The sequence below is a fragment of the Rhinolophus hipposideros genome, assembly GCF_964194185.1.
Source record: "Rhinolophus hipposideros genome assembly, chromosome: 1".
Lineage (NCBI taxonomy): Eukaryota > Metazoa > Chordata > Mammalia > Chiroptera > Rhinolophidae > Rhinolophus > Rhinolophus hipposideros.
This window is the reverse complement of record NC_138047.1, coordinates 60126585-60195749: the sequence shown is the minus strand read 5'-3', so window position 1 is coordinate 60195749 and position 69165 is coordinate 60126585. Positions and strand designations below refer to the sequence as shown.

At 39.9% G+C, this 69165-nt stretch overlaps 3 protein-coding genes across 15 annotated transcripts; 2 read left to right on the top strand and 1 right to left on the bottom strand.

Moving 5' to 3' along the window:
- Positions 1–8800: 8800 nt before the first annotated feature.
- Positions 8801–42050, bottom strand: ENOPH1 (enolase-phosphatase 1). Of its 7 annotated transcripts, none has more exons than XM_081057630.1 (7): positions 41899–42050; positions 40668–40919; positions 21541–21642; positions 19881–20083; positions 17485–17617; positions 15454–15577; positions 8801–9926 (listed from the first exon to the last, which is right to left on the bottom strand). In XM_081057630.1, the coding sequence occupies exons 1-7, from the start codon at positions 41935–41937 to the stop codon at positions 9787–9789; spliced, it is 993 nt and encodes a 330-aa protein (XP_080913756.1). In that variant the 5' UTR covers positions 41938–42050; the 3' UTR covers positions 8801–9786. The 7 variants fall into 7 exon arrangements, with proteins under 7 accessions (XP_080913756.1, XP_080913759.1, XP_080913762.1 ...); XM_081057633.1 differs by lacking the exon at positions 41899–42050 and adding an exon at positions 41320–41534; XM_081057636.1 differs by lacking the exon at positions 41899–42050 and adding an exon at positions 41309–41533.
- LOC308501751 (peroxiredoxin-1-like) lies at positions 36421–37287 on the top strand. Its single transcript, XM_081058665.1, has one exon. The coding sequence runs from the start codon at positions 36462–36464 to the stop codon at positions 37059–37061; it is 600 nt and encodes a 199-aa protein (XP_080914791.1). The 5' UTR covers positions 36421–36461; the 3' UTR covers positions 37062–37287.
- On the top strand, positions 41107–48389 carry HNRNPDL (heterogeneous nuclear ribonucleoprotein D like; the record flags this gene model as incomplete). Of its 7 annotated transcripts, XR_013993831.1 has the most annotated exons (10): positions 41107–41238; positions 42206–42353; positions 43130–43298; positions 43405–43566; positions 44035–44166; positions 44309–44423; positions 44912–45082; positions 45422–45516; positions 45881–45985; positions 46658–48389. XR_013993831.1 is itself a non-coding variant. In XM_081056884.1 (9 exons), 7 exons carry the CDS (start codon positions 42268–42270, stop codon positions 45490–45492), a joined length of 906 nt encoding a protein of 301 aa, XP_080913010.1. In that variant the 3' UTR covers positions 45493–45516; positions 46658–48389. The 7 variants fall into 7 exon arrangements, 5 of the variants coding, with proteins under 5 accessions (XP_080913010.1, XP_080913009.1, XP_080913008.1 ...); XM_081056884.1 differs by lacking the exon at positions 45881–45985 and having other exon boundaries at positions 41115–41238; XR_013993832.1 differs by lacking the exon at positions 41107–41238 and having other exon boundaries at positions 41911–42353.
- Positions 48390–69165: the final 20776 nt, after the last annotated feature.

The window sequence follows — 69165 nt, the reverse complement described above, 5'->3', positions numbered from 1 at the left end:
TAAGTTAATTACAACCCATATTTCAGACTGAAACCTTCAAGTAATCATTATCTCTTCTTTCTTTCATATCCGTATTTGTCAGCAAATCCGGTTTGCTCTATCTTCAAATTATACTAGAATTTGTCTACTGCTACCACCTGGTCCAAGCCACTTCCATCTCTCCTGGACTTCTATAATAGCCTACACAGACTGGTCTCTGCTTCCACTATTTGCTCCCTTCAGACAGTCCTCAACACAGAAGTCAAAATGATCTTGTTAAAAGCTAAATTAGATCAATGGCTTCTCTTGCACTCAGACTAAAAACTCCAATCACTGAAATGCCCTATAAAGCCCAACCAGACTTGCCTTTCCACCTTTTATTCTTTCTGTTCCAGTTCTTCTGCCTCCTTGTGTTTCTCCAACAGAGAGGCATCCTCTGGCCTCAGGACCTTTGCACTTGCTGAAACCACTAGGGGACCCCAGTAATTTAAATCTCTCACCTTCTTCACCTACTCAAATATGTTTTGAGGCCTCCTTGACCTCTAAAATGTAATCCCCTCAAGCCAACCACTCATTCCAGCTTCATTTTGCTCTATAGCTTTTTAAAAACATGGTCTTGTGATTAGTTAAAATTCTAACATAGCATTCTAACATCATTGTGGGGACAGAGCAAGGAGTGCAGTTTCCAGGCTCTCGGCTTCACGTGGAAAGGTGCTGGCTCAGGTAGAAAATGGCCATCAGCTGTGGCTAGTTGGCCATCAGCTGTAACCAGTCAGCCATTGGTCACTAATATAACTGCTAAGGCTATGCTAGCAGAAAAAGAAGATGATGGCTGAACTAGCAAGTGAGGTTGATTGGCAGAAAAAAGTGGATGGCAGGTTGCAGATAGTGTGGCTCCTGCTTCTTGTGTCTCCAATCCAGCCGCCAGTGAGACTATAGTGGTCTGACTCCCATTTATGGCTCTGTGGGTGTTCCTTTTTGGTCTCACCATGTACTGCGTTCTTATGTGGGGAGCGGGAGCAGAGACCCCGCATGACACCTGCATGACAAATGGCGCAGCAAGCAGGATATGGTCAGAATTTTCAAAGGGGTAATGGAGCAGTTTATACCTGTGAAAACTCAAGCTTCAAGAGGCCGTGAGGAGTGGCGCCGGGAATGGGAGGCGCGGTCAGTCTGGGAGATTCTAGCCTCCGGACAGCACACCACACTCTACACCAAGGGTGTCCAAACTTTTCAACGTTTTTCACCAAGGTAAAATACACAAACGGCCGGGCCACTCACTCGAGGTGAAGTACGTATTGCCTCACCTGGTTTAAGTAAACTAAATATATTTTTGGAATTTGCTGTGGGCCAATTAACAATGGATTGCGGACCGCACTTGGTCCGTGGGCCGCAGTTTTGACACCCCTGCTCTAGGCCATAGAAGGCATAACCTTCCTTTTGGTGGTCAGCTGCTGCCATGGGCTCCTAGAGCTGTGGACATCTTTACACCGGGGCTACCACCCACTCGGACACCTGGCATGTCAGCCAAGATTCCGACCAGCCCAGGAAAAGCCTTTTAACTGCTGGAGAGCTGGAACCCCGTGGAGGGGTGGGAAGATGTGGACGGTTCTCCAACCAGAATAGGCCGGCAAAAGCGAAGGTGGTTGTAGTCATTGCGGCCTTCTTGGCTGGGAAATGCTTGCTGAGGCCCTCACCCCCAGGTTGGGAGACTTGGAGCCCTCACCCTGTGGAGAGGGGACACACTGTGTGGCTAATGCGCAGCCTTGGCGAATGACTCTGGACTATGGGGAATGGGCTCCATCCCTAATTTGATGGACCGCTTGACTGTTTGCTTGGGAACATACCACCATGTAGTGGAACCGGAGGATGTTTGCTTCCTGTCTTGACTGGCCGCCATCGATAACATGTAAGCACCTTGATGTGAGTCACTGTTGTTCCAGCACAGTACCCTGAGAGGCCCAGAGAGAGTGGCAGTGCCCTGAGAACCCTGGCTGTGCCCAGGAAGTCTGGCTGTGCCCAGAGAGAGTGGCAGTGCCCTGAGAGCCCTGGCTGAGCCCAGGAAGTCTGGCTGTGCCCAGAAGGACTGGTGGTGCCCTGATAAATCCCGGTTGGGCCCAGAGAGCCTGGTTGTGTCCAGGATATTGCATTCACCTCCAGGCTCCTCACACAGGGCCCCTTGTGGAAGATGCTTGTTGCGTAGATTGTGAGGCGAGACCCTGTAGGGATGGAATGTGGGGACAGAGCCAGGAGTTCAGTTTCCAGGCTCTCGGCCTCACGTGGAAAGGTGCTGGCTCAGGTAGTAAATGGCCATCAACTGTGATTGGATGGCCATCAGCTGTGGCTAGTTGGCCGTCAGCTGTAACCAGTGAGCCATTGGCCACTAATATAACTGCTGTAAATACGCTAGCAGCAAATGGGGGGCTAGCAAGATGGTGGCTGAGCTAGCAAGAGTGGATTGCAGTTAGCACAGCGGATTGTAGCTAGCAAGTAAGGTTGGTTGGCAGAGAGAAGTGGACGACAGGTTGCGGATAGTGTGGCTCCTGCTTCCTGTGTCTCCAACCCAGCCGCCGGTGAGAATATAGTGGTATGACTACCCTACCTATGGCTCCGTGGGTGTTCCTTTTTGGCCTCACCATGTCCTGCGTTCTTACGTGGGGAGCGGGACCAGAGACCCCACATGACACCCTGCATGACAATTATACTTGTTTTGTTATCTCATTCTCTCTATCCCTAAAATGCAAGTTTCATAAGGGCAGGGATTTTTGTCTGCTGTGTACTTGGCACCTACAACAGTGTATGACACATAGTTAAGTGCTTAATATTTTAAAAATAAATGAATGACAGCTGACTCCCTTTTTCCTTCCTTTCTTCCCACTCACCCTTCCTTCCCTCACACCAGTTTTTCTCTTTCTCCTCCCTCTCTTCCTTTCACAAAGCTCCTCTGTTGCCCTGTTTTGGTTGGAGCAATCATAAGCCCTCACTCAGAACCTCAGAATGAGACTTTATTTGGAAACAGAATCATTGTAGATGTAATCACTTGATATGAGGTCCTCATAGACCCCCAATCCAATACTATGGGTGCGCTTCTAAGAAGATAGCCACGTGAAGACAGATATACAGGGAAAATGCCATGTGAAGATGGAGGTAGAGATTGGAGTAATGCTGCTACAAGCCTAGTAATACTAAGGACTGTCAGCTGTCACCAGAAGCCAGGAGGCTTGGAACAGATTTTCCTTCAGTGCCTCCAGAAGGAACCAATTCTGCTAACACCTTGATTTCAGGCTTGGCATCCAGAACTATGAGGGAATAAATTTCTGTCACTTTAAGCCACCCAGTTTATGGTACTTTGCAGCCCTAAGAAACTAATACAATAGATAAACATTAAAAGAAAATATAAATGTATTTGTGGTTTGTAACTCCTTTTTTTCCTATCTGATTTAAAAGACAACTGCATAAAGCAATTATAAATCTATGTTCATGAGCACACAATTTATAAAGATGTAATTTATCACAACATAAGTAGGAGGAGCAACGTTTTATATCCTATTAAAACTAAAGTAGTATTAATTAGAACTAAACTGTCATAAATTAAGATGTTAACTCTAATGCCCAGAGAAACCACTAGGAAAATAAGAATATGGGTAAAATAAACAACAAAAGAATTAAAATGGTATACTAGAAAATATGTATTTAACACAAAAGAAGGCAGTCATGGAGGACTGCACAAAAAAGATATAAAAAATATAGAAATCAGTTTTAAAGTATATAATACAGTATTATTGACTCTGTTCACTATGCTATACATTAGATCTCCAGAATGTATTCATCTTTTAGTTGCAAGTTTGTACCCAATAGCAAAATGACAGAAGAAAATCCTTACTCATAATTGCATTAAATGTAATGGATTAAACTCTTCAGTTAAAAGGCAGAAACTGGCAGAATGGATTTAAAAACAATCCACTATACACTGTCTATACAAGACACATTTCAGATTCAAAGACATTTTAGGTTGAAAGTAAAATGATGAAAAAAGATATGCCATGCAAATAGTAACCAAGAGGACTGGAGTGGCTGGAGTAATATCAGACAGAATAGGCTTTAAACCAAAAACTGTTACAACAGACAAAGGACATTCATTATAATGTTAAAGAGTCACTCATCAAGAAGACGTAACAATTATAAACATGTATACACCTAAAACAGAGCAGCAAAATAAATGAAGCAAAGATAGAACTGAAGGGAGAAACAGTTCAACAATAATAGATGGAGATTTCAATACTCCACATTCAATAATGGATAAACAACTAGACAGAAGGTCAGCAAGGAAAAAGAAGACTCAACACTATAAACCAACTATAAACCAAGCAAACATCTACAGAGCATTCTACCCAACAACAGTAGAATACATACTCTTCTCCAGTGCACAAAGGATATTCTCCAGGATAGACCATATGTTAGGCCACAAAACAAGTCTCATTAAAAAGATCAAACTCATACAAAATACGTTCTCCAAACACAATGGAATGAAATTAGAAACCGAAAACAGAAGGAAATCTAGAAAACTTACAAATAGATGGAAACTAAGCCACAGTCTTAAACAATGGATCAAAGAAGAAATCACAATGGAAATCAGAAAATACTTTGAGATGAATGAAAACAAAACCACAAGATACCAAAACCTATGGGATGAGGTGAAAGCCGTGCTCAGAGGGAAATTTAGAGCTATAAATGACTACATTAAAAAAGAAGGTCTCAAAGCAGTAACGTAACCTTCCACCTTAAGGAACTGGATAAAGAGGAACCTAAACCCGAAGCAAGCAGAAGAAAGGAAATAATGAATATTAGAGTGGATATAAATAGAGAACCCAAAAAACCAAACGTTGGTTCTTTGAAAAGATGAACAAAAGGGATAAACCTTTAGCTAGACCTCATAGTCACTCAAGTTTAGTTTTGTTCCCACCATTCCATTGAGACAGCACTTGGTCCAATCCAGGGGCCACAGCTATTCTTGACTTACTTGAATTCTTATCAGCACTTGACACATTTGAGCACTCCCTTCATTTGGATCGCATGCTACATCTCCTGGTCTGCCCAATCCTTTTTCATCTCCCTTGCTGGTTTCTCTCCTAAACTTGATCTCTATTGTTGGAGCCTGAGGGCTGTCTCCACTATCAACAGACTCTTCTTATATGACTATGTCCCATGGCTTTCAGCAGCATCCCTAGGCCAATGAATTCCCAAATCTAGGCTTGAGCTCTAGACTTAAATCCAACTGCTTTTTGGTCATGTCTACATTGGCATCTACATTGACATTTCGTACTTTACATACTATGTCACCAGTTTTTCCAGTGGCACCATCTCTCCATTTGCTCATGCTAAAAATCTAGGAATTACCTTTCCAAGTCCAATCAATAAACAAGTGCTGTCACTGTCACCTCTAAAACATTCTGAATGTGTCCACTTCCACATATTTCCAATATGGCCATCCTAAGCCAAGCCACCACCATTCTTTACCTTCATTACTCCAACAGCCTTCTATCTTAGATCTAGCTGATTGGCTCTCTCAAGCACCATTCTATCCACTAATTGGAGAAGTTGGAAACCTAAAGACATGTCCCAGAGATGCTTATACGTAGAGTTCTGGGTTGGAATTAGATACTGCCAATTAAATGCACTAGCACAAAAGTAAGAGAGGCAAAACAGAAGCAATCTTCTTATTGGCGTTGATGTTGAAAAGCAAGGTGAGAGTACAAGTGTTTAGAAGCAGTTGTAATGGTTGGACTCCATATTCCGGTGTCCAGCCAGCTTCCTGGATTGAGTAGCAGTCAGTGGTGGCAGGCTTCCTAACCCTGGATTGCAACTACTGTGGGTGTCCTTCAACTCCAGTGCAGTGTCAGTGCCCCCGACTGCTACTGCTCTAGTTTGTCCCATTGATTATGTAAATGCCTCTCCTTATTTTAAATCCCTTTCCAAAAAAAACACCTCAAGTGGTTTCAGGGTTGGCACTCAACCCTGATATACCTAACTGGTTTTCCTGAATCTACTCTTGCCCGCTTATACCATCCAACAGAGAATTCCCTTAATGTAAATCACATTATGTCATCTTCTGCTGAAAATTCTCCAGTGGCTTCCCGACACACTTAGAATACAACTCAAACCCTACCATGGTACTAACCCCTAACGATCTGGCTTCTGCCCACTTCTTTGATGGCATCCAGCCAAGGGCCTTCCCTCAGTTCCTGGAACAGGCCAAGCTCTGACCTAGATCTTTACTATATGCTGTTCCATCTTCATGGAACACTCTTCCTTCTAGTTTCTTACATTTTCTTGTCATAAAGATCAAATGTTACCTTCTTAGCAACCCCCTGTAAAAAGCCACTCTATCCTATTTTTTCTGCATAGCACTTACCGGTATCTATTTGTTGTTGACTATTTATTGACTGCCTCCTCTAAGAATGTTATGTACCATGGTATTCCCATGGGAAGAACTGTGTCCCCTTACAGTAGATCCAGAGCACATCATAGATACTCAGTCAATATGTGAACAAACAACTTGGGTTAAATCTGTAAGGAAGGCGAATTCTACTTCTATTAGAGTTACTCCAAAGTATTAGCAAAAACTACAAATTATTCTTAAATTAGGTTAAAAATAATAGTATTTTACCGTCTGGGCATGGGTGGTGGATAATGAATTGTTGTGCACATATTCAACTTTGTGCTCTGATGGGAATTTTTAAAACCTGAAAACAAGTCCTTTTTAACAATGCAGCCTGAAAAACTGGCTATCCAAAAATCATCCAAAACCTGGCTATCCAAAAACCTATTTTTTTGTTTAAATGTGACTTAGAAAGCAAGGCGAAAAAGAAATTTTTGTATGTAGATTTCACTTAGGATTACTGCCATTTTTTCCAAACTACTCTGACTCAAGCATTTGCTATTGACTCTCTTAATGCTATCTCTTAGCTCCATCTGCTGTTATCTGGTGGCCTCACACTTGTAAGGTCTCTGGAGAAACAGCACCATCTGCTGGGCAAAGGCTGTTGTGCGCTTATCTTAGCAACACAGTGGCTCTCACCTTTCCTTGGGCAAATCTGAACAGGGGACATCAGATAGACTTAGCAACTAAGGCCAGCGTTCCAGAGGCCAAACAGGAAGCCCTGCTACTCCAGAACTGCTAATAAGATCAGAGAAGCCCTTTTATCTGAGGCTTGTCTTCCAAGAAACCAACTTGGGTTCTGACCCAATATTGGAAATCGGTGCCATCATGAGAAAGAGCACAACTGAGGTAAATCTGGATTAAAAAACAGGAAGTAATAGGGCCACAATAAGAAACCTTTGTCCCCTGTATTCTCTGCAAACAGGATGCTGAGAAAACTTGAGCCTTTGTTCCTTTTGGAAATTCCAGAAGTGTGATTTTCCTTCCTTCCCTTACCAAAGACCATGAATTTAACTGCATTTACTTCCTAGCTTACTAACACTTTCTAGGCATTTTTTCCTCCTTCGTGACCAGTATACTTTACTAAGATCCTTTTCAATCACATTAATTGTGAATGAGTTTCTTACGATCTAAGAAATACTCCAATCACCCTTTTGGAATATTTCATTTTGCACCCCTCTTTGATAAACTGATATTGCAACTTCCTCTTAATTTTTGAATCTATTTCTGTTCTCAACTGTGCAGTATAGTTTTTCTGGTATACTTTTTATCATGGACAGTAAATGCCTCTTGCTGTAGATTGAATATTTGTGTCCCCCACAAATGCATCTATTGAAATCTACCCCTTAAGGTGATGTACTCGGAAGTGGGGCCTTTGAGAAGCCTTGGCAGAGCCCTCATGAATGGGCTTAGCACTCTTACAAAGGAAGCCCAAGAAAGCTCCTTCGCCCCTTCCACCACGTGAGGTCAGAGAAAACTGCAGCCTGTGAGGAAACAGGCTCTCACCAGACACTGAATTTGTCCACCATGATTTTGAACTTCCCAGTCTTTAGAACTGTGAAATAAAATTTTGTTTCTAATCCAACCACTCTGTTATTTTGTTATAGCAGCCTGAATGGACTAAGACATCCCTCCACCTTAATTCTCCACTGGCTAGATCCTAAGCACCCTCCTTTTCCTTAAATTCCTTTCTAATCTAGACCCTGGTGCATAATTTTCTCTCATTTCTTCCTTACGTTTCCAATTATTCTTTTATTTTCATTAAGAGTCACCTTCTGTCATCTTCCAGTGAGCTTTTTCAGAAATCGTATGAAGTTCAACATTTCATTACCATTTGTGGCTTTATCATCATTTACAAATTACTCTCCTTTCTAAGATTTACTTAAATTCATTTCCCTTTTACTACTCTTCTGTATTTTCACAGTCCTTAGATTTCTTAATTAGCTATTAGAAGATAAAAATTATCAACAAAAAATATTTTATATTCCCTGTCCTCTCATATTTGCAAGGCTACTTCCTTTTCTTTATTGTAAGTATTCCCAAAATTATTCCAAGATTCATTAGTTTTTCTTAATTAGAAGAATAATTTCCTCTTTCAACCTATACCTCAAGTATAAGAGTTTCAAAAGTGTAAGACCCCCTCACTCATAAACAATATTTACTATCCAAAAGAAAATAATCACCAATGAGGTTAGTCATACTTCAAATAATAACCAATGACTTTCCAGTGGCATTCCATTAAAATACACACACACACACACACACACACACACACACACACGATTAAGTGAAAAACTAAAATAAATTCTTATTTTTTAAATCTCTACAGTTTCTCTTTTGACTACGGCAGTATGTGGTACACTTCAGGGATCTATATAAAACTGAGTGAAGAAAATGTTTTTATTAATCACAACATGAAATTAACATGACATCCCATTAGAATTGAACCAGGATAAATAATGCTGTTATAAAATTTACATTTCTCACATACATTTCAGAAGAAAACAGTACATATTAGGGCTTTTCTAGATCTTATAAACTGATTTCAGTAAACCTTTTTTTTAATAGTAGATAGCGATTAACATGTATTCTCAAACTGTGCTAAGAAGGAGTTAGAAAGGCAACTATAAACTCTATAATGAAAACAACTGGCAGCATGAGCACTGTTTTGTTAAGAATGTTAAGAACCACATTTCTATATTACCTGTTGTATCCATGCACCTCTTTCATTGGTAAGGCAACTGCTTGCTGAGGGTGTCACAATTATTAGAAAGTTTCTTAAGTAATAGATACCTGATTGATCAAAACTCAAGCTTCCTTTCCCAATTTTGCTCTTGGAGTAGAAATAAATTGCTTTGTTTTTTGTATGTAGGGAAGCTAACATTTTGAAACGCAGCTACTGTAATCTTCCAACTCATAATTAAAAGGGGGGGATGAATTATTATTAGCAGTAAGTCTTTGAAATACTTCCAGTTTTTTAAACAACAAGGCTTCTGAATAACTTCTCAAACCTACCTTTCCATTTTGGTACACAAACTTGATAAACATTAACACATTTGATCTGTACTGTAGTGATTTCTTCTGTCAACTACATTTTGCCCTCAATAAGGGTTAGAGTTATGGTTTCAAATAATTTCTACATATAAAGCCTCTTTCAATAAGTTTCCTTTTCACTGCACTGAGATTCTCGCCCCCCCACCCCCGCTTATGTGTCTTGAAAGGTAATTTGAACACACATATACGTATACTTGCATACATACATGTGTGTTTATACGTGTTTTCTAAGTAAGTTACTTTTACCATTAGAATAAAACTAGACTACAGGGACAACTCCGGGAGGACAGTTCGCTGTTCCTTAGGAAGCCTCTCTAGGTTGAGGAAGGCAGGCACAGTTCGCTGAAGGATGAGATGAGGCTGTAGTAAGCCTTTTCGTCATCTGTCAGCCCCGCATTGCCAGGTCGCACCACCACAGCGACGTGCACGGCTGCTTCCTCAGCAGCACTGGCCTCTGTGAAAGTCAAAAGATGTGTCAGAAATGTCAAAACACAATGGCTGAGATTTGCTTCAAAGTAATCAGGAGGATGTGGGAATGTAAGAATCAGGCATGTCCCTGATTTGATAACTGCTGAAGCCAGAAGATGGGCATGGGGTGTTGGTGATATTATTCTCTTTTACAGTTTTTAAGTTTTCTGTAATAATAAAAAATGTAAATACATAATTGTACCTGACAGACTAGAACGACAGTGTATCTTAGGTTTCGGAGCTTTATTAAGTACTTATAAATGCAAGACAGAGCCATGTGCTGTCCACAAGTTTCCTTCATTCCCTCCCATGAGTTCTGCAGAGAACTGAACTGTTTCCCAAAAGGCAGGCTGTCAGGAATTAATACCAGTTAAGCAGATATGGAATCCCAGGATCTAATCAGGCCAATATACCTGCTCTCACATCCAAAGCCCAAGTATGTCATGACCCCTGGCTAGATTGCCTATCTATTTTGCCTGGCGAATTCCTCCTTTTTGAAATTCAGCTCAAACATCTTCCAGAACCGCTATCATCTGTTTTAGAGCATCCTATGTGGCCCTTTAACACCCTGTATTGACCGTATCTTGCCAAGTACAATGCGCACCCACATTTTTGGCCCAAACTTTCAGAGGGAAAAAGTATTTCATTTTAATGTTTTCATTCAAATATTTATTTGTTTACATTTAGGTACTTGTTTTTTGTATTATAAAGGAATTTTAGCATTTATTTTTTAACATTATGGTACAAGAAGTTTTATATAATAAATAATTACAAAACACAAGAACAGATACAAGGTACAAGAAATTTTATGCACCGGTAACAAATTTAAGATATTTACGCATCATAGAAGGCCAAGAACTCTGTCACTGCAAGTGCGTCGTAAGTTCAACAAAGCCGATTATCATATTCCAGGCGATTATTTTGCATACGGATAATTACTGATTTCTAGAATTACACTTTTAACTCATAAGCATAAATAATGAAAAACATTTATATAGATACGGAATGAGTACTACCCATGTATAACGTGCATCCTTATTTTTCCCTCACAGATTTGGGCAAAAATATATATATTATACACGGCAAAATACGGTAGCTATATCATAATATATTATGTTATATGATATTACATTACATTACATTATATTATATTATTATTATATACCAGATCTTATAGTAAAATAAGACTGGGTCTTATGTTAATTTTCGCTCCAAAAGACGCATTAGAGCTGATTGTCTGGCTAGGTCTTATTTTCAGGGAAACACAATAGGAACAGAGAGCAAAACAAAACCTTCGTGGAGATCCCATTGTCATCTAAATCGTCACAACCCTGAGGTATAGTGTTACTATCCCCATTCTACAGATATGGAAACTGAGAGCTAGCAAGTAGTAGAGCTAACGTTTGAAACTGTCAGTCTGACTCTGTGGTCTGTGCTTTAAAACAAGGGTCAGCAAATTGAGGCCTGTCACTTGTTTTTGTAAACATAGTTTTATTGGACACAGCCATACCTATTCATTTGTGTATCATTTTTAGCTGTGGTTCCTATACAAGGACAGAGCTGAATAGTTGTGACAGAGAATTTAAGGCCTGTAAAGCCTACAGTATTTACTATCTGGTCCTTTACAGAACAAATTTGTCAAATTCTACTATAGAGTACTACTACTCTGAGTGTGTTCCATGGACCAGCAGTGTGGGAATCACCTGGAAGCTCGTAAAAAAATGAAGACTCTCAGGTCCCCAACGTGAAACTACTGAATTAGGATACACAATTTAATAAATGACTCCTCTGCACAGAGGGTGAGATTTGATCAGAAATTTCAAAGAAAGAAAACTGGTAAGACAGGAAGCATTCTAAGCAGACATAAAATACATGTGTAAACACTGGAAGAATGGAGCAAGTCAGTGTGGGAGATAGGTCAGCAAGATGGGGCATGCTTGGACAGACAGAGCAAAACTGGGGAAGAATCTGAAACACATTCTATGGAATTTAGATGTGTTATAAGAAACCTCAAGCCATTTCTCAACATTTGGAAAACAGTCTCAGCATCTGAATGGATTAATTAAAGGGCAGCAGGTGCTGAGAGATAAGCAGTTCCCAGAGCACGTAAGTGAGGCAGAGCTGTCTCTTCTACCTACCCACCTCCGCCAGTGTCTGTCTTCTGCTTTTCCTATGAAAGGGCTGTCATCTACTCCAGAACAAAAAAAGTACAAGACAATCCCCTCCCTCCTTAGGCAAACTGCAGGTGTCATTCATTCCAGCAGAAGAGGCACCTCCCTTCAACTCCGCCCCACCCTTAGTTCTGAGCCCAACTGCCTCAAGCTAAGCTGTCCTCCTAACCAGCAAACTCAGGATCTCTACCCAGCTGAGCCATCAAGATCCAGTGAGACTTGACGCTAGCTAGTGACTATTCTTCATTCAGCCTCTTGCCTAGATCGCCATGGGGCAAGTTTTGTCCCTAAGAACCCATTTGCTCTATTAACCGAGACACTTAATAAGAATACTTGTTGACTGAAAACCCTGGACCACTTTCCTTTCCTCCGAAGGGAAAAAGTGTTTCAGTTCTCTCTTTTGTAATTGGGTATTATTTGGGGTATCACTTAGTCTTCCACTCTGCCTTGGCAATGAAATTCTGGGCATGTGGTACCAAAACACCGGCTCAGAGATGACAGATACAAGCAGGGCAGGCAGCCAGCTGCCTGGTCCTCTCCCAGCCACAGATGAGTCCAGTTCTGGCCCTACCACCAGGCGTGGGGCTGGAAGAAGACAAGGGGCAGGAATGAAACCTCTGTGTGGAGGGCTTCGAGGGAGCCAATTTGTTGTGAGGCCAACTTAGGGATCATCTCTGTTCTCTAAAAAAATATAGGAATAATTTCTGGGACTGCAACCTAAGGAAATAGCTTACGTGAAAAAGACCTGAAATTACAGATGTACTATGATGGCAACTAGAAAACAAAAATGGCTGAAGACAAGACTGTGAAGAAACTATATGTGGTCTTAGAGTCGGGTTATAATTTTTAATAGTAACCAAAAGGTGGAGGACAGGGCGAGGATCTAGGGAATCACAGAATGCTCGGGACAGGCTGGCTTTGTGAGGAGCTCCAGCCACAAAACAGGTCCCTAATTCTAAGCCTGCGGAAACTTACCATTCAAAATGCTAGTGAAATTAAATACAGGGCAAACCACAGACTTTCATCTCCAACAGCCCCCTTTATGTGAATGATTCAAGAAATGCAATTCAGATTAAATCAGACAAACTCCCCAGAACAAGGCCTCTCTCCTTTCATAAGGAGCAAAATTATCATTCCTCACAGAAACTGTTGGTGCACCCCTAACCTATGGAGACAGTAAAGCACACTCTGCACCCCACCACTCCAAGCCCCCAAAAGCCACTCTAGGAGAGGATATAGCTTTGAATCAGTAAAGGGCTTCTATATGGAAATATGATAGGCATTTACAGGACATTTATAGTTCAATGTAGAAACCAGGTAAAAATGGTTGTTGCTAAGGCTAAGGCTTGTTGATGGTTCATTTAAGTGGCCTGGCTGCCTAATTTTACAGTGAACCTTGAAGCAGTATGTCTGCACATCTGTCTGTCTCTCACTTTCCGTGCACTCAGACATGCAAATGTAAAGCATTCCAAGATGTAAAAAAAGGAGACGCCAGTTTATAGAACACTCTGGACTTTGAAGCTGACCCAAGCCAGGAGGATATGCAGGACAGAGGCTGGTCCCCACTAAATAATATCTACCTAGATCAAAAATTCCAGGCTAGATTCACCAAGGCCTGAAATTTAACAAAGATATGAACAATTACTGAATGTCTATTGTATGTCAGGTGAAATTGAGCCTATTTTACCTCTCTTTCTCTGGAAAACATATTACAAATTCTTGAAGGCATTTGATGATCTATGCTGGTTATAAGATTTTCTCAAACCGCTTAGCAAATTAGTACTTGCTTATATACCTACAACTCTTACTTATGAACACAACAGACCAAAAGCCCACGGCTCAGCAGTAGAAGATACTCATACACACTCCCACAGGCAAGCTGCCTTTGCCATGCCTTTGGGCCCATCTCTGAAGGTCCTAGTGAGACCAGGGGTGATTGTAGTTCTGCGCCAACACACAGAAGGGCTGGAGGGAGGAATACCACCTACAGATGCTGAGGCTGCCTCCAAGGGGCCCAGGAGCCACGTGGGGTCATCTAGGCACAAGAGCAACCCCCGCCTGCCCCCTAGTTCCCCAACGCCCTTCCCCAGCCCCCGGCACAGACACAGTGTGTTGGAGCAGCTGCACAGCTTGCAGAGACTTGCTCTGCGGGTAGACGGAAGGTGAAACTTACAATCCAAGGCAAGTGGCAGAAACACAAATACGTAGAACTGCCTTCAAATACAAGTGCACTTATAAATACACAAAAGTAGGCCACCTGGGAGATGCACCCCTCTAAGGAGAAGGACCACACAATCAAAAGCCGGGGCCAGGCTGGGCAGTGTGGAAAGCCTCACCAACCAGGGGCGTTCAGGTAAGAACAGCAGAGACCACCTTCCTGCCCGCTCTATCTCTTCACCTGCTGCTGCCTGTTTCCTCATTCACCATCATTCCCCTTTGCAATTGTCCAGAGGACGTACATTCTTACATAGATGCTTGAAAGCATGTTTTACATTTGGTCAAAATTACTCTCGAAACCACTTGTATTGCCAATAAAGTACAATACATCCTGTTCTGTGATTCAATCCTTAAAGTTATAATAATGCATCTGCTAACATACGGTATAAAGAGGGCCATGCTGGGTAAAAAGGATGTCTGTCTTTAAACAGGTGAATCATGCACCAAGAGGCCTGAAGTTCACCACACGAGGGGGGGCTGCGCTACTGAGACCATCTGAGAGCAGACAAAGATGAGGGCCCTACTCACCAACAGGTCAGTGCTCACCAATGGGAATGACAAGGCAAAATCGCTCTCACTACAGTCCTTTTTCTCCTTTTTTTGCTGAGTGTGTATCTCCCTGCTATTAAATACATGTGATACAGGTCCACTGTGACTTTATTGTCCTCCACTAGCCACGCACCCACCCTCATATTCTTGCCTGCACACTCCATGCCACAATACCACATATGTCAGCCTTTGTTATTTTCCCATTTTATCTCTGTGTGTGTGTGTGTGTGTGTGCGCGCGCGCGCACAAAGTGATGGACATGGAACCATGGATAAGGAGTTAAAATGAGAAGAATTACTCTTTCCTGTGCCACTTCCCCACACACAACCCCCAAGGATGGGTACATGGAGTGGGAGGTGGGTATAGTTCACTGTTTGTTTTTATATTAGGTTGGTACAAAAGTAATTGTGGTTTTTGTAATTATTTTTAACGTTTTAAATTGCAATTACTTTCGCACCAACCTAATAAAACGGTTTCGTTTTTCAAGGGTCCATACATAAACTTTCTTTAAAGAGGCAATGTGTTTGCAGTGCCAGGCTCAGCTCCCATCCTGGAGTAAGAAGTCAGATTACTCACCTAGAGTAACATCTGTCAGAAACAAGATGTTGTTGGTTGAGCACCCAATGCTGTTTGCAATCTTTCGGTAACTCTCACTCTCCACTTTGTGTCCAATCTTGGTATCAAAGTGACCATCTACAAGCTGAATACAGAGAAGGGGAAAGACTGACACCATACATATGCTTGTAACCCGGACCCCTCTGTCTGTCATCCCTTATCTCTGAAATATATGACAATCACAGTGACTTTACCACTCAATATATAATAACTAAGTATCTACTTAATAGAACACTTTATGGAGGCTGCAAACAGTAAATACAAAGATCTCATAGCAATAAACATTTCAAAGAACAAAACTACCAATTTGACATATATAAGATGATTTTATAATCTATTTGCTTTTCTTTCATTAACATTAATTTTATTTCCAAATCTTTTAAAACATTTATGCCCTACTTTCTATCCTTAAACACTATTCACACTCAAACTACTTACTGGACTGGATTTCATTCCTGATGAAAGGTTCTGAACACTGTCCTTTTAATCTCAGAACAAACAGATTTCTCTAATCTGCCTCACTAATAAGCTGTTACTTTACTTTTAAGAAACTTTCATTTTCTGATTAAAATATTTTGAAATTCTACCCAAGGGCTAATTATATACCCTTGCCGTCTTAGAAATAATTGGAGTCAAATGTGTAATTTGCTAATTTAACCAACAGTGATAAAAATAAGTCCATATTAAGGATCACCTTTTATAATGTGATCTTTTGAATATTTTCAGAAGTTTTCACAAACCAAAAACAAGCCTAATAATCACTCAAAGACACATTAAGGTAATATTAATATTACGATTATTTTTAACTTTTAAAAAGTTAAGGCTGATCTTGTATATTTTTTCCCTCAAATCTGCCTCATTTAGTAACCGGAAATAAAGTTTTTGTTATTGAATTCAGTAGGTAATTCTCATATCCTGTTTTCATCTTATTGTCTATTACATCAGAGAGAGCAGAAAACAAGTTTATGTCTGTATTCAGAGAAGAACAGTTACCAATAATTAGGAGTTTATTACTGATTTAATATTTGTTTTAGAACTAAGATGCAAAGCAGCAAAGTACTAAAATAAGAATATGAAACCCTCCAAAGCCAGAGTGTTCTCTGTACATGGTAGAGGACCAAGAAACATTTTTAAAAACAGTTGGCTGAATGACCTGTTTTTTATGACTAAGTTCAGCCTGTATCGAGTTTTTGAAGCCCTAAATGTATTTCCTTCTACCAATGACCACCCTGTCCTCCAGGGGCCATAGGGATGGTAGGACAGAGGAGCTAGCAGGAATTTTTTCACGTACAAGAAATCTTAAAGGTGGCCTTAACTTATCGTTGTTTAAAAATGTATCCAGTTCTCTTACACAAGAATGCTGGCTTTGCTAAAATGAAATCTGTACCTCTCCAAAGTACCAGAAACAAACAATTTACCTTGTACTCTGCTGCATTCAAGAAGTCTGTGTTATTTTGGGCGAGATAGTGGCTTGTCACTATTTTTTTACATTTTACCTGCTTCTTTAGACCGACAAAGGAGCTACCATTAGTTTCCTTTGAGTTGATGATTTTCCAAAATTGGCAAGATAGCTGATTTACAAGCTAGCTCATGTCTTGTTAGCTGTATTTTACATATGGTTCTAGTACTACCATCATCAGAATGGCTTACAGTGGATGTTTAAAAATGCAAATTCCTGCCTCGCCAACCCAGACCGCCGATTCAGATTTTCTGGGAAGCAGAGCCCAGGGATGTACATTTTTAACAAATTCTCCAGGTGACCTTTATTCACAACAAAGTTTAAGAAACTTTGATGCAAAGATTATCACCACAGAAACATTTCATTGCCTATAATGTATTCCTCCCAGCTTTTCCATTTCCCTTTACATTGTGCTTAGCATACATAAACACAATTATCTGAATGCTGATGTAGCTTAAAACTGTAGCATATCCTTTCACATTCATTATTTCTTGTTTTGATACTATCAAAAAAAAAGTAATCAGGTAACCTACCTCAAGAATATTCCCCTCCGTAGAATGCCCAAATAATAGTTTCTGTGCCTCTACACTCCCTGAAGAATAGATATACACCTTCATTCCCGCCTCTCTCCACTTTCTGACTGCTGGAACTACATCTTCAAAGAACCTAGAGGGAAGACCATCAAGTTAAAATGCAGGAACACATTATCTAGTTAGATGAAAACCAGCCAAAATAATTGCCACAAGTTTTTCTATGTGTGTCCAAATGGTCGCCACGAGACTATGAACTTCTGCAGATCCAATAAATATGTCACCAGAGTTCTAGGATCACAGCAGATTAGACGCAACAATTTAGGTGGAGAGAATAGTTTTTGACAGCTCCACTAATGATAGTCAAAGTGACTACAGAATAAAAGGGTGAAATAAGAAACTGATTTTTTAAATTCCCAAGGAACTCAAAAAAGCAACAATATTGTACTATTATGCAATCTTTGATGTAATTCATGATATGAAAAGGTTAAATTATGTACAGTGTGCCTTAAGAAAGCATGGAAATGCTTTTAGAAAGATCTGCATGCAAACAATTAAAAGATGTTTGGGGTCTCAAAGCTATTAATCCTTGATTAGCTAGAAAACATAATTATATTCCTTAAGAATTAAGAAAGCCTAAAGTTTTACTATACAGAAAAAAAATTATGTAACAAATCAGTTAAGACTTGTACCATCTCACATTTGCTAATCAGCAATGTCTGGTTTTTTGATTCCTGGCACTCAGCGTAGTTTACCAATTCTACAGCATCTTCCATATTCAGTGGTGGAAATATCACAGGAGAGACTGGTGAACAAGAGAAGCATATGGAGCCAGTCATCTTTAAAAAGATTAACTGACGAGGCCGACCCAGTGGCTCAGGAGGTTAGAGCTCCATGCTCCTAACTCCGAAGGCTGCCGATTCGATTCCCATATGGGCCAGTGGGCTCTCAACCACAAGGCTGCCGGTTCAACTCCTTGAGTCCCGCAAGGGATGGTGGGCTCCGCCCCCTGCAACTAAGATTGAACACGGCACCTTGAGCTGAGCTGCCTCCCGAATGGCTCAGTAGGTTGGAGTGCATCCTCTCAACCACAAGATTGCCGGTTCGACTCCGACAAGGGATGGTGCCCTTGCCCCCTGCAACTAGCAACGGCAACTGGACCTGGAGCTGAGCTGCGCCCTCCACAACTAAGACTGAAAGGACAACAACTTGAAGCTGATCAGCACCCTCCACAACTAAGATTGAAAGGACAACTTGACTTGGAAAAAAGGCCTGGAAGTACACACTGTTCCCCAATAAAGTCCTGTTCCCCTTCCCCAATAAAATCTTTAAAAAAAAAAAAAAGATTAACTGAAAAATGTCAGTGAACTCTACTACTGGATAAAACAGTTTAATATGCTGTACTAATTGAAGGAAAGAAATCCACTAGTTCAAAACTAGTACACATAATGGTGGGCTAGTGTGTTACTTTGCACTCAGAGACAGGATTTTTCCATGCTGAATATGCAGGCTGTTATTGGTCTAAAGCAGGGCTTAGAAGTCCAAGATAACTTATTGCAAGTCCCTGGTTTTATTTATAATTAAGGGACCAACACCAAGAGAAGGGCTAAGTACTTTGAGCATAGTCTCCTGCCTCCACTCGAGTGTTTTACAAAGTGATCTAGCTGATATTCCCACATCATCGGCCTACCCTTGAATTCCAATGCATTCTTTAAAAGGTGGAAGCCCCCTGTAGAGCATAAATAAAGGAATGGCATCTCATTTGCAGGAAAAAAAGAAATATAGGCAGCTGGAAATGGTCTTGGATCTTAGGGTTTACATCAGACAACATACAATCCTTAGTGGCAGTGTCTTTCTAAGAATTTCTTAGCAACGACTCATGAGTCTCCTTCAGCAGGAGTGCTTTCAGGAACTCCATAACCAGGACTCAAAGGGTCTGTGGAAGGTGCTCAAAAGAGCACAGAACACAGTGGCCCTGCTGACATGCTAAGTACCCTCAAAGTGACAGGGTGCACAATTTCATAGTGTTCTCACTTCTCTAAGCAGAACGCGGGTGATCTAAAGTCCTGGGAAGCAGCCCACCAGTGCTGTCACTCATACGCAAAGGATCAAGTATGACTTAGTTCAAGAAAGTCACCATTTTATAGGAAGCTGCTTTACCACTGGGATTAAAAGTCCTTCAGCCCTCCTACAAAGCCAAACATCAGGTTTGGAGAATTCAGCTGGGTGAAATGCTTTATCCCAGCTTATAAAAACGAAACATTCACTTGTTCGAATAAACAGAATGCTGATTTTATCTGTTTTACTAACCATACAACACTGGAGAGAGAGGATTAATGGAAAATGTATTTGGTTTTGAGGCTGGTGAAATGTTCAGAGTCACATGACCAGCTACCTACTCCGCTTTCATGCGCCCAGCTGTGAACGCTGCCTTCCACATGTGGCCCTGCAGCTGTTTCAGCGCCGTGGTCTTTCGGTCCAGAGCCATCTGCCAGCACACATTATCTGCCACGGCCTGGATTGTCTGCTGCAGGTCATCCGCCCCGTTTCCAGACGCAGCAGGGATCGGAACTGCACCATCCAGGTGGGAGTCGTCTTCAGCCTTCAAGTCATAAACAAGTTTCTTATTTATTTAAAAACAGAGCACTTAAACTGAGACCGGATAACCAAGCAGACCAATGATCTCCAACTATCGTTAGACAGAGCTCTGTGACAAATTAAAGTATCCTACACTTTGGGGCTGATTTGAATGATTCTTAAAAGACACTGGATTACAATTAATACATTTACTTTACCTTTCCTGTATTGCTAAAGCTGAAATTTAAACCGAGGCATGTTGTATGTGAGAAGAGAGGCAGCACATAATGACAAAATGATATAGTAAGACATGGTTTGCTGATTCACTTGCCAGGATCAGCAAATCAGGACTTCAATCAAATCTGATCATTTCCTCTCTCTACAACTGAGGTGAAAATAGAGGAAACCTCTAAAATTAGTTTATGCCTAGAATTCAACGAAAAGAAGCTAGTGAAGTCGTATCTGGGGTTGGGTCACATGCAGTCTCCTGCCACTTGCCACATCTTGCAAAAGCTCTAGCAGCTATTTGGAGCAATGATTCTGTGACAATGTATATGTCCAACCTCTGAAGACTCCATGATTTACATCCTCCAATGAGGGAATATGTGTGCATGTTTCAACAAGAGTTGAGACAACAAAAAAGGGAAGGAGGGGAATGTTTCAGACTAATTACGCATTACCTAGAAAATTCAACAAACTCAAATATCCCATGCCCAAAAGTATGTGACTGTATCTCCAATCCTAACTCCTAATATTAGAAAATTCACAGAGAGCATTCCACATTGTCCATTGCAGAAAAACGAACTAGAAAATAACTGCCAGAAAGTTAGCTCTGTGCAGCAGGTACGATCTTTGCCATTGATTTTTTTTTTTTTGCTTTGCCAGCAAATTGCTTTGCCAGCAATTTTAATAAGAAAAACAACAGGGTAGGAGTTCCACAACACACAATGTGGAAGGAAAGAGACTAAAACCTGGGGAGAGAACAGGGAATAGAGCACATGAGACGGAGGCTGGGATGAGGGCTGGCCAAGAGTGAGCTGGGTCAGCGGTCTGGAGGAGCTGTGTGGACCTGAGGGCCCAGGAGCACTGTGCAGGGGTCACGGGTCATAGGGGTCAGCAGCGGCTCCTGCCACGAGGCAGAAGAGAGTGGAGAATGAGGTGCTACCACTTGAAGACATTAAAGAAAAATGTGAAGACGGCACAAAACCTTTGGCATTCCACCCGGAAAGCGCTTAGTTTCATAAACATGTGATATTTTTATGCAGTTGAAATAGCTCCAGAAAAAGACAATAAACTGCCATGGTCTGGCTGTTTAATTATGTACTGTAAATTCCCCAGCAGGCAAGTCACTGCAATTTCCATGCCCTGTGAATCCAGAGCACTTATTTTTACAATATGCTCTGAGCATATTCTAAGTCTCTAGGAATCCTCATTGCTAAGACACCTGGGAATGTGGAAGCAATGGAATAGAAATGTCCCAACCTGTTTCCTCAAAAGATTGACATCCTGCTGGCACTCCTCTTCTTCCCAGTGCGTCTGCAGGTACTCTTTAACATTTTCTTTTATATAAGGAAATAGAATGTCCTGGATAAAGGAGTAAAAGAAAAAACAGAAATTAGCTTTAGTCATTTGCATGAGATCAAGTTCTTCAACAATCTCACCTAAGCTAATTGTAGCAAATGAGCCACTGAAAATTTCACTGAAGACATGAAAATTGCAGCTGTGGCTGTTTGAGTGAGACAGAGACAGAGACCAAGCAATAGATGAAGTAGATCAAGAGGCTGCAAACTATGGCCCCTGGGCCAAATCTGTTCTCCCTCCTGTTTTTGTTAATGGACTTTGATTAGAACACAGCCACACTCATGTTTATATAGTATCTATGGCTACTTGGGGGCCACAATGGCAGAGTATCTAGAACCAAGACCCTATGGCCCCCAAAGTCTACACATCTATATTCAGACCCTTACAGAAAAGTTTGCTGACTCCTGAACTTAGACTGTTAGATCACAGGTCCTGGAGGGCAGGGATGTGGCCCACAGCTGCACCCCAAAGCATACCGCAGTACTAGGTGCATGCACATAACAAACATCTGCTGAAAGAATAGGACCCATGCATGATAAATGTTTTTCAAAAAACACCTGCTCACCATCATTCTTTCTTGGAAATCAGACTACTTATAGAATACCCTGTAAGAAAGTGATGTGCAAAACAATTCAGAAATGAAATAACCTGTCAGTAATTCATGCATTGGGAACATGATTTTTCTTAGGTCAAAATATATATCTTTACTTGCAATTGTAGCATCTGCAACAATTTTTTCAACAATTTTTTAATGTCTACTATATACCAAGATATGCTAGTTGCTGAGTGGGGAGCATGGAGAAGGGGATTGAAAAGATACATAAATCACAGTCCCTATTCTCAGTAGCTTAAGAATCTAGTCGGGGTGGGTGATAGGTAAACAAAAAATTATAATGTGACACAATCGGTACAACAAGCAGAGTACAGATCGCTGTGTGAATCCAGAGAAGGCCTTACGTTTTAAGAGAAACTCTATAACTGAGCTGAATTTAAAAAGTATGCTCATTATAATTCATTCACTAATTTATTTATTCAAATATTTACTGAACGTCCAGTGTGGGGCAGGCCCTGTGCTAGGAGGTGGGAGACACAACTGAGAGCAAAAACCATACATAATCCCTAATCTCAAGGAGTATAAACAGACACTTTTTAGGTGGCCCAAGAGGTCAAACTATTTTCATAAGAATACTAAGATGTTGCCTTTTTCACTTTCATCACTTTCAGGAGTGTGTAATAGTTTTCCAGAGGCTACACGATATGTGACATCACAAGAGACCCAATGCAGGTAAGAGAATCCAGCTGTCTTCAATAGCCAGACATTGAAGGGGCATGCAAAAATGTAAAACAATGCTAACCATGTTTTCTAAAACAAACAAAAAAATTATTACTTGTAAAAATATATTTCTGTCAACAAAGTAATGAGATTTATTGTCTAAAATGAATAAATTTCTCAGTTTTAATATCCAATGTGGTAAATATTGATCGATATAACCCACATAAATAAAAGTTCTTTGGTTCCTCAGTAATTTTTAAGAGTATAAAGCAATCCTGAGAAGAAAAAGTATGGGAACCACTAAGGATGAATAGGATTAATCTGGAGAAGACCAGAGTGGAGAATGTTCCACAGAGAGAACGTGTGGGTAGGGGAAGGTTCTTTGTAGGGTCACCTGATCTGTGGGGCATATAAGCCAGAGATATGAGCCACAGGCTTTCAAATGTTGCCATACCACCGCAAGGTGTGCGCAAGGCCCTGCAGGTAAGCAATCCTATCCGTGCAAAGAGGGCTCACTAATGTAATAAGAATGAGCTCCAATTCATGAAGTGTGTACTATCACAGGGTGGTTTGTGCCAAACAGAGCACCTATCTCTTCTGATCAGTACTAATCAGAACTGGCCCTGAGCCTGGCTCTGTGGGGTGCAGAGAACATCTGAAAGCCACGGATCTGTGCTTTCTCCCTCTCTCCCCTTTCGGCCTCCTCCTTGTTACAAGCTTCTAGACCATCACATTTTCTTAAATACTATTACAAGTGTGAACAAGAGCAAAAAGAGGAGAAAGAAGCTGGCAGAAAATTTTTTATTTCCCACTAACAGCCCTGAGGGATGGTATGGTTAGGACATAGTTAATAGATCAATATGAACAAAACTGTTTCTTTTTTTTTTTTTTAATTTAAATTTATTTATTGGGGTGACAATTGTTAATGAAATTACATAATTTCAGGTGTACAATTCTGTATTACATCAACTATAAATCCCATTGTGTGTTCACCACCCAGAGTCAGTTCTCCTTCCATCACCATATATTTGATCCCCCTTACCCTCATCTCCCTCCCCCGACCCCCCTTACCCTCTGGTAACCACTAAATTATTGTCTGTGTCTATGAGTTTATGTTTCTCATTTGTTTGTCTTGTTTTTGGTTTATATACCACATATCAGTGAAATCATAGGGTTCTCTGCTTTTTCTGTCTGACTTACTTCGCTTAGCATTATACTCTCAAGATCCATCCATGTTGTCACAAATGTTCCTATATCATCTTTCCTTAACGCCGAATAGTATTCCATTGTGTATATATACCACAACTTCTTTATCCATTCGTCTATCAAGGACATTTTGGTTGTTTCCATGTCTTGGCCACCGTAAACAAAGCTGCAATGAACATTGGAGTACACGTGTCTCTATAGAGAAATGCTTTCAAATTTTTTGGGTAGATACCCAGGAGAGCGATTGCTGGGTCATATGGTAATTCTATTCGTACAAAACTGTTTCTTTCTCTTTGATTTTTAGTGTGCACAGTGTTTCCCTGACAGGCACAAAGGTTCGACTACATAACTAGAATTTTTTTAATATTTTAGAAGAGCAAAGTCTAAGTTCAACTTAAATTACACTCCCAAATGAAATATTACAACACAAGAAAGTTATTATGGTTTTTTCTAAATGGTAGGACTGAAGTGTTTATCTCTCTTCATAATACGTTATTCAAATTTCACCTGCCCTAGAAAAAAGAAAGAAGCCATTCTATTTCGCTTGTTCTCATGAGGCAGTCCAGTAAGTAATGGATCATTCAGCAGATTTAGAAGCATATGAACAGTGTGATCAGGCAAATTTTTCGACATGCTTGACAGAAAAACCTTGTTCAAGCTCAACAAAAACTCATTCTTGATCTAAAAGGAAAATGAAGAGCTCAGATTGATAAGCTTTCTTTTTCTGCAAGATTCCTTTTACCCTACTGATACACTTCTGATTTGCTTTAAATACCTGTACTTAGTTTTCCCATCACGCCCTCTATTGTGCCCCTTATATTCTTCCTTTATTCTAATTATTCTTCTAATAATAACATCTCTCTCCCACACATGCACGGTGGTGGGACTGCAAACTGCCCCCCCTTGAGAATGACTGAGAAGATGGAGTAAAACTGAAGCGCTAGCCACTCCTCTCCTCATCATACTCCACAGAGGAGCTAACACATGTGCACAAGAGGTAAAGTGAAAAAAATGTTTATTGTAGCACTGGGTATCATAACAAAATAACTGGAAACAACCTAAATCTTTATCAGCTAGAGAACAGATAAACTGAGGGTTAGTCATATTCTAAAACATTATAAAGCAGTTAAACATGAATGTACTGAAGTTGTTTATCAACATGAATATAAACTTCAACATATGAATAAAAGTCTAATACAAAAAGGGATGTACTCAGGGCCTGTTACAGCTGTAATGTTTTACTTACGATCTGAAACAAACATAGTATCAAAATTTAATTAGCTTTGTGGTGGGTGCATGGTCATTACATTAATCTTTCCTGCTCATTTTAAATGTTTCACAATTTAAAAACAAGCAGGCCCATTTCGATCCCTTATCCTAAACCTGCTTCTTTCTTTTTAGGTCAGCCTCCTCCAGTGTCCTGCCTCCATTATTTCCCAACTCCCAAGCAACTAGAAATATTCCAAGGAAAAACTGTTGGTTAGATTCAGGGCCTCCTAGTAACTGAAAAGTTGAAGTACTCCAAAGTTATAAAAATGCATGCCGTGTTATACTACTTTGTGCTTTACCACGTCCAATTTCCTATATCCCACTTTGTTGGTACCCAGAACACTTCGTGAAGAGCCTGTTGATGCCGAGAGCCCAGGTCCTTGACCTCCGTACAAGAGAAGAATACAGACTCCGGGCGCATGTCAGGCCAGGGTCCTACCTCTGCCTTTTACTAGCTGTGTTCAAGTAACTTATCCTCTCTGAGCCTCAGTTTTCTCATCTGCTACTATGGGAATAATACCAAGCAAAGGCATTGCAGTAACTAGAGAGAGACAGAAAGCATTTTATCACTTATTATATTCTCCAGCACAGATAAATATTTAAACTGGGCAAGGATAACTTTTGATTTAATTTAGTGATAAATAACAGCAGAAAAATTCCCAGAGGATAAATCAGGAGCACAACCAACTCATTCATTCAACACTTACTGAAGATTTGCTGAATGCCAGATCTTTTCTGATGATGGAGTTATGAAGCACAGCCCCTCTCCTCAGAGAGATCACAGAAATAAAAGGCGCAAGGTTTCTAACAATTCTCAAGTTTTCGGAAAAGCTTTAGAAGTTAGATTATTTTAGAATCCCTAATCATCCAATTTGCCTTCTTTCTCTACACATAAAATTGCCCTCTGTACTGAGTAAACACACAAAACTAGGCAATGAAGCTAGAACTTAGTATAACATCTGGAACTATTAATATTACCTGAGGGTGGCAAGTTAGCGGACTTCTATTTTAGTGCAAACATGTTATTGCATAACATAAAAAAACAATAACCAATGCATCCTTTCAACATATTAAGCATCTAGGTAGTGCAAAAGTAATCGCGGTTTTTGCAATTATTTTTAACCTTTTAAACCGCGATTACTTTTGCACCAACCTAATATCATGTAAAATAAATTAAAATCTTCAAGTTGCTTATTTTTAAAAGCCAGTAATTATTATCACAGTCTGACATGTGCTATGATGCCATATAAGAAAGCTCTAAAAATACTTTTTATTTGAAACCCAGTGCTTATTGCCCAACCCTGCCCATTGAAAACGTTCACACTTTAAAAGTAATTCCAGAAATAACCGGGATGATAGAGTTTTAACTTTCGTTATAATTTCATAATACTATTGTGGGGACAGAGCCAGGAGTGCAGTTTCCAGGCTCTCAGCCTCACGTGGAAAGATGCTGGCTCAGGTAATAAATGGCCATCAACTGTGATTGGATGGCCATCAGCTGTGGCTAGTTGGCCGTCAGCTGTAACCAGTGAGCCATTGGCCACTAATATAACTGCCGTGGCTACGCTAGCAAAAATGGGGGCTAGCAAGAAGATGGTGGCGTGGCGTGGCGTGGCGTGGCGTGGCTTGGCAGAGCTAGCATTGTGGATTGCAGCTAGCAAGTGAGGTTGGTTGAAAGAGAAGTGGACGACATGTTGCAGATAGTGTGGCTCCTGCTTCCTGTGTCCCCAATCCAGCCGCCAGCGAGAATATAATGGTATGACTCCCCTACCTATGGCTCCGTGGGTGTTCCTTTTTGGCCTCACCATGTCCTGTGTTCTTATGTGGGGAGCGAGACCAGAGACCCCGCATGCCACCCTGCATGACAACTACATAGCACACAAAAAATGCAGCAATAAGCCCAGGATTCTACAAATGTGTGACTATTTTTAGTCTGCCAGACACCTAAGGGATTGTTATGGTTTAGTACATACAAAAGGCTGTAGAAATAAATGAGAGTATTTGTCTTTCAGGGGAGTATGATTAAATTCTGCTAAATGCTGGAGGGGCTACTATGCAAGCAGCAATGTATATCCCTCTAGATAGCTCAATGGCAGTTTTCTGAAAGAGCTCCATTAAGGCCACACAATTCCTGAAGATCTAATTAAAGAAATTGCCTCATACATGCTTACAAGTCCAAATTTGATCTGCTTTATGGTTGTCATTGTTTTAACGGAAAGGTCATAGAATGAGTAAAAATAAAATTGTTATAGTATTTACTTAAGTCTTCTTTGAAGAAAATGGGTGATAAAAGGTAATGGGTATTAGAGTAGAGCTTTTAAAAGAAACTATTTTAAGGAACCACAAAATGCAAATGATTTATAGTATTTCAGGACTTATATTTTTTCAGCAGGTAATTAAACAACACAAAGGAATATTGGGTGGGCTACTATTTCTCTATTAATCTCAAAGGATAAAAAGGAAAGAAGAAATAAGTGGCTTGAGTCTTAAATCACATTCTCTAAAGACATAAAAGGTTACAAATAGCACATAGAGCATAATCCTATTTGGGGGGCTAGCTAATGCATAGAACATGGCTGCAGAGGTTCTCTCTGGGCCATGATATTACAAGGGAAAAAAACCCCCTTTCTGGCACATCTAGCTTCCACAATGAAAGCATAATCTTTTTAAATTGAAAAATAACATTAGTTTCAGGTATACAATATAATGACTCGATATTTGTGTATATTTTGAAATTATTACCACTATTCGTCTATTTAACATCTGTCACTATACATAATTACAATTTTTTTCTTGTGTTAAGAACTTTTAAGATCTACTCTCTTAACAATTTTCAAATACACAACACAGTGTTATTAACTAGTCACCATGCTGTACATTACATTCCCAGGACTTATTTTATAACTGGAAGTTTATACCTGCTTGAACATTTCTAACGATGGGAATTTACTACTTCTTGGAGTGAGTGGTCCACACCATCCGTCAGACAGCTTCAGCAGTTGTGGTATTAGAACTGCTTCTTAAATTTCCTTCCTGAAGACCGTATTAGAACACCAAGGGAAATATTGGTGCTCTGGCTGCTACACACGGCTACAAGGGCTCAGAAATTATAACTTTGCTGTCTGTATCTTCATGGGGCAAGCAGGGATGTGCCATTCTCTTTTGAAAGCTGAAGCCCTTAGGAAAAAATATTAGATTTCATCATTTGCATTCAAAGTAAATTAATAAATGTGTTGCTGATAAAAGTGTCTTCTAAATCCAATTAAGGAGGCTAAACTGTAAACTGTAATCTAATTAATTGCAATGAATCACATTGCACCAGGGAAAGTTATCATTATGAGGCTGGTAGTTGGGATCAGTTTTTAAAAAGCAGCACAAAAGAGGGCAGCTGGTTGGCTCAACTGGTTAGAGCACAGTGCTCATAACACCAAGGTTGCCGGTTCGATACCCACACGGGCCAATCAGCTGAGCCCTCCACAACTAGGCTGAAAACGACTTGACTTGCAGCTGATGGGTCCTGGAAAAACACATTGTTCCCCAATAAAAATTTTTAAAAAATAAAAGACAGCACAAAAGAGACAATATCAGTATCTCATGAATTCCAGAGAGGGAAACTTAACTGGCCCAGAATGGAGGGGAAAGGGATAAAATAACATTTATCTCCCTGAATCCAGCTACTATCCCTGCCTACCATCCCTGCAAGATGACCCCTTTGAACAGATGAAGAAGCAAAGTTCAAAAAGGTTTCACTGCTCGTACAAAGTAAAACCAGGACTCAAACCGAGGCTTAATGACTCCCAATGCCTGAGCCCATCCAGCTTTGTGGGTGGGTGACTTTGAGGGGGTGACTCGGGAACACAGTTCACTAGGATCACCCAAATCCCTGTGTCCTGATACTATACTATAGTCTCTATAGTATCTATAGTCTCTATAGTATAATATGGCTTTGGTTTCTCAAAAAGATTTGTACTAAGAAAATGAGAGATTTGGGTTCACCTGGCAGTTCTGTAATGCTTCCAATAAACAGTAACAATATGAGTAGGTGTAGTCACAGTGGGAGTGAGTGACTGCCAACATTTATTTAGTCCTCGTTATTCACACTATCTACAGTCAATCCTTAGTGATCTCATCTAATCCCATTATTTTAAATACCATCTATTGCTAATGACCCCGAAATCCGTAGCTTTAGCCTGGACCTGTTCCCTTTACGCCAGAGTGATTTTTTTCCAACTGCCTACCCCAAATCTCCACTTGGATGTCTGAAACGAAATGCCTACTTCTGCTCCTTAATCCTACTCCTCCCATATCTCCCTTCTCAGTAAGTGGCAGCTCCATCTTTCCAGATGTTCAGGCTAAAAGCCTTAGTTATCTTGGCTCCTCTGTCTCACACTCCACAACCAATCCATCTATTAGCAAATCTGGAGTCCTACACCTTCAAAATATCCAGAATCTAATCACTTCTCACCACTGCCCCTGCTACCAAGCACTCCAAATTTATTCAATGAATTGATGACGAATGGCCTGAATGATGAATTTCAATTCTCATAATAACCCTATGAAACAAGTGCAATTTTATCCATTTTACAGAGGCACATAAGGTTAAGTATAAACTTATAAGCTATGATTACAGTTTATCAGTCAGGTCTTTTTAATTTTTTGTTTAGTTTGAAGAGTCAGATCTCCAGTGCCTGATCATCTCCCTTGAAACGATCTAATTAGCTTACTGTACTTACAATGACTTGGACCCACACAGGGCCCAGCCAGGGAGTCAGCCAGCTGCTTCGAGCCCACCACTAACTGCCAAACACTAGTCTGACCAGGAGCTCCTCGCCAAAGTCCCACCCAGGTCCCACTGCTGAGATTACCACTAGTTTCCAAACCATGTTTCAGTGTCTCTTTACTCAGTAAAGGGTGTCGGCACCACACTTTCGAGATTTAAGAAAAAGAACTTGTTAGGTTACATAATGAATCACTGAAAGAAAATCAAGTTAAGAAATGAATGCCTCATGTACATACCTAGAAGACAAAGAACTCTTTTCTGTATTAAAGACTTCTGTCTTTGAAAAGAAACCCGTGTTTCTGAAATGGAGTCCCCTGGGGAAGGGTCCAGAGAAGTTCCAGGAGGGCCTCTGAGGACAGGGCTAACTTTCCACACAATTCTTTAGACAGGTGATGGAGAACCAGGTACAGTAGGATCAGAGGGGTTGCCTTCCACCCCTCTTCTGACTCCTACCTCCAACAAACCAATTTGGAAAGTAAATGAGTTAATAAATATGAAAAATCAAAAGTTGTACACAAAAATAAGCTTTTATTGTAAAAAGGGATACCTTTTTTTCTTTAGTGGGTGACATGGGGTGAGCTGTAAGGATGCAAAATTTTCAGAACCATCAGACAAAGCAAGACTTCACGGAGCTAAACACAAGATATCCTTAAAAAGTTTATCTGAGCAAGATAAAGGCCTATGTATGTATTTTAAAAATAGGGGTTATATGTTTAAATTGGTGCCTATTTTGGGGTTGATCTGAATACATTTCTTCTAAGAATCTAAATGACTTTATGTATAGGAAAAAAATCAGAAAGAATATTCACCAAACTCTTAATGGTCGCCTCTGTGTGGTAGGAGCACATGGTGGGGAGGGGAGGTTGGGGTGGGGTTTTCACTTCTACAATATCTACAATTTTATAACAAGCGTAAATTAATTTTTGATAAAAAATTTGGGGGAAAAACTTTCTTCTAATCTTACAAGTTTCCACAGATACAAGTTTCCACAGAATACACGGATACAATACACAGATTCCACAGAATACACAGATACAAGTTTCCACAGAATAAAGTAATTAACTTTTCAACTTACTTTTAATTAATAAAATTTCTATCTTTTATGGTTTTAAATTTCCACTGTTAGCTGATTTCTTCCTCTACAACTTGTAGGTTTTAGAAATGTTGGACCAATGAAAATTCCATGCTATTCTAGAAACACTTAAGTTAAATTACATGCTATTCAAGTAAGATAAAGTGCCATTTTGAGGAAATGTGAAATAGCACGGAAAGCAGAAGCTGAGAGAAGTTAATCCCAGCCTCTCCCATACCCATCCTGGAATGCAGCGTATCACCATCACCAAACATTTACTGAGTGCCTCACGTGTAAGCGCTGTACAAAGCTCTGGTCCCTGCCCTTGACAGCTCCCACGTTGCCAGAAGACAACCCAAGGCAGCATCTGCTACAGTGGCAAATACATGGCCATGAAGAGGAGGGAGAGAACTTTGAAATTCCTTTTTAAAACAAAAGTCCTGCGAGAGCAGAAGCTGGTCTCACCTCTGTATTCCTACAGCCTAGGACAATAAATATTTTTTAAGTTAATGACACATGGGGCCACCCTGCATTTGAAGAGGAAAAAATATGACATTCTAGGCTGGAGGAATGGTGGTACCATGAAAGGGCATGACCCTAATGGGCTTTCTCAGCTATAAAAAGTGTAAGGAAATAGAGGGATAGAAAGTTGGAAAACCCAATTCATTAAAGTACAGAGGTTGAAACTACCTCTTAGCCAATAGGAAACCACAAAGGATTTTGAAAGTACAAAGAGAGCCTATTTATGTACCTGTCTGTCATCCTTACTAGGTTCCTTGAGGATAGACAGTAGCTGGGTCTTAAGGATTTTGGATCACTAACAGAACCTGACACATGACAGGAATCCAAATAAATATGAAAAAAAAGGAAGACTCATTTGGCTGGAAAGATTATACAAGTACCATGATACAGAATGTTCTAGAAGAATAAGAGATCAAAAATGAAGCCCAAAGGTGCTTTCTTAATACACCTCTTGATATGCTCAGACCAATTCAATGATTCTCCAAAGGCCCCTTCCCTTGTTCCAAGTTGAATCAACAAAAATCTCACATACCACCAAGGGTGTAGCTAACTTTAGGAATCACTACCTTAAGCAATGGGGAAGGTTTGGAAGAATGTTTATCAACCCATAAGCAACTACTTATCAAGGCAGTCCTGCCATTCCAGCTCTTCTACAAATTCTGAGATTAGCAATTGTGAGACAGAGCCAGGAGTGCAGTTTCCAGGGTCTCGGCCTCACGTGGAAAGGTGCTCACTCGGATAGTAAACGGCCATCAACTGTGATTGGATTCCATCAGCTGTGGCTAGTTGGCCATCAGCTGTAACCAGTGAGCCATTGGCCACTAATATAACTGCTGTGGCTATGCTAGCAGCAAATGGGGGCCAGCAAGAAAGTGGTGGCTGAGCTAGCAAGTGGACTGTAGATTGCGGATTGCAGAGAGGTGGATTGCAGCTAGCAAGTGAGGTTGGTTGGCAGACAGAAGTGGACGGCAAGTTGCAGATAGTATGGCTCCTGCTTCCTGTGTCTCCAACCCAGCCGCCAGGGAGAATATAGTGGTATGACTCCCCTATCTATGGCTCCATGGGTGTTCCTTTTTGGCCTTACCATGTCCTGCGTTCTTATGTGGGGAACGGGAGCTGAGGCCCTGCATGACACCCCTGCATGAGCAATGTTCTTAGTCTTGTTCTTAACATATTTCTGGATGGGGGCATTAGGCAGAGGTGGAAGTAATCATGGTGGGAAAAAACTGGGAGCAGGGTAGGTTTCAGTAAATACTAGTTCCCCCTTTTCCTTACTGATCCTTCACAAGCACTTTCTATGTCCACCAAACAGTCTGACGTTTCCTGCATTATGTCAGTGTTTCTATAGGGCTTTATAATTTTCAAAGGTTTTCTGAATTCCATCTCATTTGATCTTCATCACCACTTTATAAGCATGACAGATCCTACTACCCACTCTTGCGAATGAAAAAGCCTAAATTCACAGACAGAATGAAGACAGGGAAAGTTACTCAATTACAGTTACTAGCGTCAATAAAAAAAAAAAGCACAGGTGGAAAGCAAGCTCTGGTTGCTGTCCCTTGTGGGTAGTCTTCCAGTAGTTTCATACTGAGGGCAGAGTGGGCATCATTACTTCTGATGGAAGTAAAGGAAAGCTGAGAACATGAGAAATAATACTTTTCAAATGGATGTTTAACCAAAGTTGGGAGATATCAGACAACACAAGCTTTCCTTCTAGAAAGACCATGAATAACACAGAAATTTTCATGAGAGGAAATGTCAACTTCAACATATCCTGATTATTCTAAAATTGTTGGCATATAAAAGAACTTAAAAGAGTAAATTATAAGCATTAATAAACAATCAAGAATATATTAGCTATTTCTAAAAGTGTCTTAACATAAAATATATTCCAAAGGCATGTATTAAACACCAGAAAAGAAAACAAGCAGGATTCCGTTTTTAAAGCGAATGAAAATCTTTATCATTTTGATTTTCAATAAAATGGTATCTGTTACTTCAAATAATTATTATTTATAGGACCAAAAATTTGTCTGCTTAATTCACTTTTTCTAACATAGTGTGAGGACAGAGCCAGGACTGCAGTTTCCAGGGTCTCGGCCTCACATGGAAAGATGCTGGCTCGGGTAGTAAATGGCCATCAACTGTGATTGGATGGCCATCAGCTGTGGCGAGTTGGCCGTCAGCTGTAACCAGTGAGCCATTGGCCACTAATATAACTGCCGTGGCTACGCTAGCCGCGGATGGTGGCTGGCAAGAGGGATTGCAGTTGGCAAGTGAGGTTGGCTGGCAGACAAGCAGACAGCGGGCTGCAGATCATGTGGCTCCTGCTTCCTGTGTCTCCAACCCAGCCGCCATCAGAAAACGGTGGTATGACTCCCCTACCTATGGCTCCGTGGGAGTTCCTTTTTGGCCTCCCCATATCCTGAGTTCTTATATGAGGAACAGGAGCTGAGACCCTGCATGACACCCTGCATTGCACTTAGAGAGTTCAGTTTGAGATCTCTTTTTTTTTTCCCTTCTTGTTCAAAACCTTGCCAAATATCTCATTCTCCAAGGTAAAACTCCAGCCCCTAAATACTGTATTTACTAATCTCCAATCCACCACAATCCTTAAACACCAACACAATCTTTAAAAAAAAACTTAAAATTTTTAAAAATGATAGATCATATGCACCACCATAAATGGTAAATTTCAAAACAAAATTGGAGCCATTATAAAGTCCAAGCCCTATGTAGCTAAGAACCTGTTAAGGCACCCATTAGACAGGAATGTGTTTTAACTAGGTGTGGTAGACAGGAAAATGCACCCCACCCTCAGATGTCCATGTCCTCCTAATCCCCAAAACTTGTGAACATGTTAACACTTTACATGGAAAAAGGGACTTTGCAGATATGATTAAATTAAAGCTCTCAAGATGGGGATTTTATCCTGGATTATTGGTTTGGCCTGACACAATTATAGGATCCTTGTAAGTGAAAGAGGAAAGCAGGACCGTCAAAGTTAGTGAAGCATCAATCTGCAGAAGCTACACTGCTGGCTTCCAAGATACAGGTGCCAAAAAAAAACAGGGAATGCAGGCAGCCTCTAGAAGCTGGAAAAGCAAGGAAAAGAATGTTCCCCTAGTGTGGGGACAGAGCCCCAGAGAGCAGCTTCCAGGCTCTCGGCCTCAGGTGGAAAGCTGCTGGCTCGGGTAGTATATGGCCATCAGCTGTTACCAGTTGGCCATTAGCCACTGATATGACTGCAGTGGCCATGCTAGCAAGCGCGGATTGCAGAGAGGCGTGGACAGCAGTTAGCAAGTGAGGTGGGTTGGCACGCAGAAAAAGCTGACGGCAGCTTTTGGATCATCATGTGACTCCTGCTTCCTGTGTCTCTAACCCAGCCGCCAGGGAGACATGGTGGTATGACTCCCCTATCTATGGCTCCGTGGGTGTTCCTTTTTGGCCTCAGCATGTCCTGCATCCTTATGCGGGGAGCGGGAGCTGAGACCCTTCATAACACCCTGCATGGCACCTAGTCTCCAGAAAGAACACATCCCAGTCAACACCTCGATTTTAGTTCAGTGAGACCCATTTCAGAGGTCTGACCCTCCAGAACTATAAGATGATAAATGTGTATTATTTTAAACCATTAAGTTTGTGGTAATTTGTTATAGCAACTGTGTAAAACTAATACAACAGGTTTAGCAAGGCACTAATTACCTGCCCATCTACCAGGATACCCTAAGGCTTATTACACAGCTCCCTACTATTGTACAGACATTAATGAAATGTTTAGAACAAATTATCTAGAAATTAACACAAGATGGTGGTAGTGGGGAATTGGAGAGATCCACAAAGGAATTTTGGAGATCTGTCAGAAATTTTCAGGTCTCTTATTCTGCTTTCCTACAAATATACCTTCTTTTTGTCCTCTAAGAAGGGTGCTTTTGCTTTATAGTTCAGTTCTGGAAGACGATTTGCAAAAGCCGGGGAATGCTTTGGTGTCTAGTGGACATATTTCATTATCGTGCTTTCGTTTGTATAAAGCTTTACTGATCCATAATCAATGTAGCTGACTTCTGAGAGGTTTTGGTTGTGTTGATGAAGTCATACCTTCTCTAACTCATCTCTCTCGCTTGGTCTGCCTCATCACCTCAAACAAGTCATTAGAAAAGAACAACACTAACAGGCCGAGGCATAGGCAGAGCTTACACATTTCTGTAAAGCCTAACTATTCCAAGTGTGGTCTATGGACTAACAGCTTCGGCACCACCTGGGAGCCTTTTAGAAATTCAAGGAAAACCTGTTAGATATCAAGTCCCATTCCAGGTCTTCTGTGTCAGAAACTACATTTTAGCAAGATCTCTCTAGCTGATTTGTATAAACATTAAAGTCTGAGAAGCAGATAGGAAGAGCCATTCATCGGCAAGGGTACCCACCATGCCCCACTAAATATGTTTTAGGGACAAATATCCTAATCAGATTTATGTTTGGTTAATGCAAGCTTAATTATTACAAAGATTTTATTTCAAGCACGAAAAGTTTTCCTGAGGCATAAATGAAAAACATGCCTCCCCACCTCCACTACTACTTGACAAGATTTGGTGGGATGGTGGATGAAATACTGATGTAAGTATATTTATTTCTTTTATAAAGTTTTTTCAGAAGGTCCTCTTCCTGACTGGTTTTGGTGCCTTAGAGCTGCTGATAGCAAGATGTCTTCAGGAAATGCTAAAATTGGGCACCCTGCCCCCAACTTCAAAGCTACAGCTGTTATGCCAGATGGTCAGTTCAAAGATATCAGTCTATCTGAATACAAAGGAAAATATGTTGTGTTCTTCTTTTACCCTCTTGACTTTACCTTTGTGTGCCCCACGGAGATCATTGCTTTCAGTGATAGGGCAGAAGAATTTAAGAAACTCAACTGCCAAGTGATTGGTGCCTCTGTGGATTCTCACTTCTGTCACCTGGCATGGATCAATACACCCAAGAAACAAGGAGGACTGGGACCCATGAACATTCCCTTGGTGTCAGACCCCAAGCACACCACTGCTCAGGACTATGGGGTCTTAAAGGCTGATGAAGGCATCTCGTTCAGGGGCCTCTTTATCATTGATGATAAAGGTATTCTTCGGCAGATCACTGCAAATGACCTCCCTGTCGGCTGCTCTGTGGATGAGACTCTGAGATTAGTTCAGGCCTTCCAGTTCACTGACAAACATGGAGAGGTGTGCCCAGCTGGTTGGAAGCCTGGCAGTGATATCATCAAGCCTGATGTCCAGAAGAGCAAAGAATATTTCTCTAAGCAGAAATGAGTGCTGGGCTAGTGGATAGCCATGGGACAAAACCTCTTGTACTACTGTCATGCTTAAAACACAAGTCCTTAGATTTAGCCCAGATGTGGTATGGGATAGACAGGCCTTTATTCCTGTGGAGGAAATGGCCTGAACTTTGCTATGAGACAGACCAATTGATGTGTACAGTAGTGAGGCATCACTTTTGATCTTTTGTAGTTTCTATTAAACTGGAACTGAGACCTTGTTTCTTCAAAAAAAAAAAAAATTTTTTTTCAGGAGCTAAGCATTCATTAAATGTTCATAGTAGCCTTATGAGTAGATATCCCCACAGTACAACTGAGGAAATATTTACCGAGACACAGAGATGTTAATTAACTTGCCATAAATCACATAGGGAGGAGCCAGAATGCTAATCCAGACTTGCAGTCTCCAAGACCATCCTTGTAAATACTACTCTATACAGTCAATCCTCACTACTTGCAGATTCCATATTTGCAAATTCTATTCACTAAAATTTATTTGTAAGCCCCAATCACCAATACTTGCTGCAATGTGACGATCAATTCAAGAACAAGTGAGTGTGCAGACTGGCAAAATTTTGAAACACCAGATGTACATATTCCCAACACAAGGTGATGCTTTTCCTATTTTACCTCTCGTACTTTAAACAAGTGTCTTTTTCAGAATCTATTTAGTGCCATATTTTTCATATTTTGTGCTTTTTGTTCGTGATTTTGCAGTTTAAAATTGGCCAAGCAAAGCGCTGAAGCCCTATCTAGTGTTCTTAAGTGCCAGAAAGCTTTGATATGCCTTATGGAAAAAATACGTGTTAAATAAGCTTCATTTAAGGATAAGTTACAGTGTTATTGGCTGTGAGTCCAATGTTAATTAACCAATAATATATTAAATGAGGTAAACAGAAAAACACATAACACAAGGCTATGTATTATCAGTTGATGAAAATGTTGTGACCACAGGCTCACAGGAACCTAACTGTATTTTTTCTAGGGGCAATGATTCAGTATTTGCTCACATGGTATTCTCAGTGACTTTATGGAACATTACTGCAACTGTTGTTACATGTACCAACTTGACATGTAACAACAGGAAAGCCACCAAATTTAGAGCGTTTTGAGGAACAAGAGATCATTTTCCCTCAAACTCAGAAACAGCACTTGAAGGTTCCTGACAGGATAACCACAGGGCCTGATGAAGGTATTATTTCATAGCTTAAACTAAAAACATTAGAATACAATGTACAAAGTCAAAAAATGAATATTACATCACCAAAGACAAAATTCAAGAGGTGGCTCCATGGAGTACATACTATACCCCCCAGGACGTGCAAATGAATCAGTGAGGTAAGGAAAGAGTATTAACATTCATCTACACTTATTATTTTAATCTCATCTTTAAATTCTATTTTATAACTTAACAGTACAATAATATATATACACAATTTCTAAATTCTATTGGTAGTGCCGGCTTCAGTTCTGTTGACGGCACACACGACCAAAAATTGTTGGGAGATCATCACTGTAGACAATCAGAGTCAGTACCAGAAAAGAAAATAAAGGCCAGGGGCATGTGTCCTGCAGTGAGGAGCAGGGCTGGTGGCTTTGAGGTCTCAGGTGCACTGGGACCATCTAAGAAAATCTGGGTTCTTCTGCTGCTCTGCCCCCAAGTGGTGATGATCCTCACACAGGACATCCCTCCAGACATCAATTGACTCATTGGAAAAATTAATTATCTGGTTTCAACATTCACTAGACAATCCCAGCTAGGAGCGCGTCCTGCTCTACAAATTTGACAATTCTATAACTCAGAAAAAGACTTTTAATAACTGGTAAGTAAAACCATTGTGTGTTGTTGCCTGGAGTCTAAGGACTGAGGGCAAGAGACTGTCCACAAAACACTACTTCCCAGACATGGAGGATTGTATGGAATCCTATGAGAGATCTTAGACTGTTAGTGTTATCGTACATAGGCTACATCATATACACATTCAACTGTAACTTCTCGACAGAGAGAAACAAAAAACCATAACCAGTGCTAGCAATCTGTCTGCCATTCCATTAAACGAGGGTGTTCTGTTCTCTGGGACAGTCTCAGTTCCCGTGTCTCTTATAGTGTGAGTGGCTCAGTGTGAGGCTAATGATTGACACAACACATTTTTCATTTCCATCGCCTAAACATAAACTATTATACTTCCTCTGGTGTTCATGGAAAAAAGTAGGGATTGTTTCAACCCTAAAGGAAAAATGGTTGCATATAACTTACTTAAAGGTGGAAATCAGCCTCCAAAGAAGACTGATTTCCTAAGGGTATTACAATGGCAATTTTTGACATTAATCTTCACAGTATACATCGACTATTGAATCAAATCCCCAAATAAAGACTCAACTGTAGTTTTTCTGGTTCATTCTAAACCTATCACCAAGAGTGTAAACTGAAATTTGTTCCCATATACTTTTATGGTACTTCATATTGATTAAAGTGTTCTCTTATCAACTGAGTTATTTAACACACCTAGCAGCAAAGCAAAGACACAACAAGCACTGTGGTTCCCATTTCCGAGATCGAGTGCAATAATGGAAAGAGTAAGGTTTTTGTCAGGCAGTTTGGGTTCAAATCCTAGGCATTGTTCAATTTTTCAGAGCATTAGTGTCCTATCAGTAAAATACGCACATCTCAGTTTTTGAGGATAAATCAAGTGTACAAGTGGCATGTATACAGTACTCAGTGTTTCCTTTCACCATTCCACAGGAAATAGGACTACAAGGTGACACATCTACTGTGACTAATTCCCAATTTCCTGCTCGGAGGTTAAAGAATGTAACTTAGCATCTCTTTAAAAGGTGTTCCAAGATATACTCTGCTAAAAGATTTTTTAAGTAAATTTGTGAAATGCTACTCTCTCGAAGACTTACAAAGCATGTATGTGTGTATGTGTATGAGATAGACTCTGAGAAGCCGTGCAATAAATAAACGTGAACATGTACACATTTCCCAAAAGTGCATTTAATACCGGAATCCTTTCTTGCATAATTACTGTAAACATCCATACAGACCGAATGTTCTTCTGAGCATACTTTTAGATGAGTGTACTCTTTCAGTAACATTACTTTGATAAATTAACGTATAACAAGTTAATATTATACTATAGTTCTTAAAGATAATAGGTTATAGGACAAGGCACAAGAAACCAGGGCTACCTGAAAATTCATCGTGACACTTCAGTCTTTCCGTTTCGCCGGACTAGAAGCCGCAAGGATCTAGGTCGCGGCCGCCGCCTGGCCAGGTCGGACCAAGCACCTGCGGGCGGGGAGCGCCTAGTCCACCTCTCCCGCGGCGGACCATCCCTCCTCTGCCTTTTTTCGCCACTACCTCCATTCCTTCCCAACCATCTGCATCTAACCAAGGACAGGGACGGGGGACAGTGAAGATGGTGCCATAAGAAAAAGCATCCCCGCAACCCGCCGCAGCCTGTCTTCTTTCTCCCATCCCACAGCGGGCGCAGAGCCACACCACCTCTCCTACCCCTCGTGTCTCTGGTGAAAGGTCTGCCAATACTTTTAAATTATGTTTTTAAGCACAAATTCCCTGCTCCCTTCCGCCCCTCACCTTCACGAAAGCAATCGGGGTTGTGGTACCTTCGATATCTAACAGGATCACGGTGACTTCAGCGGGCACCGAAAGCACGACCATTTCCCTACCGGATGCTACCACCGGGATCGGCCTACTGGGAGGGCGGGTGGAGGGCGGTGCCGATTGCGCCCCAGCACCGTCCTGGGATTCCGACAGCTCCGCAAGGATCTCGCAGCGTGCAGCCGGGTGCGGCTTGAAGCACGAGGGGAAGAGGCCACTTTCACGCTCCTGAAAGTGGAGAAGGCGACCACACAAGGGACCTGAACTCGGAAGCTGCCCAGAGCCTGAGGCCGAGACCACGTGGGCAGGGAAAGGGGCGGAACTGGCGGGGCTCCGAGAGGGCGGGAGGAGGTAAAGGCGCCAACACCGATTGGCCGCCAGAGGGCCGCGAACCCGATCCGTCAAAATGGGCATCGCGTGGGCGGGAACAAAGAAGCTAACGCGGGAGCCCGGTGCGCGGGAGCGCGCTCTCCGCAGACTGGTTGAGCGAGCGGGAGAGGCCCGGGGCACGTGCAGACGGGAGCCCCGCGAGTGGCGCGCCGGGGATGTGAGTGCCCCTTGCCGTCTACGGCACCTAGCCCCCTCCCCGCCCACCGCCCCCGCTTTTGCATATTTACAGTAATCTGACCGGGCCTGCGCCCCTCCTCCCGTCCTAAGCCATCGAGAGGCCGTGCGGGGTCCCGGCTGGCCTGACTGCGTTGGCCCGGGTTCCGGCCGATCGGCCGGAGAGGCTCGCCGCGCCCTCTCGGCCCGCGCGCCTGTGGCGGTAGCGGAAGAGCCGGCGCCGCGCCGCTGCCCGGAGGGGCTGCCGCGCGCCCGCTTCCTGTTCGGCTGGTTCCAGCCAGCTCGAGGACAAAACACGCGTGCGCGCGGCGGACTGGCGGGCGCGCTCGCTGCCTCCGCCGCGGGTGCCGGGCGCAGTCCGCCTTATTCCGGAGCTACCCGGCCACGGTGCTAAACGATAGCCGCCGCCGCAGCAGTTCCGCACTGGGGGACCGAGGGCGGAAAAAGGCGGGGTTGACGGCTCTTTGCTAGGAGTGGGCTGGACCGGACGCCAGAGACAAAGGCTCTCCAGGCAAGAGGGACTCGGCCCTGCGACGGCGCTGCTCGGGATTTTTGACCCAGGACTTTTCGCTCCTTCGTTTTTCGCTTCTGACGCTTTTCTTATTCCAACCCGCGCCCCCTCACCCGCGACCTCGCTCCTCACCGGAGGGCCGCGATGGAGGTCCCGCCCCGGCTTTCCCATGTGCCGCCGCCATTGTTCCCCTCCGCTCCCGCTACTTTAGCCTCCCGTAGCCTCTCCCATTGGCGGCCGCGGGCGCCGCGGCAGCTCGCCCCGCTCCTCCCTTCACTCGCTCCCAGCTCCGCGCGGCAGGGGGCGCGCCGGGCCCAGCGCCACGTCACCGCCCAGCCGCCCTCCCGATTGGCGGGCGGGGCAGCTATAAAGGGAGGGCGCAGGCGGCGCCCGGATCTCTTCCGCCGCCATTTTAAATCCAGCTCCATACAACGCTCAGCCGCCGCTGCTGCCGCGACTCGGACTGCGCGCCAGCACCCCCCGGCCGACAACTCCGCCACTATGGAGGACATGAACGAGTATAGCAACATAGAGGAATTCGCAGAGGGATCCAAGATCAACGCAAGCAAGAATCAGCAGGATGACGGGTACCGCACGCTTGTCCCCTCTCCCCCTCCCCCAGCGCGTTGTGCGCGCTCTTCGTCCCTCGAGTACCGCGCGCTGCCCACATTCTGGCCCCGAGTAGATTTCCCGCGTGCTATCAGCCTCCCTAGCTCGGAGAGAAGAAAGTAGGAGTCGGAGGGGGGTGACTCGAGAGGCCCGCGGAAGGTGGGGGAAGGGCGGACGGGTTGGAAGCGGAGGGCGGTGGCGTCGGAGTCCCGAGTGCGCAAGCGCTGCGTGGGGCCGAGGGGGAGGGGCCGGCCTCGCTGCGCCACATGCTGCAGCTGCCGCCGCCTCTTCATTGTGTCCCTGTTACGGCCCCGCGCGGTTTTCGTGGAGGGTGTGGAGCTTTGGGTTTGGAAACCAGTAGTGTTCGCTAGTATCCAGTACCTCGGGACGCGGGACGATGAGTTCTTTAGGTGGAACGTTGGCTTGACAGCTGAGGAAGAGAGGGACCTAAGTTGTGAAAGATTCGTTTAGGAAGTCGGATTTGTAAACTAAAATGTTTAACATATATTGTTAGCCTTGTTGAAACCGCTTTATGCAGTGTGGAGAGCAAGCTGTTAACTGTTTTGAATAAGTGGCTTCGATGGAATTTTGGGATTTTTGTGGTCTTGATGTAATGTATCTGAAAACATGGATTAAATGACTTGGGCATAGGGGTTCAACTTCCCCGTATTATTTTATAGTTAAACATAATACCAGAACTGGAGTAATCGTTTGAGCTGCTGCTAACCTTTTTAAAAAAATAACTTATTTCTAGTAAAATGTTTATTGGAGGCTTGAGCTGGGACACAAGCAAGAAAGATCTGACTGAATATTTGTCTCGATTTGGGGAAGTTGTAGACTGCACAATTAAAACAGATCCAGTCACCGGAAGATCAAGAGGATTTGGATTTGTGCTTTTTAAAGATGCTGCTAGTGTTGATAAGGTAGGAACGGTGTTTTGCGTTGTGCTGCTTCTGTGTGCTTTTTTTTGCAAATTGTTCCATGGGTTGGTTGTACAGTGCTGTTAGATTAAATAAATCTGTCTTCCAGGTTTTGGAACTGAAGGAACACAAACTGGATGGCAAATTGATAGACCCCAAAAGGGCCAAAGCTTTAAAAGGAAAGGAACCTCCCAAAAAGGTTTTTGTGGGTGGATTGAGCCCAGACACTTCTGAAGAACAAATTAAAGAATATTTTGGAGCATTTGGAGAGGTGCGCTGTGTGGCTGTTCATATTTTGTATTTGATGTGTTTATGTAATGTTCATCCCTGGTCCACTTCTTACAGAAAAAATTCACATATCAGGTGAAGGTGGTATTAAATTATTGCTCAGGTTCCTTCCAGTCACCACGTTTTAATCATTTCTTTCTGTGCTAATGGAAACCAATATTTAATTTATTTTGGACATAACATGGGTGCTTTGGTGTGGTCAGTGTTTGAACTTACTAACTAGTGGCATCTATTGGGTATGTAATGATAATAAAGGAAGTTTTGCTCTCCCCCTCTAAATGCTTAACATTAAAACAAATTAGTCTAGTTTGATGTTATTAAAACAGTAGTCTATACAGAAGTCATCTGATGAGAATAACATGACAGCTTGAAAAGGCTCTGTGGGAGTCTAAAACCTTTTGGTAGCTTCTTAAAATTACTGGATGGTCTTGAGTGTTCATCTTGATTGCAGATTGAAAATATTGAACTTCCCATGGATACAAAAACAAATGAAAGAAGAGGATTTTGTTTTATCACATACACAGATGAAGAGCCAGTGAAGAAATTGTTAGAAAGCAGATACCATCAAATTGGTTCTGGGAAGGTAAAGCTGTTTTATATATTAAACGGAAATTTTGAGTTTGTTTTTATTGGTGAAAGGATTTCTCAATCTGGTTTGAGAATAAAATGGCTTAACTTTAGAACTTTAGTAACAATTTTGTTTGCTGTTTAAAATTTGTTTATAGTGTGAAATCAAAGTTGCACAACCCAAAGAGGTATATAGGCAGCAACAGCAACAACAAAAAGGAGGAAGAGGTGCTGCAGCTGGTGGACGAGGTGGTACTAGGGGTCGTGGACGAGGTGAGACTTAATTCTTGGAAAATAACTTGGTGTAAGCTGTAAACTGCTAAATAATCCCATAAGAAAGTAAAACCAAATTTAAGTTGTTTCAACATGGAAAGTGCTCAGTGGGTGGGTTTTTGTGTTTGAGTTTACTGGTTTCACCTCTTCAAAGAATGGCCACCATGACTGTCATCACTGATGGAAAAATAATAGCGTTAAATGTAGTTAAGATTACATGGTATACCTTGTGATAAGTTTTCTTGGGCAGTAGTCCTTTTAAAGCTAGATAGTCTACCTGTCTTCACCTTTGTCTTGATTTTCCAGTAAATTTAGAAAGCCTGATAACTGGCATAATTGGACTTTCTGCTCCTTTTTAGACAATCAGATAGCAGTATAGGCGTCTATTCTATCTTTTTAAGATTTTGCAGAGAGATAGGAACGGATCATTTTATGTTAGGATTGGAGGTCAGAAGTTGTTTCCTAACAATCATTGTGCATTGTTTCAGGTCAGGGCCAAAACTGGAACCAAGGATTTAATAACTATTATGATCAAGGATATGGAAATTACAATAGTGCCTATGGTGGTGATCAAAACTATAGTGGCTATGGCGGCTATGATTATACTGGGTATAACTATGGGAACTATGGATATGGACAGGGATATGCAGACTACAGTGGTAAGAATATTTAACTTAATTTCATAACCAGTGGTATTAAAACTCTGTTAAATTCTAATCCCTTCTAAAATTATTTGTGTGTATGGGTTTTCCATGTATTGAAGTGTTGGAAGTTAAATTCTTGAGGCATTTGTTGCCATAGCGTGATTATACTAATGTAGACACCATTATAAAAGTTTGAGAATATATGACTAGTTTACAATGGCTACTACAGTATCTGATCATTTTCATATTTTGGCTTGCAAAGTTTTACATATTTAGTAGTTTTTAAATACGTTTGTAATAAAACCGTTTCATAGAAAACTATCTTAATGTAATTTTTTTGTCTTGTCCAAATAGGCCAACAGAGCACTTACGGCAAGGCGTCTCGAGGGGGTGGCAATCACCAAAACAATTATCAGCCATACTAAAGGAGGACATTGGGGAGAAAACAGGTGTGTATAAAAGTACAAGACACAGTGGAAATGTCTAATTTAATTTAAAGATCAATAGACAAATGAAAAACAAGTAAAAACAAAATATCATGTAGCCTGTTTTTACTAAATTGTTAATTGCTTTATAAGCCTGTTTTGCCTAAAGTGTCTATAGATCTTTAACTTTAAAGTTTTACCTCACTTTCTTTAGTATTACAGAAAAACTTAAAAGTTTTTCTGTTTGCTTTGTGTACCAGGTGGTCTAGAGGAATAATTAAACTTTTTTAGAACTATTAACAGGTAAAGTACTGAAATGGGTACAACTTAAGGAAAACACGAATGTTGTCTTCTAACTCTGACATTATACCTTGTTTGTACCCGCCAGCGGGAACTTCATTGCAGGCCGTGTGTCACCCTGACCACGTCTATCTCTGGGGGTCGCACGTTGCGGGCAGAGCGCAAGGCATACACCAGAAAACGCTGTCCTGTGGTATGGTCTCTTCCAACTTCATGTACCAGCGTAAAGATTAAAGTGGAAAACTTCAGACTTTGGCTTCTTTTTTAATCTTTTTGAAGATTAAGTGTCTAAACTTAACTTAAATGGTTTTTTACAGGAGTTAAAGTACATAAATGCCTTTTTACAGCTTAATCATTTTGGTCTTCTGTTTAGTGTTGTATTTCAATTGTGGAGCCTCATTTTAAGTGTTCATTCTTTAAGATTTAATGCTTGCTTTTTCTTTTTATAGCTAATAGTGAAATCTACAAACCAAAACAACTTAAAAATCTGGGATATAAATTAAAGATCATATGCACATCGCAATTTGTTTTCTTACAGTATAATGTCTATAAATTCATGTTTCTAAAAGCATTTTATTTGGTTTACTGGAGATGCTTCTCGTAGACCTTAATCTAGCACAGTTCAACCTGTGGATATGGGAAGATTGCATTCCCGGATTCTTTTCTAAATAGATTTAATATCATTTGGGAATTCCAGGGTGAATTTATTAATTACCCAAAATGCATTTTGCCAATGAATATGCATGTGATCTTTAATTATTGAAGAAAAGAATAAAGTGAGGACTTAAAACAATTCATGAAAGTGGACCTTTGAAAGCTTGTCCGAGTTGCACAAATCTAATTGCTATTTTGTTTTTGTTTTTAGGAGGAGATTGCTAAAGTAACGCATCTTGCAGGACGACATTGAAGAGATTGGTCTTCTGTTGATCTAAGATGATTATTTTGTAAAAGACTTTCTAGTGTACAAGACACAACCGTGTCCAACTGTATATAGCCGCCAATTAGTTTTCTTTGTTTTTACTTTGTCTTTTGCTATCTGTGTTATGACTCAATGTGGATTTGTGTTTATACAAATTTTATTTGTATGATGTCATGTTAAACTTCAAATAAATGCTTCCTTATGTGATTGTTTTTCTGCGTCAGGTACTAAATAGCTCTGTAAAAGTGTAATTTTAAATAAGCAATAATTAAGGCACAGTTTATTTTGTAAGGAGTATTGGTCCATAGGGAGAAATTGTGGTCCTTATGAATAGCCAGCTACCGTGTCACCATGTTCCCCATTTTTGTTAGATGTATTTTGTGCTCTCAGTCTTCATTTCCCTGTTAACTGAGGCTTTCACCACACTTAGAAATAATGTGCTTTCCTCTCTGTATGTCTGGAGACTGCCATGAAAGTCTCCATGTTAGTGTTGTGATTAGCGGAAGTTTTCTAGTAGACCATGAGTCTTCTGGATTACTTTCTGAAGAAAAGTAAATGGCACAAAGCATACTTGGTAGCTCCTTTTAAAATGAATAGGAAAGATTTAGCTGTGTGTTGGTCCCTGGAAAGCCGTTATGATTTGCTAAATACTTAATCAGTGGTCTGCTGAAAAGACCTTTGAATAATAATACCATGACTTTAATTGTTCTCTTGACAAAAATGTCCAGATACACCCAGGGAAAAAACTGTTAAACTGGTAGGAGCTACAGTTTGAGAGTATCAAAAATAGTTATCACAAGGATAGGTATGAGTTTGTTAGATTAAAGTATTTGAAGTAGTGGCTGAATAAATTAGTTGTATTCTGTTCATATGTCACAGAAAGCACCAAACTGGACAGTGTATTGGGGTATTAGGAAGCACTACTGGATATTAACGTGTGAGCTATTAGAAAAAGCCATGGTAGTATGTTTCATCATTTTTAATGCAGTTAGATGCATGAACCAAACCGATAAGTGTATCTATATTCAGATACAGGAAGGAATAATCAACAGGTATGCTTTAAATCTTACATAAGTTAATGCAAATCTAGGTGTGACCAAGTTATGCCATTACAGCAGATCTTACTGGTGCATTAAAAGGCAGTTTTAGCTCTAGATTTTGGAAGATTTCCTGGGTAAATCTAAGTTTTTTACATTCAGTGTAGTTAACTGGATTTAAGGTTTTTAAGTGTTTCTATGATTCCATGTTACCCACTAGGATTTGCATACATGTTTTTATGTGGAATAGTCGACCCTCACTTTTCAACTAAGTGTAAACTTTTATGCTGATGAACCTGCCTTTTGTTTTATTAGGTGCCTGCAACTTCTAATGTTTGTACTTGTTGGGCTATCAAGTTACAATGCTTTTGGCCTTGTTTTGCTCCTGTTTTGCTATCTTGACCTTAACCCTAAGCCAAATACCAGTGTTGGCTATTGCAGGGGATTTTGTTTATGCTTTCATCATACAACCCCAGGGAACAGAAGGGATATTTTCATTTTAAGTTATGTTGTCAAAGTCAGTAGGTGCAGTGTCTTTAGGGCAGTGAATCCTGTAAATTCATGATTAGGTGACAGGTTGACATTGAAATTGTCCTTTCCCTGATCAAAAATAAATAAAGACTTTTTAAACAAAATCCAAACTCTTCAATCAAGTCTTGATATATATGACTTAAGAAATACACTACATCTAGAGACGATTGTCAGATCTTGTACAAAGAATTGAAGGGGGAGTGAGAATGCACTTATTTTTCCCCAAGGTACTTTGGACCCTAGACTTCAGATTTTAGGTCCTAAAAATGCCAGCTGATACAAAGTTGAAATAAATATGCCAAGGTTAAGGGCTGTAGACACATTAGGATGATTAGTCAGTATCAAGACTTCGTTCTTAAGTATTCAGAAGTAAGCTAAGTGATTGGATAAGTTGAAGGGGTGGAGGTGGAAAATCTCAGGTACCTATGATAGACTCTTGTATACCTTGTTAAATATGCTTACCAAATTGTTTTAACCATGTTCTCTGGTGTTATCCTAACAAACCTTATTAGCAATTTCGTTGATTGGTATTCCATAGTCTCAGCTATGTTCATAAGATTAGGAATATTAAAAATTAAGATGTCGGTATTAAATATGGATAGGCGGTGCTTTTCCATTTTCTTTGATGTATCTTTCATAATGGTGATAGGAACCAAACTTTTTGCTAATCTTAATATTTGAAGAATTACCCAGTACCTTAAGATTTATTAGGATGTGAACTGCAAGGTGCTAAATTTCACTGATTAAAAAGGTGATTCAAGGACACGGCAGGTATGTAATTTTTGCTTATAGATGAGTGTGTTTATACCATTTGAATTGATCCTAGCATTAAGTAAAATCAGTGTTATTCTCAACATGCCTCAAACTTTCCAACCTAATAGAACTGCCATCTACTGTAGTATAAACTTGCTGAGTAAAACCAATGCAACATGATCTTGCATATAGTCTCAAAAGTGTTGGCCATGAAAATATGGGCTGTTTGTTGGCTGCGGAAGGGGGAGTGGTTTTATTTTTTATTTTCTTTGTATTGAAATAGTCACATTGGATGTAGAATTTTAGCAAGTTTTGGTTGAATACAAAATCCCTTTTCAACCATTGCTTTTTATAAACGAAAGAATAGTGGTGTTCTGGAGATTACAGGGTAATGCTGAACATTCTGAAGACAACTTGTGTTAACTTTAAGTGGCAGTTTATAATCTCGACTTTATCAGTACTTAAGAGGTGTACCACTTGGGGAGGCATATCCTAATCTGAGGGTGGTGGGACTGAGGTGTAGTTTGAAAAGGATATTCGACACAATCTCATTAAAATCTAGGAACTTCAAAAAATTCTTAATTGTGGTTTATCAAAGAAAGACCCCTTAGAAATAATGTGAGAAACACTGTCCTGCAGACAAATTTTCTCATATTCCAATGGTTATCCTTTTGAGACTGACAAAAAAGTGAATTCAGGCCAAAAAAAAATGTCTACATAAATATTTAAAATAGTTTCAGATTTCTCTGAAAGCTATCTAGTTTAAAAGGCTCTTGAAGTTGGTTGCTTTTATGGTAACAAACTGACTAAAATTTATTGACTTTGCTGCTGTTGAGGTTGCAAAAGGAGTTTCTGCAGGTGGTACTTGGGTATTTTCCGTTTCTCCGAAAATAAGACCTAGACGGACAATCAGCTCTAATGTATCTTTTGCAGCAACAGTTAATGTAAGACTGGGTCTTATGTTCATTTTTGCTCCAAAAGATGGATTAGAGCTGATTGTCCGGCTAGGTCTTATTTTTGGGGAAACGGTATGTGGTGATTGTTCTAATGAGATAGTAATGGCCAATCCCACAAAAAGCCCTGTGCAAAGTGTAAAACATTGATTAATCCTGATTTTTCAAGTTGGGGAAGTAAGCTAACTTAAAATACCAACTCATTACGTTTTGGAAACTTAAATTTCTATAAAGCTATTAAACTCAAGCATTTCTGAGGCCTAGATTTTGAACAGAGGTGTTTGTTCTGGGAATGAAGTTGAAGCATTTAGACTGGTTAGCAGTCTTTTTTTTTTTTTTTTGAGGGCACAGCTCACAGTGGTCCATGCAGAGATGGAACCAGCAACCTTGGTGTTATAAGCACCACGCTCTAACCAACTGAGCTAACCGGCCATCCCAGCAATCTTTAATACAGTTAATTTATGAGTGCTGAGATCTTTTGCAGGAAAATAGGATTTTATCATTCTTGTTCTCTGATGAAACGAGCCTGGATAATCTGGAACAACTACTTGTTCCCATGAGAAATATGTTCCGTGGAATTAACAGTAATTATTTAGGTTGGTCCTAAACCATGAGACATGAACACAAGTTTTTCATAGACCATGCAAGCAGAAGGATGAACGGAGGGTATGGTAGTGTGGCCTATGTGGTATTACAGTAGTTCCAACATTTTTCATTACCAGCAAACCTTTCAAATATTTTCTCCCCATGGACTACATGTTTTGAATGGCTGTACCTGTCAATTATATTGCTCTCATCATGTAATGACATTTCTATTAAAAGCGTATAGCTGTCGGTCAGAACTTCTACAGTATTTGTTAATCAGTATCATACCACCAAGTTAATATGCCAGCTAAAGTCAAATTTTTCATTGTGTGATTTTTTTTTTAATATGTGGTATCTACCAGACTTTTAAAATGTTGAAAATCAACCCAAGAGTTTTCATTAGTATAGTAGGCCCCTTATCCAGGGTTTTGCTTTCCAGTTTCTGTTACCCAGTCAACCACAATTTGAAAATATGAAATGGAAAATTCCAGACATAACTCATAAGTTTTAAATTGTGTACAGGTTCTGAGTAGCATGGTAAAATCTTGTGCTGTCCTACTCTGTCCCACCTGGGGCGTGAATCACCCCTTTGTCCAGCATGTCTCCCCACCCGTTAGTCACTTAATAGCGGTCTCAGTTATTAGATCAGTTGTGGTATTGCAGTGCTTGTGTTCAAGTAACTTGCTGGCAATTCGGGTATGCCAAAGAGAAGCCTTTGGCGTATCGTAATTAAGTGAAAAGGTGAAAGTTCTTGACTTAATAAAGGATGGAAAAAAAATTGTGTGCTGAGGTTGCTAAGATCTACAGTAAGAAAGAACCTTCTGTCAAACTGTGAAGGAAAAAAGTCCCAGTTTGCTGAGACAACATTCACATAACTTTCATTGTTATAATCATTCTGTTGTAATTCTAGCTTATCGTTATTGTTAATATCTTATTGTGCCTAATTTATACATTAAATTTTATCATAGATATGAATGTATAGAAAAACATCGTATACAGAGGGTGCCAAAAATGTGTACACATTTTTAAGAAAGGAAAACTATTAAAATTGTAATAATATATACCAATAACAAAAAATGAATACAAGTCACGTTTGACTAATGCAATTACAAGAGGTGCTCAAAGTGGTTACCATCAGTGTCCAGACACTTCTGATTATGGTGAACTGCTGGAGCAACGTTGACCAAAGTGCCCACTTGTATTCATTTTTTTTGCACCCCCAGTATATCAGGTTAGATGCTATCCCTGGTTTCAGATATCCACTGAGGGTCTTGGAACATCTCCCCCTCAGATGAGGGAACTTCTAGGACTTTAGAACTATACTTACCACATCATTGGAGATAAGGAAAAGAAAAGGCATTTTTGAGTATGCCATTATTTTCATAATCTGGAAAATGATATTTTAAAATACTTGTGGGATAGAATTAGGATTTTTAAATACCCATTTGATTTCATCAGAAAAAGACCCCCAAATTGCAACTTTGATCTAATTTAAAACCTTTTTTCGCATTTATTTTTAGTTATTCAAATCAATCCTTCTGAAGACAAGCAGAATAAAATAAATCTTAAATCTTAAAAAAAAACTGAAAGAGCTAAAAAAGATGGGAAATTTACCTAAAATCGAAGAGAAAGTCAAAACCTAGAAAAATAACCCCCCACTCCAAGCTGGATTCGATGGCCTTACAGGACGAAGGACACGGCAGTCAAAAGCTTCGCTCCAACCCCAGGTAGAGACTCTTGATACCCCAATTATTCCATTAAAGGCCTTCCAAGGGCCTACACTCTCAAGATGAGAGAACCCAAGTTCCTAACCGGGGTGGGTAAGGAATCGTCAATCTCAGAATTTAGATTAAGAAAGTCCTAGAAAGGGAAAAGCCTCAAGTGCCTGGAAGAAACAAATGAAAAGCATTACTTCATCCTCAATTTCTGACTATTTCAACAAATACTGTTTTCTAACAGAAATTTTAAAAATCACTTTCCCAGGCTCCCTTATTTGCCAGAGCACCAATATGTGAGTTCAGTTCTATCAGAATTCTCCTACACTCAACTTTGAGACGCGAGGTAGTGAATCAAATTGATTTCGTGGAATCAATGCTAGAACAGGTGGCAGCCAGGTAGCGGGTACTTCTCCAAAGCAGCTGTGGTTCTAGCAGCAACATCCAATATCTAGCATTGATGATGTCAATATTGAAAGCAGCAGGATCTGTGGACAGCAGGAGCAGCAGCAGTAGAAATAGGGATGTCTTTATGGAGCCAGTTCTGTGATTTTGAAAATAATTCCCTGGATTAGAGTTGTCAAGTGTGGCTTTCCAACTCCTGGAGAGTCCGAGGTACTAAAATCGTCATTATTAAATTCATTTTTAGCTAAAAAAATTTTAAGTGTATGGAATGCATATATAACAGACGTACATATTAATCAGAATCACTTCAGAATAACAAAGGGAGGACATCCAAAATTTCACTTGTCCATGAAAGCAATGACAACAGTGACAAAAATTGTCAAGATCAATTTTTTCAGAACTCTGCAAATAATCTTGCAACAATCCAAGGATCAATTTTTTTTTTTAAATAACTGAATCTCAGAACAGTGTGCTTTGTGACATTATAACTTCCCTATAGGGAATACAATGAACAATTGTATACCAACAAATTAGATAAACTACGTGAAGTAGGCAAAGTCCTAGAAAGATAGAAACTACTGAAACTACCTGAAGAAAAAATAGAAAACCTGAACAAGTAAAGAGATTGAATTAATAATTTTAAAAAAACTTTCCATGAAGAAAAGCCCAGGACCAGATGCTTCACTGCTAAATTTTACCAAAACGTTTAAAGAATTAAGACCAATTCTTCACAAACTCTTCCCCCAAAAAAGAGGGTACACTTCCCAATTCATTCTATGAGGCCAGTATTACCCTGATACAAAATCTGACAAAGATATCACAAGAAAACTACAGACCAATATTTCTTAGAAGTCTAAAAAAAATGAAACAAAAAAATCTAGGAAACAGAATCCAGCAAAATTCAGAACCTTCTAAAATTAAGGTTAAAACCCTAACTTCCAATGTAACTTAGGAAGTCATTCCTTTAAGGAGGTAATTAAGGTTAAATGAAATCATAAGGGTAGGGCCTAATCTGATAGGAATGGTGTCCTTACAAGAAAAGGAAGAGACACCACAGATCAATCTCTCTCTCTCTACACACACACACACACACAGAGCTAGAAATCATGCTGCATGATTTCAAAATTTCCTACAAAACTACAGTAATCAAGACAGTTGTACTGGCATAAAGATAGACATATAAAACAAGGGAATAGAGTGAGAGTCCATAAATAAATCATTACATTTATGGTCAATTGAGTTTTGACAAGGTAGCCAATACAATTCAATAGAAGAATAGTATTTCCAATAAACAGTGTTGGGACAATTTGATATCCATGTGCAAAAAAGATAAAGTTGGACACCTACCTCATAACATATACAACAATTAACAGCAAATGGATGAAAGATCTAAATGTAACAGTTGAAACAAAATTCTTAGAAGAAAACATACTGTGTTTCCCCCAAAATAAGACTGGGTCTTATACCGTATTTCCCTGAAAATAAGACCAGGTCTTATATTAATTTTTGCTCCAAAAGACACATTGAGGCATATTTTCAGGGGATGTCTTATTTTTTCATGTACAATAATCTACATTTATTCAAATACAGTCATGTCATCTTCTACTGGAACATTGTCATAACGTACTAAATGCGTCTGTCTGGCTGACAATCTTAACTGCAGGCTTATTTTCAGGATAGGTCTTATTTTCAGGAAAACACGGTAGATGCATAGGAGTAACTGTGACCTTGGATTAGGCACAAACACTTTCTAAAAGCACAAGTGCAAAATAATAATAATAATAATAATAATAATAATAATAATAATAAAAAATTGGATTTCATTGACATGAAAGACTTTTGTGCTTAAAAAGGATACCATGAAATAAGTGAAAAGACAAGCCACAGAATGAGAGAAAATACTGTAATACATACATATCTGATAAAAGACAACTAGAATATATAAAAATTATGAGTATATATCTAATTTTTCTTACAACTCATAAAAAAGACAACCCAATTATAAAATGGGCAAAGATCCAAATAGATATTTCTCCAAAAAGATAAGCAAATGGTCAAAAAGTACATAAAAAGATGCTGAGCATCATTAGTCGTTAGGGAAATACAAATATCAAAACTACAATGAAATTCTGCTTCACACACACTAGGATGGCTAAATCACAAAAACAGACAATAAGTTTTGGTGAAGATACGGAGAAATTAGAACCCTCATACTTTGTTGGTTGGAATGTAAAATGGTGGAGCCACTTTGGAAAACAATGTGACATTTCCTCAAAAAGTTAAATGTACAGTTACCACATGAACCAGGAATTTCACTCTTAGGTATATACCAAGAAAAATAAAAACATTTCCACAACAAAAACTTAGACACAAATGTTCAGAGTAACATTATTCATAATAAACAAAAAGTGGAAACAATCCAAATGTTCATAACTGATGAATGGATGAATGAAATGTGATGTCTATACAACAGAGTATTTGACCATAAAAAGTAAAGTACTGATACATACAACAACATGGATGAAACCTGCAAACATCATGCTAAGTGAAAGTAGCTATACTCAATAGGTCACATATTATATGATTCCATTTAGATGAAATGTCCAAAATATGTAAATCCATAGAGACAAAAAATTGATTGATAGTTGCCCAGGGGCTAGGTGAAAACAGAGAATGACTATTAATGTGCATGGAATTCCTTTTTTGGGTGAAGAAAACGTTCTAAAGTTGTGAAAATTGCAAAACTCTGAACATACTACCAACCATTAAGTTGTAAATTTGAAAATATAAATTTTATGGTATATGAATTATATCTCTTTAAAGCTGTTACTAAAAAAAGACATGTATCCAATACAAAATATATTTTTTGAAAGAAGAAATTAACACTTCACTATGAGGAAGCTTTCACTAAAGGAAATCTAAAGTCTATACTAAATGTAGAATATAAGTGATTCCAGAGAGAAGGCCTGAGATACAAAAAGGAGTGAAAAAACAGCAGTGTAAATGTGAGAAAATATAAATGAATGTTGACTATGAAAAAGTAAATGCTCAAAAAGAAGTATATATTCTTGAACGCATTCCATCATTTTTATAAAAACATGGTTATGATTTGGGTTATTCAGTTTCATTGTTATGAAGGAGACTGTAAATATCTTTGTACAATATTCTTCCTTTGAAGTGGACTAATTCTTTCTCATATATTTTTCTAAGTAATATAATTTTATGCCTATTGTCATATTGCTTTCCAAAAAGACTGAATAATCTACAGGGCCATTTACAACATTTTTGTGCTTGCCAACATTGGACTTTACTTTTTTCTCCCTAGCTTAAGAGAGATGTAATGGTAGCTTACGCTCTTTTAGTTTGCTTTCTTACAAATTAATATGACTGAACTAGTTAGTTCCTAAAATACAAAATAAATTTGATTATTTACATTGTAAGTTTTTAACTGAAGCAGGATATTTTGACTGTCATTTGGCCATACAGAATATTTTATATACCACTATTTATTCCTGTATTAGCCATAGTGTGGACAGTTATTACATTACAAGAAACTGACCTAAGTATGTGGAAAAATTAGATTGGCCAAATGCTAGACCACCTAGTACAATGGAAGTATCTTGAACGATCAAAAATGTATTGCTCATAATTTTCTCATGGATTTTCTATAAAGAAATACAAATTGTCAGTATTTTATCAAATTCAAAATGAATATTACTGGTATAGATAACATCAGATAAAAATGATTTCACCTAAAACTGCACATGGTAAAATTAGTGATAAACATTTTTTAAAAATCACATCTCTTTATATCATTAAAAACTTTAAATATTAACCCAGAAAAGGTTAGAAATAATGAAATAAAACACAAAACTTCAAACTGATAAGAGAAAAACCTTTATTAACTAAAAATTGAAGAACAAAATCTTTTTGATAAAATTTAGATATGCAAAATTAGAGCTGAGAAAATTTGATTTGATAGAAATTATGGTCATAAAAAGAAATTGTAGTGGCAAAATCTTCAATGGTAAAATTACATATGGGTAAAATATGCCCAAATCTTCAAAACAAAGAATTGTTTCAGATTAAATAATTTCAGAAAATAAAAATTAATTTAAGAATATTCGAAATGGTTTTACTGCTCTCCATAAAAAAGTAATCAAAAATTGTAATTTACATTATATTTAGCTATAGAAAAGAATTGGTAATTCATCAAGGTATCATTCTATTAAAAGTTTTATTGATTAAAAAATGTAACAAAAAATTTCCTAATCTCAAAACAGCAGCATAAAAAGTATTCTTAATTTCATATTCAATGTGTGTGCAAATGGGTTAGAAAATATTCTCTTTATTTGTTAATTTTTTCCTTTTGCCTTCGTGCTGATGACAATTTTGTGAAATAAGTTCAAAAATTTATTTTCTACTACAATTTAGATGTACAAGGAGAAAAACAGAAGTTTTTTGTTTTCCTCTCACACTAGACCTTTTTATTCACTGGAAATATGCCATTCTGGTCTATCCTGACATTCAGGGATTCCGAGATTTTTTTTCAGAAGATTTTATTCATGGCTACATAATAAATCATCATAAGGCTGTACCATAATGCATTTGTCACCTCATTGATGCTACTTAAGTTTGCCCAATGTACTACCAAAAATATAACACTGTGGGTAGAACACAAGCGTTTTATTTGTTTTTTTTTAATCTAAAAGTATTCTGACCTTCCTCTTATTTAGTAGGAGGGAAAATAATTAAATACACAATGTAGTTTAAGCTTTGGCTACCTCAATGTGGGGATAGAGCCAGGAGTGCAGTTTCCAGGCCTCACATGGATGGCCTTCAGCTGTGGCTAGTTGGCCGTCAGCTGTAACCAGTGAGCCATTGGCCACTAATATAACTGCTGTGGCTACGCTAGCAGAAAAATGGGGGCTAGCAAGAAGATGGTGGCTGAGCAAGCAAGAGCGGTTTGAAGTTAGCATGGCGGATTGCAGCTAGCAAGTGGGGTCGGTTGATAGAGAAGCAGACGGCAGGTTGCAGATCGTGTGGATCCTGCTTCCTGTGTCTCCAACCCAACCGCCAGCGCGAGGCTATAGTGGTATGACTCCCCTATTTATGGTTCCGTGGGTGTTCCTTTTTGGCCTCACCATATCCTGCGTTCTTATGTGGGGAGCGGGACCAGAGACCCAGCATGACACTCAGTAATCCAAATGATCCATTTAGATTCATTAAACCAGCAAGAAGAGTATTTGGAGTATGTCTGATAGCTAGTCTTATGCAAGGTAAGGTACTCATGGAAGTGACATCTCATTACCTTTCCTGTACCTTGTACATGTAAGATTTTAATCTGTATCCTAACTTCAGAAATCTTGTATCATGAAAAAGATCATCTAAGAAAAGTCAACACACCACATATCTCTGGTTTTTAGAGACTATCCTTTATAACCCTTCTGCCTTTGGGGACGCTGCAATTATTTCATTATATCATCCCCCGTATGCTAGGACCCTGAACTGTCAAAGACTCCATGGTCCCCTCCTCCAGATTTTCCTTTACATTTCAAGGCTCTGGGTAGTATATTTTGTGGGACAGAAATTGTGCTAAATATATTTACTTGTTAACCTCTTTAATTCTCACAATAACCCTGATGAGAGAAATCCAGTTCATAGAGTTGGAGTAACTTGCTCATGAACATCCATTGACAAAACCTCAGCAAGGACAGAGAACTTTGTACAATGTTTTGTCCTGTTATAGCCAGGATTCAAACCTGTGTGCAGTGTTGTGTTCAGAGGTGTTTTCCCTAGCTTGGATCCCCGTGGAAAAGTTTATCAAGACCATCTATGTATCAGTCTATACCCTTAAAGTATATGAAACCAGTGAGAACTGATTTATAAAATCTCAATGTTATTTTTTTCTTTCTGTCCTGAATAGTATTAGAGAGAGTGCCAGCCATTTCACCATTTGAGAAGCTTTTAAACCTGAGGAAGTAAAGATTAGCTGAGACTGAGAAAGTAAAACCGTGTCCTGCCATGCATCTGTCGAGATACAAAGTCAGCTGCGAATTTAACAAGAAGTAATGTTTTCCTCAAGGACACAGCGCAGCTATAAAGCATCAAAACAGTTCCCTTCATTGAGTGATAACTGGTTCTCTAACATCATAGACTAGAAACTTTGCTTTCTGAAATTCTATCAGGTAGAATGAAATATCCTACTCTGTCTTGGAGAATCGAAGGCACAAGGAAGCAATCTTCATTTCCAATCCAGGTGCACAGCTTCAGAAAATGGGTTTCTGAAAACAGCTTTCCTCCTTTACTTTAACTTTGTAGTTTCCAAAGAAACAAGAGCCTGTACAATTTTACAGTCCAGATCTAACATTGCCCTTTTACACACGATCCTGCTGTGCTATCAAAAAAGGAAAAAAAATCCATGTTGATCAATTTTCTATAATGTGTACACATTATTTTTATTTTAAAGATAAGTAATTTAAAAATAGGTATTACTTTTTCCATTAGAAAATTAAAAAGACTATCAGTGACATATTTTAAGTTACTTTTTCTAAATCTATCTTGTTAAGCCAATAGTTGGGAGACAGGTAATAAGAAAGTGAGAGTCGGTCGGTAGGGATAATTTTTGGACTATGGAGAAACGACTGGAACGAGGAGAGGCTGTGGGAATCTGGAGTCACGAAGAGGGCTCTGGGTTATGGAAGGTGGAGGATGTTAGGAAAAACAAAAGATGGGAAATTTAATTTTTTACAGGAAAATGAATCAGGAAAAACTGCTGCGGATGTGGCACAGCAACTGAACAATACAGTACTTCTGGGATGAAAGGGAAGAAACTAAGAATGTCTGGAAGTTGGTGTGTAGGGTAACTCACCCAGCAGTTTTTCTCGGTGTCCTCACCAAAGACGACTAGGTCTTTCTTCACAAAATGAAGAGGACTGAGAATTCAGGGCTGGAAATGTCAGCAGATCATTTTACTTATTCAGAACTCAAATTTCCACTTTTATTTTGAGTTTAGAAGAGTGACGTGCTTAGCATCACTGAAGTCCCTGGGGACTTCTTAAATGGACAATGTTTTATTCCAAAAGAGGACCTTTGATTTTAGATAGTAGTATATACTATAGGGAAAAAAAAGGGATAGAGGCATGCATAAAAACCATTAACACAAATATATGTGCATTTCTCTCCTTTGACCCAGATGTAACTCCTGTCAATTAGCTGTTGTGACACACATTCCTTAAAATAAACAGCTGAATCAATAATTGGGAATGTGAATTTTACCAGTAAAAATTCTATAATAAACTGAAGATTCCTTTAAGTTCAACCAGGAAGAATAATAATATGTCAGCTACCTACATTCTCCCTTGGAATTTTATTCGTTTTGCTCACAAATATTTTTGAATTTTTATTCCTAAAAGCAAAACAAAAGGCACTTATACTAATATTACAACTGCTTCTATTCATTTTTTACATAATAGCTTTGTAGAGATAAAATTCACATACCATACCATTCACTCATTTAAAGGATACAATTCAATGGTTTTTAGTATATTCACAAAACTGTGCAATCATTACTACAATCAATTTTAGAACATTTTTATCACTGTCCCTCAAAGCCATACCCATTAACAATCACTTCCATTTCTCTCCAACCACCCAGTCCTAGGCAATCATTACTTCTTTTCTTTCTTTGTAGATGTGCCTGTTCTGGGCATTCCATATACGTGGAATTATACAATATGTGGCCTTTTGTTGCTGGCTTGTTCCTCTTAGCATAATGTTTTCCAGGTTCATTCATGTTGTAATGTGTATCAGTATTTCCTTCCTTTTAATTGCTGAATAATATTCCATTGTATGGTGTGCAGAAAAGAGTTAACATATAGCAAGCCCGAGATCGTTATCCTTAGAAAGTCCTGCTTGCAAGGTTTGCCCTTGGTTGGCATGTGGGAACTTGGACTTGGGGAGATTCCCACCATTCCCGAACTGTAAGAATGGTTTACTCTGCCTTAACTGTACCAGCAGTGTGGTTTATGCTGATCACCTTCATTCCTTCTGGGAGTCTAGACTCTTGGTACTATGCTTGGCAGAGGGTGCCGACATGACCAGCTCCCAGTAAACACCTTAGGCACCGAGTCTCATTAATGAGCTTCTTGGTAGAAAACATTTCACACATTTTGTCAGAATTCATTGCTGGAGGATTTAAGTTCATTCTGTGTGACTCCACTGGGACAAGACTCTTGGAAGCTTGTGCCTGGTTTCCTCTGAACTTTGCCCCATGCATCTTTCTCCTTTGCTGATTTTGCTTTGTATCCTTCTGTTATAATAAATTTTAACCATGAGTATGACTGTATGTAAAGTCCTGTGAATCCTGCTGAAGAATTATTGAATATAGGGGTGGTCTTGATAACCCCTCAAAGAAATGTATATGTATTTTACTTGTCCATTCATTAGTTAATAGACATTTGGGTTATTTCCATTTTTTGACTATTATGAATAATGCTGCTATGAGCATTCATGTACAATATATTTTGTTGTTTTTTTTTATAGACTTAGGTTTTCATTTTTATTGGTTATTGTTCTATAGTAAAGAATATGACTGGCTTTACTCCCTAATTCCTAGAAAACTAAATTCTTGAAATTTCCCATGTAATAGATGTATCTTTGTATTTTGTGAGCCCCTGGGATCACAACTGATTTTGTGAAGAGGTGACTCATGGTGGACCTGTAGATAGCTTCAGGGTGGCGCCTGGCCATTTGATTAGCGGTTTGGCGCTTTGAGCCATATGAGATCAGCCCAACCTTCTGACTGCTAAGAAGGGGAGGGAGGCTGGGATTGAGCACATTCACCTCGCCATGATTTAATCAATCATGCCTACATAGTGAATCCCAATAAAAACTCTGAACACTGAGCCTCAGTTGACGCCTACTACTAGGTGAACACATCAAGTATTAAGGGTCACACACCCTGAGAGGGCACAGAATGGTGGTACCACTCTAAAGTTTGTATGTTTATTTTTGGAGCGTGGGAGTGGGTTAGGAATAAAGTGAAGAAGACTTTATTTTTTTACCCTACATTCTTCTGCTCGTCTGGCTTTTTAAAGTGAAGCTGTACTCACATATTACTTGTGTACTTTAATATTACTTAAAACTAAAAATAAGAATATAGTGCAAAATAAAATAATAAAGCTTCACAAGTGGTAGACAGTGTGAGGATACTGGCTGTTGTTAGGCCCAGAAAGAAGAGCTGTTAGACTGTTAGACTGTGTGCTAGGCCTGTCACACAAGAGGCCACGATGAACTGTTTGCCTGCTGGATGATGTTTGGTCACTTCCTGAGGAAGAGCTCAGAGGCAGCCTTGGTCCCTGCTGTGGCTCATAGAGAGGTATGCTGTCTTCCTGGAGTATATTGTTAAGTGATGTAAGGTCTAGTCTCCTCACATTCAACAGTCACTATCTGCTTTTACTGATTTTGGGGAAGGTCATCCATCCGTTGCAGAAGAGACCAAGGGTGTACATTTGAGGGACTTTGAAATGCTGGGTCAGAAGATGAAGTACTTAGGAGTACAAACAACATTCTCAACACTGTTTTCAAAGAAGGTTGGCAATGGGAAGACTACTATGGTATGCAGATGCTTCGCTGCATAGAATTTGGTTTCCTGAATCACATCTTTGGATAACGAAAACTAGTATCTCGGCTAGTGATAGAGTTCATCCCTAAAGGACTAGAGGAAAACAGGTTTTCCCAGAAATATGCCAAACTGATCAAGAAACCTTTAAGTTAAATGTGGAGGTAGAGGGGAAAATCCAGATAATGCTAAATCTATAGATGATGGAAACCACCTGAAATAACAGAATAACAATTAATAGAAACCTAAAGCCTTAAAGTTATCAACATGAGATGGTATTTGAAGCTGTAAGTATAGATGAGATCACTCCATCCTCTTCTTGGCTACTTCCTGCAAATTAATCTGTAATTGCTTAGCTGGTTTTATTTATTTTTGTGGTTTAATTTTTGTCAGTTTCAGATTTGAGTTCTTCCATAGTCAGTAAGGCCAAAGTTCAAAAAACAGAGATGGGAGTGAACGGGGCTTGAAAACCTCCCCAAAAGGGCCCACAGAGTGGCAGTTGCTTTAGTATGCCTACCATATTTCTAGGTACAGATTCTAACGTTGTACAAACACGTTTAAGATCACACTGCAAAAATCAAAATGCCAATTTATTAATATACTGTTTTAGGAACTAAGGAAGGTTTCCTTTCCAGTGACCTAACATTTATGGCTGCTGTGAAGGGTAACACCTTCCTCATAGCAGGGTAACTATAAGGCTGAATTAGTAATCAAAGGGTGATTGACACAGAATAGAAAAAGGTGAACATTAATCTTGAGAGATGAGGAAATGGTAAAGTAGCCATATTCACTAAGTTAGGAATTTCTTTTTTTGTTTGTTTTTAAAGATTTTATTGGAGAAGGAGAACAGGACTTTATTGGGGAACAATGTGTATTTCCAGGACTTTACTGGGGAACAGTGTGTTTTTCCCAGGACCCATCAGCTCCAAGTCAAGTTGTTGTCCTTTCCATCTTAGTTGCAGGGGGCACAGCCCACCATCCCTTGCGGGAGTTGACGGCAACCTTGTGGTTGAGAGCACACGCTCCAACCAACTGAGCCATCCGGCTGCCTGGGACCTCAGTGGCAGTTCAGCAGCAGTTTGTTGTATTCATTCTAGTTGCGGAGGGCGCAGCCCACTGGCCCATGTGAGAATCAAACCGGCAACCCTGTTGCCCAGAGCTCACGCTCTATCCAACTATGCCACCCATCCACCCAGGAATTTCTTTTTGGAATTTCAAACTGGGCACTAGATAATCACTGTAGTGTTATTTTTTTTTATAGTATACTATTCAATAAAAATTAGGCAGCCATAATTGTAGCTATGAAGATTATGCAGTAACAGAAAATGTGTATGGCACAATATCTGATGAAAAAGTAGAATATGCAATTATATTTTATACTATAATTTCACAGCTTAAAAGCAAACACATAAGGGAAAAAAAATTGACATGAAATACATCAAAATGCTCGGAGAGGTTATATTAGGAAGGTAGTCTGATGAGTGATTTTTTATTTTCATTGCTTTTCAAAATGAGTAAGTTTTTTTATGATTAAAAATTACAGCTGCATTGTGAGTATGGAGTGACTAACTGCTTTTTTCTTTCCGAGTCTCCCAAGATTCTGCATAGAGTCACTAAATAATCATCCAACCTCATGTTACTTCATTTTTTTCTGACAGAACTGGTTATTATACTAGATTAGCAAAATGCTACAGACAAAGTGTATCCTGACTTCAGCATAACATTTGCTATATCTTTGCTCTTGACCAAGGTTCTTTGGGTTACAGTAACACAAATCTACTTAGATTTGCTCATATAAATTGTGAATCTAGGGGAACCAGAAGTATTGCTTATAACCCAAGGAGTAAGTTCAGCTGAGGACAGATATCAGTGATTGGTATGTCATCAAGAATGAAGGCAGATACCATTTGAATCTTGTCAGGACCATGTGGCCTCTGGTCCCTGTTCCTTTCTACATATCTGCTTCATTCTTTCTCTCTAGCTTCACACTCAAACCTATGTTCTCAGCTTCTCTGATCCACATGGGACAAAAAGGCTGCTCAGTCCTATAATCAAATTTCCCTTTAGCTACTCTCTAACTGCTTAGAGACCCAGTATCCCAATTTTCAGTTTCCAGGAAGAGAAAAATCCAGTTGGTCAGTTTGAGTCAGGTGTCCACCCTGGCCTTGGCTTTGGCAATGGAGGTGGGGGCGGGGTCATCTAACATAAATTTGGCTGCAAAAAGGCCACCTTTGGCTGAGGGGTGGGGAGAGTTCAGAGAAGGGAGTCACAGCTTGACAGACAACTTAAAAGGTATTTACTATCTGGGTTTCTCAAGAGTCCTTAGGGTTAAGGTCCAGAAATGGGAGTTGGCTGAATAGGCAAGAAGATAAATTATAACTGGTTAAATGATCACACCCACATCAGTGACATACTGCTGAAGGTTTCTGGAGGGGGTGGCTTTCAGATCTTATATCTCCAGCAGCATCCAAAGAGTTCTGTGTGGACTCAGTGCTGATCAGCATTTTTAATTAAAGTCTTGGATTCCCTGGACCTAGTGAAGGATATTCCAAATATCCTTCATCTTTTCCTAATATCCTTAAATCTTTTCTATCTCCACCCCTGTCCCCACTCTCAGCTAATGACAGATTGCTTAACTGACTGAAAAAAATAAAAGAAACCAAAACTAGTTATCCATTTATCACCAAACCAACAGATGGACCTACATCTGTACTTCCCTCCCTTCTACACAATGGAAGAACCGTCTCTACTTCATCTTGTGCATTGGAGCCCATCTCCTTTCATTTAAGAACTTGGCTTTTGCAATAATCCTCCATTCCCAGCTACATTACCAGTTTTTGTCTCTCTACTGGATTCTTACCACCATTATACAACCATGGTGTGATACTGAAGAAAAAAATCAGTCCCCACAAATAGAGCTAAATGTCACCTAAACTGTCAGTTAGCCATACAGTTAAACTATCAGCAGACCAAAAAAAAAACAAAACAAAACCCATTTATGTCCTAGTCCTCTTGAACAACTACTGTATCACCTTCGAGAAATGTTTTAACAATCTTTACAAATCGCGTTCAAATTTGTTAAACTACTCCTACGGTCAGCACCACAGAATAGTATGCAACATACTTATTCTGTTGGGGACTTCCAGGATTTGAGTCTAGTTATTAGTCTAGAACAGGGGTGTCCAAACTGAGGCCCGCGGGCCAACTGAGGCCCATGATCCATTGTTAATTGGCCCGCAGCAAATTCCAAAAATATATTTAGTTTACTTAAATAAACCAGATGAGGCAATACATACTTCACCTCGAGTGAGTGGCCGGCTGTTTGTGTATTTTGCCACATATGGCCCTTGGTGAAAAACACTGAAAAAAGTTTGGACACCTACGGTCTAGAAGCAATGAAATGAGAGGTGGTAAATATGGGTCTTAAGGAGAATCAACATTCCTCTGCAAAGCAATTACTTCAGGATAGACCTTTACAGGTTCTTCAGGCAAGGGGAGGCTAATCTACAGACAGTAGATGGACCAGATTCCTATTGCTGCTGTAACAAATTACCACATGTTTAGAGGATTAAAACAACACAAATTTATTATTTTACAGTTCTGGAGGTCTCATAAGGCTAACTTAAGGAGTCAGCAGGGCTGCGTTCCTTCTGAAGGCTTTAAGAGAGAAATTCTTTCCTTGCCTTTTCCATCCTCTAGAGGCCACATGCTTTCCTTGGCGAGTGGCCCCTTCCTTCATCCTCAAAGCCAGCAGTGTATGATCATCAAGTATCTTCCTGATTCTGACCTTCCTGTCAGCCTCATGTAAGGACCCTGTGATGACACTGGCCCCACCCAGATAATCTGGGATAATCTTCCCATTTCAAGAGCCTTAATTTAATCACAGTTGCACAATCCCTTTTGCCATGAAAGGTAACATATTCACAGGTTTGGGGGATTAGGATGTGGATGTCTTTGGGGGCCATCATTCTGCTTACTACCGTAGAGGAAAAACTGTTTTCACTGGCAAGAGGTTCAAGGTCCTCAGCTTCACTGAAATCTGTCCAAATGTCCCCATCTAATTTTCAGTTCTAACTCTTTCCTGATCAATACTTTAACATAGATCATGCAAGTAAATTCAATTTTCTTTGTAATTCAGCCATCTTCATGATCACTTTTTGGGTTTATTTTTCAGAAATCTTGACCCTGTGATGACATCAGGTAAGGATTCCCCCCACCCCCCAGGCAGGTAAGAAACTTTCTGGTTCCTTATCCAGACCTCAAAGTTACACCTTGGGCTGATCATTTTCTTTCTGTAAATTCTCCAGTGTAAGTGTAATTTGAAACAGCGGCCCCACTCCACAATACTTGTACCCTTTATTTCCACTATGTTATCATATTGCAGCAATTTCTTGGTAGTCTAAGGCGATAATTAACTATTTGCCTAATACCATTACTACTGGCAATAGGGTCTTTTAAAAATCTAATGGGATCCCATCCTTAAAGTTCTGTACTTCCTGGAAACCACTTCCATTACCAATAACTAGTGAGGAAAATAAAGCCAGTGCAAGTATTCTGGAATAAATATAGGGACTGAAGATTAAGCGAATGCAGAACCTGGAAGAGAGAAGGTCTGGGAGGTTAGAGAACCTTCACTAATGACTCTGGCTTGAAGCACTGGAACAAATGAAGAAGCCAGAAACTCCTGGTGAAATATAAGAAGCCAGAGCTTGTGGAGGAGTCAGTGAAGCTGCCATTTATGGTCACCTTGACTGCAAAGCAGGAGTTTGCACAGAAGTCTGAGAAGCCATTGTGTTTGGCTGCCACAACTGCAATATGAGAGCTTGTGGTGAGATCTGAGAAGCTGGAAACTGCCACAATCTCCTGGGAGAAGAGAAGACTATGAAGCTGTCACAACCTTCTGAGAATAAAAGCTTTCTTTCTCTGCCTTCCCAATCTACCGTTGAGTACCTCTCATTGGCAAACTCTAACTCAGAACCATAAAGGAAGGGGATTTTGGGAATTGTTCCTGGCTTCTCCTCTACGAAGTAGAGATGGTATAAAGTGGGTGGTTGTAATATAAAGCTGACAAACCAATTCAGCATAGTTGGAAAACTTTTGATTTTGAGAGATCAACTGGCAAGTCAAATTGGCTTAATAAAGGGAATTTACTGAGTCAACTAAGTCTAGAGACATGGATAGCTGTAGGCAGGAATTATCTGGTAGTTCAAAGAATGTGACCAGGACCTGGGATTCTGTCCAAGTCTTGGTAACTCTTCATTGCTGTTTGATTCCTAATTTCACAGGCATTTTTCTGTTGCAAAACAGCTGCTGGTGGTTCCTTCAGCTACATGCTTCTTAGTTTCTGAATGACCAGTTTGTTCCTTCACTTAAATGTCAAAGGGAAGTTCTTCAATGGGATTGGTTGATTTAGGCTTGGTGCCCTTCCCAAACCAAATGATGTGACCAAGGGTGATGAGTTCATTCTGAATAGTTGACTTGTTCACTAGCCTCTGTGCCAGCTCAACTGGCTTCTTCTGTTATCACTAAGAGAAAGGAAACTCTTGATGTTAGGGGGCCCAAACAGCAAATGTCTATCTACTACAGCAGCCAAAACATCAAGGACATGAAGCAGTTAAAAGAGAATAAACCCCTCCTACTTTGGCCAGAGGAACTATTTGATTATGTTTCATTTTTTTCAAGTGTGACTTTTTGAGCAACTGTTCTGAGAATGTCATGGGAGGCTCGGTTCTTCTTGCCAAAGCAGTGAAAAATCAAAGATCCGCAAACTGATTAGTATGCAAGCAGGGTTTATTAGTAATACGTTCTCAGGGAAGAGAACAGGGCCTAGTTGAGATGGGTGAGACATAGGCTCCTGGTCCCCTTGTCTTGAGGACTTAATATAGTTTGCTGGGTGGGATGTGGGAGTTACATATTGATTTGGTGGGAAAAGGTGGTGCATGCTCTTCCACAGGAGGGCGTGACCTCCTAAGATGTGTGGAGGTCTGTTGGCTCAGATCCTTATCTTGCTTCAGACCATCTCTTGTCATCCCTTGTAAATACACATATATAGCCGGAGGTAGTTAATCAAAGTTATTTATGAGCTTTTTCTGTAAGCACTATAGGTCTCCTCCTACCTCTTCTCTTTCTCCTATATTTTCTAACTTATACCTAACAAGAACTCTCAGTTCTGGTGGAAGGAAGTGACTATTCTCAAGCAGTTTGTATGGGATAAGGAATATCAAGTAACTCAGAGCCACTGCAACAAAGGATAAAGCTCCAAATAGCCCCATGACAAGAGACATTCCTAATTTTTTTTTGAGGCTTTGAATGTTTGTTAGTTGAACCTTAATCTGAGAACCCCAAGTTTTCTGTATTATGTTCTCTTTCAATAATTATTCTCTTGAATTGTAGCTGCTATGAACTAAGTAGGTAATTATAAAATTAGCAGCTAAAAGAAACTTAAAAGTACATTATGAAGAAAAACCTGATCTATTTGGCTTCAGCCTTGGTCCCTGGGAAAAAGAAAGAAGTCTGGAGTATCCAATATCCCAGAACTCAGTTCAAGTCAAAATATTGTACTTACTGCAATGCCTGAGTCAGGCATTATGAAAAAGCTCTGGACAAATCCTAGCTGTAGCAGCTAACCAAAATTTCATCCTATGGCTTCAAAAAGGGGGATAAGAAGGAAAAAACTCTGAATTTAATGAAAATAGTCCTCTTCTTTATTGGAAATATTATCAAGATTAATTCAGTTGTTTTATTTTTAATGATCCCTTGTTATTTGAGCATGTTTTTCTTTGTAGAAAACGTCGTTCTAGAAAAAAATAAAGTCACGACATTTAAATAACACCCTATTTGTAGATTTGCCTCA

What these genes read in the sequence shown, in the direction of transcription:
- ENOPH1 (XM_081057631.1), bottom strand. Translation starts at nt 41,105, where the DNA reads ATGCCCATTTTGACGGATCGGGTTCGCGGCCCTCTGGCGGCCAATCGG. An exon ending in CCCCGATTGCTTTCGTGAAG is followed by an intron (nt 21,643 to 40,667) that starts GTGAGGGGCGGA and finishes TCCTTTATCCAG; the next exon opens with GACATTCTATTTCCTTATAT. An exon ending in TCAATCTTTTGAGGAAACAG is followed by an intron (nt 20,084 to 21,540) that starts GTTGGGACATTT and finishes TATGACTTGAAG; the next exon opens with GCTGAAGACGACTCCCACCT.
- LOC308501751 (XM_081058665.1), top strand. Translation starts at nt 36,462, where the DNA reads ATGTCTTCAGGAAATGCTAAAATTGGGCACCCTGCCCCCAACTTCAAA.